Raw genomic sequence first — 72,089 nt, 5'->3', positions numbered from 1 at the left:
CATGCATACACTGTAGATTATTCATTCATCCGCATAACATAATAAGCAGCAACATAAAGTGTGAGATGAAAAACACTTACAGTACACATAGGTGAAAGTTCTTTGGATGCATAAAGCAAATTGAGCAAGAAGCACCAATCATGTAGTGACATCTCCTTCCAACATGATGGCTGCAGCTTTGTGCAGTCATGCTGAACTTGCAAGGCATCAGAGAAAAAATTGGTAATCACACCAAATTTGCTGTGAAAAACACTTTGGAGAATTTTGCCAATCAACATTACTTATGAAGAATTGACAACCCATCCAGGGCTATTTCCTGTCTTATGCTCAGTGCTGTCAGAACATGCTCCAAGCCCCTGTGACCCTGAATATAATATATGTCTTTGCTGGCAGTTACTCATTGTATTTGACATTTCGCTGATGGTAGTGACACCCTGCTAATCTCATCTGTGTCGAGAACTCCCTTGAACGTTCCCTGTAAAACTGAGTGCACAACACATGTGAGTAATTCTTGGTAGGTGGGTGTGAAACTGGTAGTTGAAGAAGTAAAAATCAAAAATTAACCAATTGGTAAGTAATCTCAAGGACTCTTTTGTTTACATGTGTTACAGCATATGTAAAATACAAACTTTATAAATCACCAAAGAGTGAAAAAAGAAGTGTGATAGAGAAGTTAAAAATTCCACCCAATCGAAATAAATGAAAACCCAAACTACTTAATTATTGAACCAACCCTAAATGGGACTCAGGTTTGTCACAGGGCACAAGCACACTCACATACAAGGCTAATAAACTTCTATAAACGGCAATACCCAAGGAGCAGAGACACGGACAGATCCTATGAGCTTTGGGGTTGTCTTACTAAACACTGGCTGCTCAATTGCTTAACAATTAAACATAAAATTTGGATTTTTTTTACAGTAATTCTACAAGATAGACTCTCTCAATGCTGAGCATCATGAAAGATCTGAGAAAATACAAAACAGATCTTAATAAAATTGAATAGTTAAAAATGTGTGTTTCTGGAGATTATGCTTGTCAAAACAGATCTGAAAATGGCATCAATTGTATTTCTTTATGTTTTCAGGCAAATTATTATTATTTTATTTTCTACCAAGAAACTAAAAGGTCTTACTAGTAGTACAATTCTGTTTATGCCATATTGAAGTTAAAAGATAAATGTATTATAAAGGAGCTATCCAAAGAGGATGATGCAAAAGGATTTGTTTATCAAAATTATCAATAAATGGGTTTTTTTTGGCAGAACTGAATTATGAGAAAATTGTTCCAGCTTCACTGGCCTTACCTTTTGTTAGATGGACTCTATAGTTAGGTCCTCAATTACATTTCATCAAAGAATTGGATCTGTTTATCATCGCTTATTCCATTAGGTCTGTTTTAGATCTGTAAAGATTTATATGATTGTTTACTTTGCTGTCTTTCATTTGTGGATCTGTGTGGGTTGTTTGGCCTATTCTCAGTAAAGAGCAGGATATATAAATAAACTAAAGTGAACTGTATAAAAGTAAAACTGAAGCTGGGTGGCATGGTAGAATGGTGGTTAGCACAGCTACTTAACACCTTGCATATTCTCCATGTGTATGTGGGGTTTTCTCTAGATGCTCCAGCTTTCTTCCCAAGTCCATCTGTGACTCTAAATTAGCCTGAGATTATTAAGTTTGGGTGTGTGCATGAATGTGCCCGGACTACAGTTATCTAAGTCTCATACCTCAGAATGGGTTCCTGCCTTGCACTTGATGTTGCCTCCAGACTAGGACTGATTCTGTAAGTGCTGTTTCAGTAGGTTTTTGGGAAACTGAAAGAAAAAGAAAGATAAGTACACATCTCACGTCATCACATCTTCTTTCACTAGTTCGCATTCTTAAAGTTATTTGCATGAAGTGGATTATTTTTATTAAACTGCTTCAAAGTTTATAAAAAATGAATCCAAGCAAGGTACATGCATTTAGGAAGATATTTGGAAATTATACTTAATCATAGAGCAAGCTGGTGAGCAGTTGTGTGGAATTTATAGCTTTCCTATGTCTTCCTGGGGTTTTTCTGCAGATACTCTGTTTTTCCAAAACATACTCTGTGTTAAGCTAGTACAAATCTCAAAAATGGCCTTATACGATGAATGTGGGTGGCATGGTGGCACAGTGGTAGCGCTGCTGCCTTGCAGTAAGGAGACCAGTGTTCGTGCCCAGGTCTTCCCTGCACAGAGTTTGTATGTTCTCCCCATCTCCACATAGGTTTCCTCCAGGTGCTCTGGTTTCTTCCCACTGGCTGAAGACATGTGAGTTAGGTGAACTGACAACACTAAATTGGTCCTAGTGTATATTTGTGTGGATGCATATCTATGTGTGTTTGCCCTGCAATATACTAGTGCACTGCCCAGGGTTTGTTCTTGTCTTGCCCCCTTTGCAACCTGGGATAGGTTCCAGTCTATGTGCTACCCTGGTCTGGATTAAGCAAATAAAAAAAATGACATATGATAACTGAATGTGGAGATGTATGAAAGAGTGCCCAAAAATAGACTGGTGCCTAGTAGAGTGTTGGTTCTCACTTTCTGCCCAAAGCTGGTTGAACAGGTACTACTATCCCATTGATACTCTGAACCTGATATGTGAAATATAAAATGGAGGGAGGGGCGGACAGTTAATGTAACCGTTAGACGAATTGGATGTGTCCTCAATTTTTCCATTAGTTCTATTATAAAGTCAGATAGTCATTTAGAGTTTCATTATGTTTAGAGTCATGATTTTGACTCTTTGCTGCCCTTGATCAGGTCTGTGTCTTAGAAATTGATCTCTTGGTCACACACAATAATCCTCAGACACTTCTCATGTCTCATAAAGTAATCCATCATCTGTATAAAGACTGGTTTTATGTCATATTGTTCCTGTACAAATGTCAGTAATCCTTGTGTTTTGTCTAAATGATATATCATGTAGTTCAATGGCAATTTCTAGAAAAAACGCTTGTACATGCTGATGTTGTTTGATGCAATATACAAGACTAAAATTCAGCCTCAGGAAATCAAGACCAATGATTGATCTTTCTAATATGCACAACATGGAGGTCCAGCTAACACTATTAAAATCTTTCTCAGCATTCAAAAGAACCTGCAAAAAATGTAATATGAACATTCACAAAGGTATTTCAGATTGATTAAGTTACTAGTATTACTTTACATTTATCATCCGTAGTATTAAACACTGTTTATACATACGCACTTGTGTATTTTATGTTTTATTTTCTATCTTAAAGATTTCATTCTTGAGGTTTTATTTCTAATTTTGATTTTATTTCACAAAGCTTACTTTTACTACCATCTTGATTTTCTTTGTTTATGTAACACCATTGGAATGTGTAATATGACCTCGATTATCAAACTGGTAATGTCTTGAAAATGAAATTATAAATTTGAGATTACTTAACCATGCATTAGTGAATACTCAACATTGTGGATCTCTTTAGTATATTTAGATTATTTTACAAGTTGGTAAGGAATTAAGTAAAATGTATTTATAAAGCGCTTTTCTCAGACTAGCATCACAAAGTGCTGCACAATAAAATAAAAGAACAAAGAAGTTGTAAATAAAATAAAAATATACTTCACTAACAAAAAATACCCAAAAGCTTGTTTAAAAAGGTAAGTCTTAAGCTGGGCTTTAAACTGTTCAACTGAGTGCACCGATCTCAGTGCAGAAGACAGGCTGTTCCACATTGTAGGAGCAACAAACTGAAATGAGCAATCTTCATGTGTCTTCAGCCTAGAGTGAGGGACAGAGATAAGGCCTTATTGGCTGGATCTCAGGGCTCATCTAGTGGCATAATGGTGCAAGCAGATCCAAAATGTATTGAGGAGCCTGACCATGCAGGGCTCTGTAAATGGCTATGACTATTTTATAATGTATCCTGAATTCTACTGGAAGCCAAAGAGAATAAAATGTGACTCCACATATGGGAGCATGTTAAAAGCCTGACAGCTGTGTTTTGAATAGTCTGCATACTAGTTAAACCAGATTTGCTTAGACATGTAAAAAAGAGAGTTAGAAAAATCAATCCATGATGAGATAAAAGCATGAACGAGCATTTCCATCTCGGTCTTAGAAACAACAGTCCTTAACTTGGATAAAATTCTCAAGTGAAAAAAGCAGGAGCCAATAATGGACCTTATATAGGCATTAAAATTCAGAGACTGATTAAAAACAACACATAAGTTGCATAGAGAGACCTGAGAGAAGCCAGATAGTTACAATAGTGTCTGGTTAATTGCCATGTATAGGTCAGGAAGGGCAAATATTAGAAGCTTTAAGTTGTTGGTTAAAAGCCATGTATTAATCTCTGTCAGACAATCAACAAGTAAAGCAAATTTGTTTATTTGCTGGCCCACAAAAGAAAAATACAGCTGAATGTCATTGACATAAAAATGATAAAACATATCCTTAAAATAATGAATAATATGAGCTAACGGTAACATATATAATGAAAAAAGGTGAGGCCCAAGGACAGAACCCCAAGGCACACCACAAAACAGCAAAGCACTGACCGATGTGAACTTGCCCACACAAACTGAAATTCTGATTGAATCCTGGTTTTGGAGTTTTGTTTTGCCTCCAGTCTCTGATTAACATCTCACCCTTTGATTCTTTCTTGCCTGACTATTTTTTTGATCTCATGATTTTGTCCTTGCCCATGTCTACACATTTGAAAATCATCTCTTGGTCACTCACAATAATCATCAGACACTTCCCATGTTTCATAACTCTGTCTTTTCATTAAACCTGATTGTCCTGAGCAAATTAACATCTGGGTGACAGCATCTCATCTACTGGTAATCATTGTCTACTTTAAAATCAGCATTTAGTGAAGTAACAAGACAATAATTTGAACGTGAGAGATTTCTTTTTTGAGACTGTGGCAATCCTATAATATATCAAATGATTGAGGGAAAGGGGAATTAAAATAGCTGAACACATTTAAAAACAGCTACAATATTAAGTAAACTATATTTGCATTGCCCTGACTTAAAAAGTAAAATTTCCAAAATCTCCTTGCAACCTTTGCTTCAGTCTTTACTTTTTCATACTTTCATTTATCTTATGAAAAATTAGTTAAAGTTTTCTGTGAGTATTGAAATCTTAGTTTGCTACAACGGCAGCTTCTTTGGTATCCCACAGAAGGAAATTTTAAAAGTCTCTCTCTTTTTCATAAAAAAAGCACTTATGAATCATTAAGAATCAAATATCTGACTTATGATTGGCTGATGTCCTTCTAACCAATATAATTATATTTCAAAACCAGATTGGTCAATCAGTGCTGGCTCTATGTAACACTTCATGCCCATATTAGTGAGTCTGATGCTATTCTGCATTTCATGCTCAATACAGTTAGATTCTACAGATGTTATGTTTCACATCCAAATAGTTAGTACTGATAGTAAATCCACATTGTACGTATGTCCAAAGTCACTGCCAGAATACTGATAATTTTGTAACAAACATTATTTTAAAAAGTTAACATGGATATTAGAAAATGGCTGAAATCTCCTCCTGCATCTTTAGCTACAGATACGATTGTAAAGGATTTTGCCTCTTGTTGTGATGATGCAGCAGAAGAAATTCACAATAATGGGAACAGAATGGCGTTGCTAACATATAACAGAATCAGTGCTTGTGCTAGTATTAGTCATGAAGAAGGTGCCAAACATTAAAGTCAGATATGCTAAGTGTGTTCAATATGGATGACAAGATAATCTCTACGAAATCATAGTAAACACCCAACTAAAATGTATGGCCATAAAAAGCAACATTTTTCCATTGCATAAGACAAAAACAGTGACTGGCCAAGAACATTCAGTGACTTGAATACCCATAGAGTATTAATTAGACTTTTGTTAGATACAACATTCGTCATGAAAAGATTTTGTAAACCGAAGAATGTGACAGAGATAAACATTGGAATTAAATGAACATGCATCTTTAGAGAAACGACAGGTAGAAAAAAAGGTGAAATGCAGGGAGTCTGGTATGGAGATTTCTACTCTAGTTGGTTCAGTCCTAACTGGTACTACTTGGCAGCCATTACTGATGCATACAACACTACCCCTGAAAGACAAAATGAGTTAACTGTGATGATGAGCAAAATGCTCAATATTGGTAATCATGAAACTGTGGTAATCCACCTACCAGGCAATACCACTTTAAAGGGAAAAAAAGCCCTAAGACCAGGGTATAGTCGACGTTTGCTAAATAAAAAGTTAAAGCACTTACCTGTTTAGATCGTTGAAATGTGGGGTGCGCTTTCATGATCATTTTTACTTTAGCTTCTGCAGGTTCACGCAGTGGGATGGCTGGGCACGTCTCCAGGTCAGGCCTGCCAGAGGATGCTACGCGTCTTCTTATTCTTCTTTCGGTTGCTCCCATTAGGGGTCACCACAGCAGATCATCTTCTTCCATATCTTTCTGTCCTCTGTATCTTGTTCTGTTACACCCATCACTTTCATGTCCTCCCTCACCACATCCATAAACCTTCTCTTAGGCCTTTCTCTTTTTCTCTTGCCTGGTAGCTCTATCCTTAGCATCCTTCTCCCAATATACTCAACATCTCTCCTCTGCACATGTCCAAACTGCGCAATTTCACCTCTCTGACTTTGTCTCCCAATGGTCCAACTTGAGCCGACCATTAGCATCTTTAACTCTGCCACCTCCAGCTCTGTCTCCTGCTTTCTGGTCAGTGCCACCGTCTCCAACCCATATAACATAGCTGGTCTCACTACCATCCTGTAGATCTTCCCTTTCACTCTTGCTGATATCCGTTTGTCACAAATCACTCCTAACACTCTTCTCCACCCATTCTACCCTGCACTCTCTTTTTCACCTCTCTTCCACAATCCCCATTACTCTGTACTGTTGATCCCAAGTATTTAAACTCATCCACCTTCACCAACTTCACTCCTTGCATCCTCACCATTCCACTTACCTCCCTCTCATTCTCACACAAGGTTTCTGTCTTGTTCCTACTGACCTTCATTCCTCTCCTCTCTAGAGCATATCTCCACCTCTCCAGGGTCTCCTTAACCTGCTCCCTACTATCTCTACAGATCACAATGTCATCTGCAAACATCATAGTCTACGGGGACTCCTGTCTAATCTTGTCTGTCAACCTGTCTATAACCGTTGCAAATAAGAAAGGGCTCAGAGCCAATCCCACCTCCACCTTGAATGCATCCGTCAATCCTACCACAGACCTCACCACGGTCACACTTCCCTCGTACATATCCTGTACAACTCTTACATACTTCTCTGCCACTTCCGACTTCCTCATACCACAACTCCACTCGAGGCCCCCTGTCATATGCTTTATCCAGGCCCACAAAGATGCAATGCATCTTCTTCTGGCCTTTTCTGTACTTCTCCATCAACACCCTCAGAGCAAACATTGCATCTGTGTTGCTCTTACTTGGTATGAAACCATACTGTTGCTCACTAATCATCACCTCACTTCTGAACCTAGCTTCCACTACTCTTTCCCATAACTTCATGCTGTGGCTCATCAATTTTATACCCCTGTAGTTACTACAGTTGTGCACATCACCCTTATTCTTAAATATCAGCACGAGTACAATTCTTCTCCACTCCTCAGCCATCCTCTCACTTTCCAGGATTCCATTACACAATCTGGTTAAAAACTCCACTGCCATCTCTCCTAAACACCTCCATGCTTCCACAGGTATGTCATCTGGGCCAACGGCTTTTCCATTCTTCATCCTCTTCATAGCTATCCTTACTTCCTCCTTGCTAATCCATTGCACTTCCTGATTCGCTATCTCCACATCATCCAACCTCTTCTCTCTCTTGTTCTCATCATTCATTAGCCTCTCAAAGTACTCTTTCCATCTGCTCATCACACTCTCCTTGCTTGTGAGTACGTTTCCATCTTTATCTTTTATTACCCTAACCTGCTGCACATCTTTCCCAACTCAGTCCCTCTGTCTAGCCAATCGGTACAGGTCCTTTTCTACCTCCTTAGTGTCCAACCTCTCATAAAACTCATCATACGCCTTTTCTTTATCCTTCGCCACCTCTCTCTTCACCTTGTGCCTTATCTCCTTGTGCTCTTGTCTACTTTCTGCATCTCTCTGACTATCCCACTTCTTCTTTGCCATCCTCTTCCTCTGTATACTCTCCTGTACTTCCCCATTCCACCACCATTTCCTTTTCCTTCTTCCTCTGTCCAGATATCACACCAAGCACGCTTCTTGCTGTCACCCTTACTACATCTGCTGTAGTTTCCCAACTGTCTGGTAATTCTTCACTACCACCCAGTGCCTGTCTCACCTCCTCCCTAAACTCAACCTGGCGTTCTTACTTTTTCAACTTTCACAATTTGATCCTTGGCTCTGCCCTAACTCTCTTCCTCTTCTTGATCTGCAACATCATCCAACAGAGCACCATCCTATGTTGCTTAACTACACTTCCCCCTGCCACCACTTTGCAGTCTTCAATCTTCTTCAGATTGACTCTTCTGCATAGGATGTAATATACCTGCGTGCATCTTCCTCCACTCTTATATGTAACCCTATGTTTCTCCCTCTTCTTAAAATACGCATTCACCACAGCCATGTCCATTGAAATCTGCTCCAATCACCACTTTCTGTACCTTGGGTACACTGTTCATCACTTCATCCAACTCACTCGAAAAATCTACTTTCTCATCCATTGCACACCCAACTTGTGGTGCATATGCACTAACAACATTCATCATCACATCTCCAATTTCCACCTTCATAATCATTACTCTGTCTGACACTCTTTTCACCTCCAAAACACTCTTGACATACTGTTCCTTCAGAATAACCACTACTCCATTTCTCCTCCTATCCACACCATTATAGAACAATTTGAATCCACCTCCGATCCACCTGGCCTTACTCCACTTCCATTTAATCTCTTGCATGCACAGTATATCAACCTTCCTTCTCTCCATCATATCTGCTAACTCTCTCCCCTTGTTGGCTAACAGTACTGGTGGTGGTCGTTGTTAACCCGGGGCTCGACTGATCCAGTATAGAAATTTGTATTGTTGTCCACATATTAATCTGATTACACTGGATGCCCTTCCTGATGTAACCCTCCCCATTTATACGGGTTTGGGACCGGCATGAAGAAACACACTGGTTTGTGCATCCCCTTTGGCTGGGTTCCAGAGGACACTACGTATACCCTGTCATAAAGGCAAATATCTTTTTACCCACCTGTCGTTAGCAAAGAGAAAGGTATGGAACGTTTAATTAAAGTACTGCATGCATTAGTATGAGAAGGAGGTCCCAGAATAATGTCCCAAGAAAATGTAACTTATTTTTGGAATCGGCTAGATTGAGGGGAGCGCGTCAAGATTGCACTCCTACTCGCTCACGCGCACGTGAGGCCATTAGCCCTATTTAATACATGCCTTGCAAGGATTGAGGGGAGCACCTGTGTAGAAGGCACCTGCGTCAGTTGCGACTGGTGTAAGGGAGCAGTGTATCGCGGGATCGGCTGAAGATTTGTTCCTTGTCTATAAGAAGCACTTTGTGTTTATGGTGTACCTTGTAGACAACAATTATAAGGTATCAGAGGATGTATTGCTATGATGACTTCGGATTAAGATGTTGCTGAAACACTAAGAAGTGTTATCATAGATGAACTAAAAAAAACTGGACTGAGTCTGTCACATGTCAGATTGTATTTCTTCACATTTTATGCTTTATTGTTGTTTTTTTTGTTTGTAATATTTTCTTTAAATGTTCTAATGATCCATGTTTTTTATGAGGGAGCCCCAAAAGGCAGGGCCACACTGATATCACTGTTGCTGGAACCTCTGTCTAGTTATCTGGTAGTAGTTCAAAGAAGTGCATTGAAGTTGTATGTAAGTACTGTTTTCTTTGTTGATTGCTGGTTTATGGATTTTTACTCTATTGTATTTGGTTTACTCTTTGGGTTCATGTTTGTAGGACTTGTTTATCTTGGATAATCTTTTAGGTACTGCTTTTTTTTTTACTGAGAATTTTTGTTATGTTTTTAATTTTTGTTAAATCTGTATTTATACGTATTCCTTGTTACAAGCAAAAGTTTTTACAATGTCTCTTTCTTGTTAAAAATTCTTGACTGTTCTTGGGACTGTTTAGTTATTTTTGAACTTATAAAGCCAGTTGTCCATTTTTAGGGCCTGTTAGTCCAAAGTCTGGCAGTAGTAGTTGGGGACTGGATGTTTCTGGAATAAACCTCTTTAGGCAGAAGTTCATGGCCTGGTTCATGATCTTTGGAGGTCCCAACTCCATTTTTCCATGTCTGTAACTCCAAATCCCAACACAGTCCTGACAACATATTGTGTCATAATGATGGCATACCTTTTTATGTCAGGAACAAACAAAGGAGTTAAGACACTGTTGAATGAGACACTGGGATGAGATATTGTATAACGTGTTCATTTTTTTTAATCATCAGCTATGTTTTAGTTGTGGTACATGCAATGTATTTGGAAGATGCTGATGAGGAATTTTTGAACATATGAAAGACTAGGGGGCTTTGCTCTAACCCCCTTACAACCCCAAGGCTATGCACCAACCATTTCATGTCTCTGCTGCTCGGGTTGTAAAGAGGGGGGCTGAACGCACCCCAAGGAGACGCAGTCACTCCTCCGAAACCCCCTCATAAACGGTGATACAAAGGGAAACAAATATTTTTTTTTTTACCTCCTCTTTGCTTGATCAGCTGCTGAATTGCTGCTGCTGCTGTGCCATGTGATCTGCATTTCATGTGGTGCACTTCTATCATATCACCTATGTCCAAATATTCAATCTCTTTTTGCTTTTACCTTTTCATCAATATTGCATTGAATTTTGATTCAGTGTTTTGAATTACAACATATAACTGTTAACATATAAGAAGAAATGTGTCTGACATAACCACGCAGAACTTTTCATATCTCTTTGCATAAGCTCTTGTCATCTCGTGGAACATGAAAGTGTCTCTGAGACAATCATGTCTCATATCTTTCCAGGATTTTTTTTTATAATAGAGAGATGTACAAATTCCTCAGGAAACTACAATTGAATAAAATGGCTAATCACTGAAAAACTATTTGGACCAATGACAGGCTGGTGTTTTGACCATATTTCTGTTTTGGCAGAGGCTGACACCTTGCAAGCTTTTGGAGCTGATATCCATGTTAAAGCCACAGGATTCATTTATGCAATATCACAACAAAGTCTTACCTTTATTGTGCACATTGTCCAGAAGCTGTTATTGAACATAAAGCTTCTATTTACTACTGTGAACCATGTGGATGTGGCATATGAAATTATTCAAAACCTCTACACAAATGGTGAATTAATAATGATACATTCTATTTATATTTTCCCATGCTCTTATTCATGCCTCTGTGCAAACTCTGCAAGCCCACAGCATCCCCAGGCAGTTCATGGAACAGAAACCAATGCAATGTCAACAAACACCTTCACCACAATGATGTGGAAGAAACAGTTAGATAAACTAATACAGAAGACAACACTGAACATATGCAACATTTTTACATGGTCATCTATAATGTGCTTGGGCAGATGGACATACATTTTGGAGAATGCAGTAACCAGCTTAAGAGCAATTTTTTGAACATGGGCACAGATCCATTAAGGGTTGGAAAACTGACAACATTCTTTGAACTTTTCACACAAGTGTCATGACAGGTCTGACCCATTCAGTGACTTTGTGAGCATTAATTGCTTTGTATGAAAATTCCTTCTCAATTTAAAAAAACACCTCTTCAGATCAAACATTAAGTACATCACATAAAATATTTTTTTCAGAGAGATCTGACTCATAAGTTAAGGGATGAATGGAAAGACGTTATTATGATAAACTCAATTCATTATACTGTATAGCTTTACTGAGTGGGCTCCATATGGTGAGTTATTTTTGTTTCTCTCTGCTTTGCTTACAGCAGGCAGGTGTTTATATTGCTTATATAGAAACTTGTGTTTTCTGCCTTAGTGATGCTCTGTGTGCTGCTGTTGAAAGTGTGATTAATGTAGTCTATAGCAGTTGATTAATATCATATTTGGTTAGTGTAGTCTTATCTGTGGTGTTTTGCTTTGGTGTAATGCTGTGTTTTGGTTAACTTTAATTTGGTGTCTGTACTCAAAGACCTCTTCTGCTAATATCAATTCTTCTGCTGGAGCATAAATGTTTGCTCATAGTGGTACTGACCTCTTGCTACGACCCATCTTTTTAATCTAGGGCTTGATTGCTTAGTGCGTCAGCATTTGTTTAATTTAAATTCTTTTATTATAAAGCCTTTATTAAAATAGTTCTCTTAACCAAGAAAGGCCTGAAATTAATGTGAATTTATATTAGAAATTCATACTAAATAGTGTGCAGTCGCAGAAATATTAATGCCCGTCTTAAGATGTGTTTTAAGTAGTAGGTCTGCTTTCTATGGTGTGGCTGACTCACTTTTACACATTATGAACAAAAGGAAATACTTCCTTCCAGCTCTCACAGTTTTCTCTCAAATGATACAGGCCTTCCTTCCTTCATGCCAGGTGAGCCCTTCATTCTGTTTTGTACCCAACTCTAAATTTGTCTGGTCCATGACAAAGAGGTCCTTTTGAGCCCCAGTCCTGAAGTACTTCAGGGCCATCCTGAGAAGAACAACCTCCTTGTTCAGTGTGCCCCGCTATTCTTCCCTTATTATTATAATCCTTTCTAGAGTCAATACTTTTTATACACTAAAGGGTGGATTCAACTATTTGGGATACTGGCCAGAATATTATATTTTGTTTTTCAATAAGATATGATTATACCATTTCATAAAACTTAATGAAATATTCACGTGCAACATGTAACTACTAAAATCACATATGCATTTAGGGAAAATTATTTGTTGATTTTTTTTTTTTGTGAAGATGCAAGCATGCTGGAGACTGGAAAAACTATGGCAATTGAACAAGAAAGAGAAAGTAAGATGAGAGTATTCTAAAAATACATATTCCCAATCCTAAGGTCTAAGTAAGGTTTTTGCCCATTTTTTTCCATCCACTTTTATTTCCTCCCTGCTTTAAATGTTGTGAATGATCACATACAAAACAAAAGAATCTCACACTTGTCTTACTTTCTAGTGCAAATATTATAAGAGATATCACAGATGCTAGGAACTGTGGTGCATAAATCCAAATAAATGCACAATCAGTAGAAAGGTCCTGCACTTAACTATACAGGTCAGACCTGAGAATGCACAAAATACACTGCATGTATACAGAAGTCATATGTAGAAAATGCAAGAGTAGTATAGTGAGTAAACGTTTATGAATGTGGTGAGAGAGGACATGCAGGTGATGGGTATAACAGAACAAGATGCAGAGGACAGAAAGATATGGAAGAAGATTATCCGCTGTGGCAACCCCTAACAGGAGCTGCCAAAAGAAGAAGAAGTATAGTGAGTAAAGAAATGTCATGGTCAAACACTTCTTAAAATCATTTACCATTTTGAATTACTTTAGTTACTGTATGAATCATTATTGTAGCTATCTGCAACTCCCTCATCAGCAGAAGACAGCATGAGCCTTGGGGGAAGTGATGCACGAACAGTGTAGGATATGCGGAGGCACGCTAATGTTTAAAGAAATAGGCTGTGAAAGTATTTTATGGGGGTCTCCAATATTGTCAGTCTAGTAGCCCAGTCATTTAGTGTATCTGGTTTTTCCAAGTCTGGGTCATTAAAAGTCAGAGCTTAGTTACATTTGAACAGATACAGACAAATAGAAAGGCTGAAGGTGACATTAGTCCATCTATGGACCACCAATTAGACACTTTCTTTGTAGTTCTTCAAAGTTCAGTATGTTCTAATATGAAATCTTAATATATTTACCTGAATATTTTGCCTTCAATCTGCAGACCAGAATAAATATAGTTTCAATATAAAAATAAAATCCTGCATCTAGATAATAAAAGATCTTTCTTTCCCCTGATTAAATATTTGTTACTGACATGTTGGGCAGATATTACAGGGTTAAATCAAAACAAGCAAAATTTGCCATTTTTTCTTTACAGATTTGGTTAAGTGTCTAAAATAGGATGGAGACTAACATCTATTTTTAACAATTGCCAGTTCATGGTGCAATTTTATATAAATGTTGTTGGGGCACAGGAAACTAAAACCACTGGGAGGTCTCAAGCATATAAACCATCGTTTTGCAACAGATAGACAGTGTGAATCAGCATTCAGGATAAGCAGAAGTTCTGTATATTATCTGATTATGTTCAATAAATAATTTGTAGTACATTGGTATCCTGAAAGTTATTTTCTCTAAATTAGTTCCGGCTGGAACAGGTCTATTTGTTATTGTGTTTTAAATCACTTTAGTGTAGCTTTAAAATGTTATTTTAGGTTATGGTCCTACAACATAAAAAATACCATTCTAAGACCCATGTCCTTTGCAGATTGATAGATGTTTTCCTTCAGGAATCCTCTGTACCCAGTTTCACTGGTTTTGACTACTGTCTTTGCAAATCTTTCAAGCTCTTATTGTCATGTTGTCCCTTTCCAACACTATGTGTTGCCTAACAATGACCTAGCCCCAAGTTCTGTAATTCTAATTCTGCAATTCAATGAAGCTGGTGCCAGACCATAGGACTTTTCCAACTATTTTTATTTTGTGTCCTTCGTTTTCTTAACCCTAGAAAAATCACACAGGGTGTTTTAGATAGTAACAGTGCATGCCTATTATAGTCAGTTTTTTAGTATGAAACCCCCAACAACTCAGTCATAGAGCTCAGCAAGTGACAACAACAACGTTAAACCAATACATTTTTTTCATAGTAAGTCACTAGTTCAGATGTTTTAGATTAAGACACTTGTGTCTGCAAAAGTAAACAGCCAATGAGTATGCTCGCTCTCTCTCACCTATGACCTCTTCCTCCTACCAGGTGAGCCTTCATCCCAAACTCTGCACCTGATTCCTGTCTATGTTGCTTCCACCATGGAGTATCTCTAAATATGGTCACTTCAAGCAAATCCCAGGAATTATTCCAGTGATGAAAGGTTGCTCTCTAATATCTGTAACAGGAACACCAGTAGAAAATGTCTACTTTCAGCTGCTGATGTCTCTGCAGTCATGATTGGTTATTATTCAACGTTATTCTATTTTTTCACAGGAATGGTTTAGTTGTATATGTTTTTCAGGTTGCTGTAGCCATTCCTGACTTTAGTTTTTTGAATTGATGTTGTTTTACTGTGTTTACATATTTAACTATGTTATCCCAGGTTGCCATATCATTTGCTCAGGAGGTGTCATTTTTATGTGGTTTTGTTTTCTGGTAGCTATATGGTTGTCAGGTGTTACACACAAAGGATTGTAAGGAACAAAGTTTGCCAGTACCACTTACTTATCCAAGTTTGTGGATATCTCACAAAAAGAAAACAAAATCTAAGTTTGTTTGTGTCATTCGGTTCACTGATCTATTTCTCTACTTTAGGTTTTTTGACTGCAAGTTAGGATTACTTTTCAGGTTTTGTCATTTTGATCTCTTGTCTTCTGGTTATAACTTTTGTTTTGCTTTACACTCCTGTTTATCTGCTGTTCCATTCTTTTGCCCTTGTGGCATAATATCTGCAATCTAAAGTTTTCATATACCCACAGAGAGCCAAGTGTCATAGGTGGGATCTCAGCTGCCTGTCTTAAACAGAAAACACAGTCCCAGCACTGTCCAGTATTATGTGTTCTATCTTGCAGGGTTCAGGGTTCAGGGTTCAGGTTCACAATTGAACACCGTATTTAATAACTCTTTACATTTATATAGTGCTTCTCTCACTACTCAAAGTGCCCCTCTCACAGGAAGAACCCAGGACCCCATATTTTTTTTTCATAAATGCTCTAGGTGTATCCATTTATCTTTTTCTACCCTTATTATGAGTCACAGTCAAAACTTGCTCAGTAGTACACAGCAAAGATTAAAACCATGGCAAGTTCAAGGGATGTTACTGAATATGACAAAACTTTTTTTTATCAAGTAAATGAGTAAAAACACAACCTAGTATTTAAAAGAAAAGATAGTTATCATTGTCTGCAATGGGATGACTTAGAGAATGCATTACAAGAAGCAGAAAAGACAATATTACGACTCATGGAACGAGATACCTGAACTTCAATAGGCTCTTTACTCTCCTGAGTTAATGTTAGTAATCAAAACAGTTCTATAATGTATTCTTTATCAGCTTTTTAAGTGCACTCGTAGTGCACAAGTTAAGCAGTGTGAGAGATGGCCGGCCATTAATCCCAGCCAACACCCCCAGGCCGCTAGATGGAGTCCTCCCTGCAACATGGAGGTACCCCGAATTTCCACAGGGCATCATGGACAATGGAGTTCGGCTTTACAGCCCTGCTGGATAATGTGGTGGCTGCCAGGGGATGCTGCAGGGAGGCATAAGTGTTTCTATTATAGCCTGGAAGTACTCCCTAGTCACGAGGACAGAAGAAATTAAGTACTTCTGGGCTGAAGAAAAAGAAGAGTTTTTATCTGACCCGGAAGTGCTATGGAAGCACATGGACTGAAGGACAGAAGCACTTCAAGGACTATAAAAGGACTGTGGGTAACCCAGCAAGCGAAGCTGGAGTTGGGAGGGAGTGTGACAGAGCTGCTGGGTGGAAAGGAGGATTGATTTATTTTGATTATTGTGGATTATTGTATTATTATTGAGTATTGTGGAGGTGGAGGTGCTTTGTGCACACTATTAAATTTATTTCTTATATTTTACCTGGTGTCTGGACGTGTTGTCTGCGAGTTTCACGGGGCAACAGCGAACCCTACTGTCACAGCAGCCACTTGAGGGGTGACGGTTAGTGGCTGACCCTAACTCACACAGGAAAAGGGGTGAGAAATCAAAATAGCTTTACAATTTAAAATCCCAAAAAGACTAGAAACTACTCTTAAATTGGAGGAGTGTTGCGATGTGGGGTTTAAAACCTGCAAAAGTAGCACACAAAAAACATGCCCAATTTGCTAGCAAACAACTGAAAGAGAATCTTCTCCCACAGTGTAAAATGTTAATCATCTGCACACCACCTTTCTGTAACCGACTGAGGGAGTTCCATATCCTGTAATTACTTAAATGCCAGGTTCCTTGCATAAAATCACAATCTTGTTCCTTTCAAATGATCGAAAGAGGATTGTTCACTGTGTAACATGTTATAGTTCTGTCATGTAAAGAGTGGGGGATCAAATCAAAATGCTCATTTTGTTCTCTTTTCAATCAAATCCAAACTTTAGACTTTTGTTATATGAATCACATTATTATTTGACAAACTAGGGGGCTTCGCCCCCTGCTCGCTTTGCTCGCCAACCCCCGTTTTTGTTTTTCCGGATACACACTTTTAAGAATTTTTTTCTTTTAATTGTTGCTATTTCAGTAGTTTCACTTTTATTTCAGAACTTCTGTAAAAACAATTTTTGGAATCTTTTGAGTCCCAATGTGCCGAATTTTTTTTAATGAGGTCAGTGAGACATGTGTTTAATGACTTTGTACCAATAATTTTTTTGCAAGGTAACCAATAAATGCATGTGAGGTAAACTCTGTTTTTGAAATTCTCATTTACATACTTCTGACATATCACCTATGTCCAAATATTCAATCTCTATTCGCCTTTTCGTTATTTCTCCAAGTAATAGTTTATCTTTCTTTGCGCTAATGTGATGTTTACTTTCTTTGTTTTGACACTGTCGTTTTTTGCTGCTCTCATATTCTGTATCTTGCTCTGCTTGTGTTTCACCCCTATGTTTTTTTGAGTCTTTTGAATTCCAGTTTTCATTATCTCTAACCTGCTCTGCATGTGTTTGGCCCCCTTGTTTTTTAACCTCTTTATGACGTTTTACTTTGTTTTCTTGTCTTTTATGTCTGACCTCACTTTATCCTGCTTTTGTTTCAATGACACCTGGTCCGTGGTGATTATTTACCCTTTTTCGAGTAATAATTTTCATTTGTTTGCATTCCTGTGATCTTTACTTTCTATTTTTTATACTTTCTCATTTTCCTACTTTCATATTATTTAACTTTCTCCACATGTGTATCGTGCCATTTTTTTTTTTTTTAGCCTTTCAAATTCCACTGCTTTCATATTCTCTAACCAGCTCTGCATGTGTATAGCGCCAACGTCCAGATTGGACGTGCTTTTTTTTTCAATTCCACTTGTTCCAGGCTGATAATTACTTATCATTACTTTCATAATCTCAAACCTGCTCTGCATGTGTATGGCGCCAACGTCCAGATTGGACGTGCTTTTTTTTTCAATTCCACCTGTTCCGGGCTGATAATTACTTTCCTTATTTTCTGAGTTTGCACCTAGATTATGCTTTTTCTTTTTTGTCTCTCCAACACTTTTCAGTCTCTTTTCTTCACGTTGCTTTCTTCTTCGCTTAGTCATTGACATTTCATCTATAACATATTGTCCTTATACGCTTTATACGCGCTGTGAGCCCTGGATCTGTGTGTGCTCAAAGCCAAAACACAACTGAGTGTGTTGCTGCCCGGGCACTTATTTGGTTGTAAGTAGGGTGTGTCTTGCAAGAATCTCATGTTCTATGTCATCGCAAGACGGTCCTGAGTCAATCTCTTGGCACAAATTCTCATGTTTAAGGTCCCCGCGAGACGCTCCGCGGCCATACTCTTTAGTCTCGTGGGTCTTTTAAGTTTCTTCCGTGATCTTAACGTGAAGATCACGTCTCGTCACCCAACTGTTTCTCTCCAGGATTTTTTTTTTTATAATAGAGAGAGAGATAGACTCTGGTAACTTGTGACCCTGCATTGTACTGAATGGGCTCCATAATGGGTGGATGTAGCTTAAACAGACATGAGTGTTACGCTTACCAACCAAATAATATTCATACACCCTACAGAGTTATTGGCAAATGAAGAACAGATTGCAGGCCCTCCCATTCCTTTGTATTGTTTTTTTTTTAATTATTTGCCCAGGTGATTTTGGTTTTTGCACTTAATTACATTAAGAAAAGCTTTAATAATTATCGATAATTTAGCTCAACCTACATCACACTCATGGTGTCAAAGGTAAGTTCAATTGAGATCTAAAAGTACATCTTTGTTTCATATCTTTGAAGAGATAATTTCTAATATTTCTATTAAATTTACTTTTATTAAGATTTCTTTTGTACCCCTGTATTCCCGTTTTAAAAAATCTGTTTTAAAATGTGTGTCTAATCATTTGTAATTTATGTAATTATCATCCATCCATCCATCCTACAATGTAAAAACTTCTTCTACGTGGACTACCTTATCCCAGAGTCAAGACAGGTGAAGTAATATGTTATCACATATAAGAACCTTATGTGCTTTTTCATAAAAAATAAACGATATACTACTGGCCTTTATTAATCTCGGCACTACAGTCTACAGTACAGCTTCTTCGGTCTTGTAGCAGTTTTGTAGCGGACCTGGTGACGGACCTCGCTGCAAAATAAAGGAAAGGCAGAGTGGTTAAATGATTGAATGTACTATTGATGCCATCAGTAATAAGTCCGTACTTTTTAAACCCTTGTACAGGCAGTGGGATCTCCCAAATGTTGGCAATGAAAATAGCTAACGACCTGAGAAATATAAGTGATTAGTCTGGCACATGAAAATACGCAACCCCAGTTATATAATTAGCTATACGTGTCCACTCGTGCAGTTGCATATTCATTTAGATCAGACCAAAATCCTCAGGGCATGTATACGTAAGCATGCCTTAGCAGAGCGCAGTTGTATAACTCATTTAGCGTAGATCTCCGGCACTATTGTTGCGTGTTCATCTGAACCAAGCTTGACAAATTATATAAAACATAACAACACTGATGTAACATGATCTGCATGCAAGGAGTTTTCGGAATTAAAAAGCAGAGCGAACTTCTACATCAAAGTTGGACAACGAGTGCTAGACTAGTAATAATACTAGTCTCAATGTGAAATTAAATCGTTGGTAATTCAGTCATAACTTTTTTAAATAAAATGCGATTTACTATGACAAGCTGAACTGTGTATTTGTGTTGCGTTACTCACACTGTACCTGGCTTGTGATAAGTAGTAAAAACTGTACATGAAAAACTCGTGTTTCGAAATTAGGAGTTGTCGCTTTTTAAAACAGCAAAATTTCTTTAAAAAATCATTTCAAATCATTTTACGTATTAGATAACAGACGTCAGCCTAAACCCCTCCGTTGACTTTTCATTCACAAATTAAGTGTTACAACAGCGCCCACATTGCAAGCACGGCGCCTGCAAACATGGTTCTCCATGTGAGCCTTATGTAAAATGAGTGATAGGAGAACCGACCAATTGTTTCTGGGCTCTCTCATTGACGTCACCAAAACAAAGCGACAGGGGACTTTTCTGGCCAATAGAGAGCGATTATGAGGGTGGCGTCCAGAATGGGGTCACGCTTACGGCAGGAGGATTTCCAGCGAGTGTAGAGACAGTGAGGGTGGACCGCATCGGGAATGGGCTGACTGTCAGAGGCTTGTGGCAAATTCACTTTACTTGGATTTGTATAAAGCTTTTTAAGTAATTGTCAGTGGACACAATTGCTTGTATTTTGAAACTGGGAAGAATCTAACAGCATATATATCAACAAGCAAAGTAAGTACTGTCATTTTGAGCATATTTTCTCTGAAGCTACCGGCTTCGGGATTGTATAACCGACCGACAAAAGGCATGCCGGTGAAGTGCGACGTTTTGTGTGCTTTCTTTGACGAAAACAATTGTTATTGTATATTACAACAGACGTAGTATATGTGTTTTAGATTGATCTTTTAGAAAATGTAACTTTTATTTATGGTTATTCAGCTAGTAAGTTGTTTTCTGAGTTTTTGTAAAAAGCCGGTTACATAACTGCCCCAATGATGGGTCGACGTGTTATATACACCTGCGGCATATACCACAACCGAATGTTTAAAGGAAAGTGTATACTTCGTGTTAAAAGTTAACAGAAATAGAAATTTCCTTTCACGTATTGAGATTCTGATTTTATGTACGTTTTGTTTTTGTCGCTTTTTTAGATTACTGATTGCTGGAAACTGAAAATAGTCGTCGAGTACCGTATTGTATTTCAGGAATGACGAAATTGTATTAATACAGGAGAAAGTAGGGTGAAATGACACATTTTACTTTCTCCTATATCAATCTATGGCTAACACGGTACAACACTCTACTGCTATGAAATTGTATTAAAACACACTAACTTTCGCCAACCCGTAATGAAAATCGCATCAAATGTTTTAATCGTACAGGGCTTGCATGTAGAGTTTCGTTATCTAGGGTGCGAGTGATGTGTCAAAATAAAACGATCCTTTGTCGTCTTTTTGAAATTTTAGAAATTTTAGATTAAACCGCGTCAATTCATATTGGCAATTCACTATGCACGTTAGCTTTTCACTGTCAGTGCGAGTTTAACCTAATTTATACGAGAAAATTATACTGGGTCATCGGTGCGTGCTATATTTTGATATCGATAGCATAAATACTTTAATCTTGAAGTAACTGGAAAGAAAGAAAGGAACTGATCACAACAAAAACAAGTTGGTAATAGACATCAATAATTCTAAACAGAAGCCCACTATCGTTGAGAGGCTTCTAGTGACCTGTTACTATTACCGTAATGAAGGGAATACTGAGCCTTCCGCTACCTTTGGTCTGTGGTATACACCGCTTCCAGTGCGGACGCACTTAAGAATTAATTCATTTTTTATTTGTTTTGTATGAAAATCTTTGATGACGCCAAGCCTGTAAGATGCATTAGTTTACACTAGGACGGTTTCGATTGGTGCAAATGTTCGGTTACAAACAATGGGACCTAACGTTACGGATTTACGTAGTTGCTTTGCACTAATACCGAACCTTGATGGGTCAATATTTTTGTTAAAGTACACGTTACTGTACATCGGGATTTCTTGTATTGTAATGCTATTCTGAAAATTGTTACAATAAATGCTACATGATTAATGGGGTTTTGCGCACCAGATACGTTTTCCTTGCAGGTACTTTACAGTTTTAATTCTGTACAATTTTGTTAAAAAAGTCAATGTTGTCTTTTTGCAGAATAGTTTAAAATGACGTCTGTTATTAATTAAGCATCATTTGAAACTTGCTGGTGTTACATTTTTATTCCTCGGAAAAAAAATTCATTTGAGTCTCCTAAGAATTTTTAATTGCTTCGTTCACATTTAATGTTGCCCATTTCTTCTTTTACCACCCTGCCCAAACTAATGGGGATAGTATAGTCATTTTTAGTTAATTAGGTCTATATGCCAAGCATTGCGTGCTGCCTCACTAACTGGCTTAGCTCCTGTGGACTAGATTTGAGCCTCCTGCTCCAGAAGCTCTGTGCTCACTGACACAGTAGACTATTTCTGATACGCGCGCCCCTAGTGTTAGCTGCTTATCATAGCACTAATAGACACAATTATTTATTGTTTTATCTTTAAGCAGGTGCACTCTTTAGAATCTCCACAATTATTTTTTGTTAGAAAAGAGGGCGCAAGCTTATAATAATACTTTCTTAAGACAGATAATAGTTAAAATCCAAATGGCTTTACTGGTAGTAAACCAGATCATTTAATTTATGTATTAGTAAGTGACACACGTGAAAGTTACTATACTGCTCGCTATGACACATTTTGTCATTTTAAAAGGTGCAAGAGGGAAAAATGATACCTACTTATTTTGAACCGAGTATATCATTTGTTGCAATTTGTCATTTAGATAATTGCTGTGTTATGACTTTTCTTGCACCACCCCATATACTGTATAGGCTGCCTGCAATGCAAGCAGCTTTCCATCATCAAATGAAAAGTGTTAAACACTTGGCATAATGAATCTCACTTCTCACCAGACATAAACGCAGCAGTGATGAGGAAACGGTGTTAGTTGGCAGATACTAAAACTGTCGTGAATCATATAAATTAACCCAGTTGTTAGCTGTGAATTACTTGGAGTTCTTGTTATGAGTATTGTGTTATTCCTTATTAGAAAGTTTAATTTCAGGTAGAGAGTATTAAAAATTTACAGTCACTCTGTAGGGAAGCATGTTCTATTCATTTATGAGGTGCATTTGCATAAAGGGCAAAAGCACATATTGTTGTCATGTCTGTCTGTCTGTCTGTCCATCTGTTTACATGAAACAACTCTCCTCCCAGTGGACTAATTCTGTTGACATTTTTTACCCATATCCCTCAAAGAAATCTGCCAAAGCAGTTCAGTTTTCACTCCGATATTTCAAATAGATGGTGCTGTACAAACATTTGAAATTTCAAACAGTTTGGTATACAATGCATTGCTAATTTTTATTCAAATAGTCTGTCTTACACAGAGAAATAACTTGTTGCAATTAAAAGTCAAATGTTTCTCATTTTTTCAGTGCAAGATGACGGTTCTTCAGCAAACTGATTTTTTTTTTTTTTTTAACCCTTTCTAATTTTTACAAGGGGTGCCAATAATAGTTGATGGCACTGTGTGTGTGTATGTAAAAATGTATGTATATGTTGTGTGTGTGTGAATGAATAATATTGGCCTTGCTGAAATGCTGATATGACCAGGAGCAGGAGCTGAGGGTGAAAGAGTAGAAGTGGGTATACCTTCTCTAGGCCACTCATTCAGTGGTTGCTTTTTTTTCTTTTATTGCATCATCAGTGAGGAATGCTGGACAAAAAGTGTCTTTGCTTTCCCCCTGCACTCAGCTGGAATGTTAGGCAATTCAATCATAATACACAAAAGCTATGCATTTTCACTTTTGCAATCATATTGTTAGTCTTCTAAAGAGATTTTAGTGAATGTAAGTTTATTTATTTAAGGTTATTGTACTGCAGAATCCTTAGTGTGAAAAGTTATTCCAGATTCCCAAGGGTCAAATAAGATTGGTCTGATGATGCTGAAAAGTCCACCATTTGAGGCAGTGTTAATAAAGTTGTACACAAGACACAAGTTAACCCTGGATGAGGCACCCCTTCCAACATTCACTTGCACAAAGGGCAATATGTAATTGACATGCAAAATTCATTACAGCATTGTCTCACCTCAGGATTTTAATGTATGGTCATGGAGTAACTAAACAGGGTTCTACCATATCATCCAGAAAGTTAATTCATTTTTTTTATTGCTATGTGTCTTGTTTTACATAAGATATTTGTGGTATATCATTTTTTTCTCCCCAACTTGCCTCCTTCCGAACTGGAGGACTGTTTTTTTGTGATTGTCCTTGGAGAGTCTAACTGCCCCTCTGGAAGATTTGGGGAAAGGGAAGCCTGATTAGGTTATCTCAGTTTATTGCAAGTATGAGTGTAACCAGCAAGGGCAGAAAGAAATAGATGATGAAGATGACACACGGACACAGTCACTTCATCAGTACACATACAGTATCTTACACGTCTGTCCAGTTGCATTCTACTCTTCCAGTTACATTTCTCTCTGTTGCACTATGATATACACAACAAATGTGATTTTCTTGCAGACCTGTACAGAGGTGTGTAAAGCCCCATTCTGGAACAGTAACAATGTTTGTTGTCACATCTGAGGCTTGGCTCATAAGGACCAGACAATTTGATTGGAATAGTGGCAGCTATTTCTGTTGATGAAGTGGCCTACTCATAAAATAAGGAAATGTTTTTATATGACTGAGCCTTTCAGCCCAAAAATACTTCTATATTCCAGTTCATTTGCTCTGTCTAAATTGTATATTAATCGGTATGAAATAGGCAAAAACAGGGTGCTAACTTTAGATAAGGTACACAGTGGAGGCATTAAGTAAATTTGTCTTTTGGCTATGGACATCCAACCATGTTAACTGTTTAGATTTAAACTATTATTGAACGTGTGCACTCAAAACCTGTTGAGCAGTGCTTTGGTCAATTGATTTTGCGTTTCTACACTGTGCTCTTTTATGGTGCTTATGTTTTAGACTATAGTATTTCGTTTTTTATCATATTTCACAAGATTGGCTCAGTCAAGTAAATACAGTATGTGCAAACATGTTAATTTGTTTAATGAATCTCCATTTTCTGTTCCTCAAAATACAATCCCATCTTTCTAGATTTCTTCTTGTTTTAGACAAAAACAAAACCGATAAAAAAGCTATTGAAACATTTAACATTGTTTGAACATCATTTACATTTGAAAACTATAATTTGATGAAGAAGATGATAAAGGAATTATGGTTGGAGCCAAGCAATTATTTACATTTATTATTTTCTGCTGTTAATAACCATCTGTATTTGGTGTCCTAATTATTGCAATGACCCTGTTGCAGATGTGGTGAGCATTATTAGTATTATTGTGACACTTCTACAGGTGTCCACAGTTATGTGTTTAAAGCTTTGACACACGTTCCACACTTAATTTTGTATTTTCTCTTCTTAAAGTTGAGCTTTATTGAGGTATTTCTTGATTTTCCCCCAAGACATGTGCTTATTCTCAAAATTATTGTTTTAAAACTCTGAGACCAGACTATTTACAAATTATAAATATGAATTTGATTTTGATGTTGGTTTCCAGAAGCATGCAATTATCAAGGTTTCAGAATGGGAGTAGAAGTTTTGATCCTAATGAAGTGTATAATTGGCTGTGCTAAGTTGTGCTTGAATGTGTGCACTGCTTAAGTGTAAAGAGAATCCCCAACACACGCACAGTTTGGGCAGACAACAGCAGATTGCAGGACTTCTAAACCTTGAGTAGAAAGAGAATCATGACAATAACATATGTGGTAGCTTAGCACAATATTTTTGTTCATCCGATAACTAAATTATTCTCATATTGGAGTTGGTTTATTTTTCCATATATAAAATGGATATTTGCTAATGTAGTCTTTTGACGCAAGAGCCATTATAAACCATTTCAGACATATTTTTTGCTGAAGTAGCAGGCAATAAAGAACACAATAATTCTGTTAATGTTTACAAAGAGATATGCTGTACCCTAATGCAGGAAGTGCGTGTGCTTTGATTGCATTAAAAAGGAACATTGAAGTTCTTTGCAATGATAACGAGGGTTGGCAGTTTTAGAAGGCATTGGTTTGAAGTTGATCACCTATAATGTCGAATGCTCGACAGACCTGAGACACAAATAGCTGATGAATCATTTTGCCCCTGGTAATTTGTGCAGCAACTCAAAATAAATATCTTTTTTTCTTCTCCTATAAGGAGCAGGAATGTTGTCCCTCATTGTATTGGAAACCATTTTTTTTTTAACAAGTTAAGAAAAAGAGAAGACAAAGAGAGTGGGGCGCACATGTTTCAGATTTAATATAGAGTGCTGATTGAAGGTCAGAGATTAGTTGTCTTTTTCTTATTCTGTAACTGTCCAGTAGCAGTCTGCCTGGAACTGTTTTTACTGGAGCAGGGAATGCAGTGTTGTCTCCTTTGTACATGACATCATGTTTTTTTCCAGCTGCAGTGACATGAAGATTGGCACTCAGCATTTTATTCCATAGCAGCTTTATGTTTTTGGCTCTGCATCTTATGCAGAAATGAGGAAAATCCTCCATAGACAAATTTTAAATATATTAAAATAATTATTTGACATCACATTATTAAATCACGTATTAGGCTCAAAGCAGGAGCCAGCCCTGGACAAGGCACCAGTCCATCATGGAGTATACACATCCAGAGCCAATTTAGAACACCAATTAACGTGACAAGAATGTTTTGGTTTTTTTTTTCTTTCCGTTAATGGGATGTTATGATTTACATCACGTTAATGAAAAGAATTAAGTTTTTCTAACATTTGACAAAATAATTTTTTAGGCTAATCTGGTGCTTTATAATAAAAAATAATTCAGGAAAATGTAGGTTGTCAATTGTTTGCCTTTTTTCCTATTTTATGCTTGCATTTTATTAATGTACATGACATACCATTTTCACGTCCCTGTAATTTAATTCACTGTCACAGGGACACTTGAGTCTCTCCTTCGACATAAAGAAGGAACCATCCCTGGATAGAATGTTGATCTATCGTAGTGCTTGTGCTATTTATACATTTGGTACATTTTGAAAGTCTGCATGGTGAACAACCAATATTCATTAAAGTTAAGGAAACATTGCCAGATTCACTGCTGTTAGGAAAAAGTCTTTCATGTTTCAGAATGCCTTAAATCGCCCTCTCTGCCTCCTTCTTACTAGTTTTTGAGCTGTCTTTTTATGGCCTAGGCTATTAGTATCTGAAGTGTAAATATGTGTGTCTGGATTAGAAGAGGGTTAGCCCAGGCTACAGTTCAGTTAAGCAGTATGGCATTGACCCAAATAGTTGGGGGAAAAAGGAATGTATTTACAGTACATGGAGGAGATTATGTGACACACACAGTGCAAATGCTTTACCTCCAAATACAGTTGGAATGACTTTTTTCGTTGATTACTCAGTTTCATTATACTTTATAAGGTAGTGGGAGTGTAATAGTGTCTATGCATATTATACTGCAGTGCCAGTTTGATATCATTTACAGATTTGACTTGAGTCAGTTCTGGCATCCGGTGTTAAATCCTCTAAGACGCATCCCATCAATTGTTTCCTGAACCACAATGTACCAGACCTTTATGGCTCCATTCTGCGGGTGCTAAGTCCACTTTGAGGCATGTTGCTTATTCAGCCCATTCTTGGCTTGGCCCAGTGCATAAAGGCCATGACCACCAGGTGCTTGCCAATGAGCCTCCTACCACATCCAAATGCCTGGACATGCTGAAGAGAACACCTCATTATATCCTCAGCAGACTGGGAGGAGCATGTTTAATGGGCATGGGTATATTGGGCATGTTTAATATTTGAAAAAAGTAAAGTTTTCTCTACTACCCACCAGATACCATAATTAACTGAGGGTCTGTTATCTCTGTCGGATTTGACCTAAGATTTATTGTAGTTCTGTAGAAGTTTTATTTGTAGACAGTTGGCTTTATGTTGTTTTGATGATTTCTTCTTTCCATATTTATAAATGACAAGTAAACTCTGCTAATTTAGCTTCTGATTTGGGATTTTGTCCTAGACTTTTTAAAGTATGAACTCTGTTGCACAACATATTATAAACCCAAGATTCTTTCAAGTTTTGTGGTTCAATCCTATGTGGTGAATAGTGTATCAGACTAACAAAGCAGTGTGGGTTATTTAACAGAGGCCTGGTGACGCAGGAAACCGGCACACCCTGCTAATGAATTCACTTTCTGGCAAAGTCCCAAGAACATTTAGTATTACATTTTGTTGCTATGAAACTGTTGCCATAATAGCTGGAAAAAATAAGTTGCTATGTAAGGCACAGGCTTTAGAATTAACTGGTAAAAAGTATGCATTCCTTCAGATTAGTGGCCTGGCAAAAGCAACTAGTACAGCCATCTACTGTATGTAGATGTATCTTTAATAGCTACATTATCCTTCTCTGAGATGACTAGGAGGTAGATAGAACCCTGGCAGCAGAAGAAGGAAGTTTATTCTCAGTAGAGCCCTGAACTCCGGCATCATCTAGCATCAGATTTGCTGATCTGTTTTTTAATACATATTATATGGTATATTCAAAATGCCAAGAATGTTCATATTCATATAAAAATTAGCAGGTCCAGTCCAAATGTTAATTTATTTGAATTATGTAACCCATATATTAACATTATTATTATTTAAAAATGTAAAAAGGGAAATAAGCAAGATGGGATTATATATGGTGCATACATAGAGTACAGAAAACCATTGCGACATTAAGCATTGTGCAAAAAATGTGAGATATCTACAGTCAAAATAAATCAATGTGCAGATGCTTTTTATTGATTATAGCTTTGCCTTTGATACATAGTTAGTTATTTCCATGAAGTTATTCTACAAATGTGGATAGAATTGTGCAGATTCAGATGTCTACAGCTGCATTATCATCTGTTCTGTTTCTGTTAGGAGAAAAAATGAGAGGCAATGGCCCATCTTCCATGCCAATTTTAAACACTTTAGCCTCTCAAAACATGATCCCAGTGCATCAGGGTCCTATTGACTTATAGATTGACGTGATCAGTTTCCTGTGGAAAAGATTCATTTAGCAGCACAGAAGACTAAAAGAATTACGGAAACAACTAGGCAGTTGTAACAAAAAAAATGTAAATCATAGTAAGGGATTAAGATATGTAGCATGGAAGAACGAAACATATATGATGCTACAGGGAGAGAGAATTGTATAGTGTATAGTCAATGATAATGTGCCATTTGCTTATGACCATTATGGGTTAATGACTGGAATTTCAAGAAGAGAAAAATGTAACAAAAAGGTCTCTGACCTTGTGGTGTGTGCTTTTAAGCTTTACCTTTTATACAACAGACTTTCTATGGAGTGTAGTTGACTGACTAATTTTCTTCTCTATAAAAGCAAATGTCTAGTGAATTTAAGCCCAGTGAATTTAGCACACTTAATGTCCAGAAAAAGACTCCAAGCTCAATCTAGTGTTTACTCATTTAGAACAAATCGCTTGCATTAGTAATCTTGCTACTTTATTTAGCACTGGAGTGATCAGTGCTACTTAATCCACTTTTCTCTGTTATAGCATGTGTTACTAACCCCAATTGCATTAATAGGATTGCTCTCCAAAGGTTTTTTTAATTGGATTTGTTTATTTTTGGTGGCCTCTTGCTGCTGAAAATGTATTTTTAAAAGTGTGTATTTATAACTTAGCTTTAGAGTGCAGTTTGGGCTTTTCTGTTTTCACAATGTTGTTTTTCAGCGCTGTGCAATAGAGTTAATATGGCATGACACCACAAATAGGAGCTATGGCTTTTCATCAAGACAATAATCATTAAAAGTCATCTGTTAAGAGTTTACAGCACCGACTTTGAGATTAATGTTGAGTCATTCTCCTTATTGCTCTTTTTTTAGAGACATCATAAGAATATTCTGTAATGTCATCCACCAGAGCCACAAAGTATACCAGGTTACTTTAGTGAAATGTAGCATAAAACCAGCTGCAGTTAGTGTTCTAACAATCCATTGTTTTCATTAAAGATTGCTTCTGTCAAGATATTGTCTGTTCATAGAATTTAATTTCAGCTTATTATTGTGCCTTTCACAATGAAACACATGCGCTGATTATACAGAGCATGAGATTGAGGATCTATTCGTGCTTCAACCAGATTGTCCTCCTTGCTTAGACAAATATCTGGACCGTACTTCTCCTAGGGCCATGCTAACTTGGCTACCCCTCTTTGGGATTCCTTCTATTCTAGAAGTACTGGTGGTGCCGTTTTCACAATCTCTGCACGTTACATGTAAGCACAACTGAAAGCAACAGCATCTTGGCGGGTCTGATGGCCATCACATATTTCCACAAATACTGTTCTACTCCACACACAGGTTCATTAGCTTGTAAGTTGATCTCTGTTTTAATTAAATCTGCCTTTTTGGGTATTCACTATTTTTGGTGGCCTCTTTTAGTAAAGGACGTTTTTAACAAATTACAAAATGCACTTGGTTTCTGTGTTTGCTTCTCTCTGTGCCCCATTGACTTGGTAGCACTGATGTTGGTGAAATATCTACTATTGCTTTATTGTTAGTACTTGGTGAACACCACCAACCCTCTGTATTCTTAAACCACATTTTTTTTTATCCATCATCGCACCATCATCACTAGAGTTTTCTCCAGGAGAATTCTTAAGGTTATGGCCCATGACCATGACAGCAAGAAACAGATTCCTTACACTATGGTTTTGATGACCAAGTCATCTGGGCACTGGCTATGAATGTACTGTATATTATCTACCTCTTGCTTTTTGTTTCAGATGTTCATCAATTTCTGTGGCCGCTATATAATGCTTGTTCAGTCCTTTGGGGGCCTGACATTGTAGCTCACTGTAAACATATCCTACAGAAGTAATTATCACTGCTGTATGTGAAGTCTGCTGTAGTGTACGTGCATAAGGCAAGTTAGCACGGCCACCGACAAGACAATTTCTTATATTTTGAATGAAATTTACATTGACATTTTAACCAGTGGGTACTATCACATAAAGAATGAGAATGAAGTTACACTGAACATGCTGAGAAACCTGATCTGTAAAGCTGTTGTGTTCTTTGGCCGTAGCGCTCCCATTGACTTTGCAGATTTGATTTCATTATGTATTCGTTATGTATGTGCTACAGTTTATAATGTAAAAAACCTTAAGTATTATTTCCCCCCATTTAAAAAATATATTTTCTGTCTTTTACAGATCTCTACCACCGATATAACTTTTTAAAGATTGCTCAGAATGGTTTGTTTGGCAATCAGTCAACATTTGTTTTGATCCCTGATGTCTGAAGCTTCTGACTGTAACAGATATGCTTTCTCCATAGTGGAGGAGCAGACACAAGAAGAGAGTCTAGTATTAGGTGATGGTATGTCTAGAATGAACAGCTTTCCTGTATCTTTGAGGGGCCCCGCAGAGCGGGCCCTTAATCCTGATAACAGCTATAACCATCAGGAGCAGAGGACTTCGCCAACTGTGGAGCAACAGTCTCTTCATGAAGATGTGGAAATGAAAAGTAGTGGATCAAGTGCTAATGATTCCAATGGCCATTATTCCAATGGGAATGACTCTCATGGGAATGAATCTTCAGGAAGTTCTCAAGGAATTGGAAAGGACTCGGCGCTGCTGGAATCTTCTGAAAGCAACAAAAGGTAAAGTAAATCATGTGCTCTATTCATCCATCCACCTTGTGAGCCCTTCTTTTGCAATATAGGACTGTGGGGAAATAGAGCTTATACACACACACATGCCCAGAGTCACTCACATTAAGCCAATTTAGAACCATCAGTTACACTAATCAGTCTGCCTTCGGTATGGTGGAGGAAAGCAGATTCTAATAGTGTAGAAATATTACCTTTCCTGCCACCTTATCTTGCTCACAAAATGCTTAAAGTCATCTTCTCATCATTGTTATGCACATTACCTAAACTACTTGTGCTCAACTTTGATGTAGACAAGTCATTACAAACGGTAGAAATTGGCAGTTTATTATTCAAGGCATAGAGGCCACAACAAAAAGTTTACCAATAAAAGGTGGACACACAGGTGTTTACTTGAGGGAAAATTGGTGTCTTTGTTTTTGCATCGCAACAGAGAAAAACGTATTGAAAATAACCTCTTATTTTTACATCATTTAGATTCTGAATATTACAAGTAATTTTTTTTTAGCAAAACACTTGAGGGTCTCTTGCAGTGAATCAATACTAGTTGGAATTCAGTGATGTAGTGTCATTACTATAACAGGGCTTATTCCAGTCTGGAAATACCTTCAATTTTTTTCTGATTTAAAGCCACTTTGATCTCTGCCAAAATATGTGTTGAATCTTTTATTTTGACAGTTTATATACAATATTGAGAACTAGTGTTAGATCAGTATGAAAATTTTGACTTCAGTATTGATACCAGCTCTCAGATCTTAGCACCGGTACCAAAATGGTTCTGAAGCAAATAAGAAAAAACTCGAAAACTGCCCCTCTTACTCCTGCCTCCCTGATGCACTGCACAGTTAACTTGGAGCACAACACTCCAATTCCCTCTTGAAGCTGTGAAGTCAGAAGGAAGAGAGGCAAGAGGATAGAAATAAAAAGTAAATAGGTGAAAATGAGAGTGCCCTTGGCAACAGTACTGTTTAAGGAAAAATAACAAACTGCCACACCATTCTGGGTTGATTACCTACCTTACTTCCATGGCTCAGGCTTTGCACAATTATCTAGTGAATACATTGGTTATAGAAAGAGGATGGTTGAAAATCCAGGCTATGACCTAGAAAACCATAGGCAGTTTACAGTTCAGTTCTGGGGTTTTCACAGGCTTAATCCACCGTTAATGACTCATTCAAAACTCTCATTATTTAGATAGCAGTAATCAGCACTGTAAACTAAATTCCTAGGGAAGAATAAGTTTAACAATAAATTCCCACGTAATCCACACATTGCTGCCCTTGGTATGGCTTCAGTTTTACCAGAGCAACCATGAAGTCTCATAAATCTAGAAATTTTTATTTATTTATTTTTTTGGTTTGTGCCTTTTCCCACTAATTTGATGAAATCCATCAAATTTAAATTCCAACCTTGAAAATCCCACTTGAGTACGGAGTACTGCCCAAATAGACAAAGTTATCCATTAATGAGATTGAAAGCTTTTAGGGTTGAATTAGTGTCTTGAAAATAGGCTTGTGAAGTTACTGAGCCCTTAAGTATGCCACTTGCACTTTGAGTTGGTATCTTGCCTTCTTTCTTACTTACTTTTATCCTGGGAAAATCATAATGAGTAGTTGTCAAAGCCCAAGCAGCATGTGGTTTCATGATCAAGCTAGCTACCCATCTAAAACAGGTTTAAATTTAACTAATCAACGTAGACCTCACTGGTAATGTTTGCAGTGCATCTTCTACATATTTTGTAATGCATGTAGTAATAAAATGCATTGCATTTGTCTTTCCAACAGCATCACAAACATTTGTAGTAATAAAATGTATTATGTGTCATAATTTGGAATGACCGAGACACAGCAACTAGATTAACACACAGAAACGCTGTCACTTATCCTTTCATTAAAGTGGATAATACAAAATTATTTAAATGGCAGCATTTTATTTAAAGTGAAACAATGTAGCATTTAAAATCCGTGACTATATTCTGGTGCTATACAGGAAAAGCAAAACTGGGTAAATAGTCAACAAGCAGCTATATGTCCTTGGAATTCATTACCCTCCCACTCTGTCTTTAAGTATGCACATTTAGCATGTCTTAATTATGTAATCTTAGTTAAAAATCTCATGATTATTATCTCAGTGGAATTGGGTCAACTTCATTTGAGACGTTAGGCTGGTGTTAAATGTTTAGAGTTGCAAGAGTAGTCATCTTTATCTTTTGCCTTTCAGTCATTCACGTTGTAGCATCTTTTATTTGGCTGTGCTCCATGTTTGCCTATGTTGAATCATGAATTTTAAATAGCAATTTTTAAGTTTTGTTGGAAAAAGATTTCCACCAGCTTTTATCAAAAATGTGTAGGAGGTTGTTTTCTTTTTAGTTTCTTTTTTGTCAGGTGGTTATGTTAGCAAAATATATTTGAATATTGAGAGTCATGATTAAATTAAATTGGTTTTAAAGTGAAATGTGATGCATACAAGCAGAAGTTTTCTTTTAAAAACCTTTCCTTCCATTATGTCATTCTTCATAAAATTCCTCAATAATTGAATTGTATATCTGTAATGTTTGTCCAGCTCCAACATTGAAGAGATATTTGATCTTGTTTTTTTTTTTTTCATGACTAACTAATAGACTAAATTTTGCTGTTCTGTTTTTCTCTTTTGTCTTGTGTAGCTCTAATTCCCAGAGCCCATCTCCGCCTAGCAGCTCCAATGCTTTCAGTTTGCTCAGTGCAAGCTCAGAACCAGATAATCCTTCCACAAGTGGGTGCAGGTCAGTCTTCCTTGTGTTTATTCACCTTTAATTAAATGTTTGAGCAGCAAAAGTTTTCCCACTATCCTGAATACTCCCATGTGCTTAAAAGTCAAGATACAATAGTTTTGTTGAGATACGGAAGTTGAATATTTATGACAAGCTTTGGTACACCTATTTCATTTAAATTCTACATTTATTTATGTATATATACCTTCATCAGTCCAAGCATCTGCCTAGTGTGTCTGACCAAAAGAAAAAAAAATTAAACTGAAGAAATAAGAATTAAGGTAGGGTAGGAAAAGCATCATTAGCTAATCTGAAGCAGTAGCCACCAGAGGGCAGTCCTCATCTGTAAATGGTACACATTTCCTCTTTCTGACCTGAGTAAGACACCACAATATAAGGACTTTTTAGCATCATACAGAGGTGATGAGGGAATACTTTCTTTCTTTGTTGTACTAACTATTGGCGTAACAGTATTCATAATGTAAAGTGTATGATACATATATTGGTGGATGTTATTAAAGACAGGTCTAAGAGATAGCACCATTGAGTTGAAACTATCAGTTCATCATCATTGTATCCTACAGCCTTACCACCTACACTTCAAAGCAGGTTATCCACCTGAAACATATTTGGTCTCCCTTCCAAGTACTGGTTGGACCAATCTAGGAAAAAAAGTTTAGGTTCCTGCTGGAAGAGGTGTTGGTGAGGACACTATGCTGTAAACATTGGCACCATGTTTCGGATGAGATGTAAAACTGAAGTCCTAACTCTTTGTGGTCATTAAAGGTCTCTGGGCATCTTTCAGAAAGGGTATGGTGTTTCCCAGTGTCCTGGCTAAATTGCCACCGCAGCCTAGTCATTTTGGTCCCCTTATTAGCTAATTATTGCTCTTACCCTTGGACTTGCACAAGAATGGCTGCCATTGAATCATCTATGTGGATGAGGCACATTGTTTGTGGTTGAAGTGATTCCCCTCGATCTATGTAAAGCACTTTAAGTAGGTTAAAAAAGTTCTCTGTAAACGTAATTAAATCATTACTAATTGTCTGTATCTGCATTACACTCCACACATTCTTTCATTGTCTCAATTATGGCAAATTATTAAAAATTTCCAAATATGCAAAGTGGTTGTAATTTAACATGATCAGATGTTTAATATGCTTTACAGTCTCTGGAGGCTGGAATATATCCGGACAGCATGTGACACAAGGAACAGCCAATCCTGGATCAAGGTCCAGTTCCTCGCAGTGCCACTAACACTCTGATTCACATAGGACCAATTCAGAGTTGCCAGTTAATCTATCTTGTATAATTTTGGGATATACAAGGAAAACTGCAGTATCCAGAATACTCTGAGGTCATTGTGTTGGATCACAAAATCTTTCGCCACACACCTTGCAGAGTACTTCTCCATGTGCTTCCGGGGAGTCCTTATGTAAAAATAGCTTTTTACGTACCATAGGCATAAACATGTTCATATTTATAGCTGTTTTGTGATACAGAATGTAAAATCACTTATTTGGATCACTTTCACTTACCAATCAGTTTACAGCACATTGTGCAGCTGTTTTAAGCCAGTGGTAATTTAAAAGAAAAACCTGAGCAAAGCTGCAAGCAGGGTTGTGTAAGTGAAATTTAACCCAGCCTGTCAGCTTAACAAAAACATTGTCTTTGCAGCTCAACAGTATTTATTGCCACCCTGTCTATGACTGGGCAGATGGGACTGTGTTTTATTCAAGTGATGCCATATTTAAACAGCACAGGAAATTGATATTTTCTTATCTGTACAGGTGTGGTGGTGTTTGGTGTAAGAGCCACATCCTGTATTTTTGCCATCCTTTGTTAACAGGCTGGCCTTACCGATGCAGGTCAGAGGTGGTATGCTGCGCTCCCACTTCCTACCTACCAGCTTCCAAAGAGCAGCCGTGACTCTTTAAGTTATTTCTGATAACTTTTCAAAGCATTTTAACTTTGATTCTTCTCAGATTTTTCTAGAATAAAGCAAAACACTATTGGTGCACAAATACAGGGGAAAGAGAAGTGGACAACTCTTGTTCTGTAGACATTTTATGTAACTGTGAAAATTAGAACTTCACTAAAGCAAAATGGCTTCAGTTTTGCATGTAAATACTAAGAATTCTGACATTTCATTTATCAGAAAGTTTGATTGAATGCTGATTTTAGTATAACACTAGTCCAGTTGAGATTTCAGTTTAAAAAAAAATCAGTAAATAAGTTCTAATCTTACATGGTTATATTTAAAGAAAAATGTAATCAAATTATACTAACACAATTCCCTTGAAATGTTCGGTTCTGGCAAGCTGCCCAAGGTACAGTGCAAAACTGGGTCAGGTCACAACCTGTCAAAAATTAAAGCTTCTGTGTGATAAAGTTTAGTAAACTCTGAAAAGCCCTGCACAGGTTAAATATCAGTCCTCTGTTGAGGTTGTAATGTCATAGATGTCAACTCAGAGACATTGGGCAGAAGCCTGGGTAACTTGTATAAATGATTTACAGAAAGCGTAACTGAACAAGGAATGTTTTCCATTTTGCTTTGCAGTAGTGAACAATCCGCAAAAGCGAAAACTCAGAAGGAACTGATGAAAACTCTCAAAGAACTAAAAATGCATCTCCCTCCTGAAAAGCGATCCAAAGGCAAATCCAGCACTCTGAGCAGCCTGAAGTATGCACTGCGTTGTGTAAAGCAAGTCAAAGGTATGATTTTGTTTTCTTGTATTAAGTCAGACTTCTCTATGTTGTTTTTAGTATGGCAGATTGAGTTATTATAAATGCATACATGCTTAATAGGAAAATGGAAATGTTGATGAAGTTGATGTCTTCTAACTTTATCCAGTTTTCATGGACACTTATGTGTCATTATTAAATAAAGACACTCTCTAACTTATATGTAACTTAGAATACAACAAGACTACATTAAAGTTTTAATGACGTCTTCATTTTTTTTTCTCTGTAGCCAATGAAGATTATTATCAGCTGCTCATGACAAATGACAGCCAACCCAGCAAACTTGATGTTTCCTCTTATACTATTGAAGAGATTGATAACATTACTTCTGAGTACACATTTAAAAACACGGTAAGAATATGTATGTGTTTATGAAGCATTGTGAGCATGGGAAAGGCACTATATCAATAAAAATATTAAACCTGGTCTTTCAAAGTTATACTAGCAAGTCCAAGCTTTTGTGAGAATTGTATGAGGTTTTGTGGATTGCTTTGTAGTTCTTGTGTTAGCATATATCTAAATTTTAGTGAACATTTTCTGTTTAGCACAAAGATATTCACCTCATGTCAAAATTTTACAGAAACTGTTAGAAACTCAACAAGCCCCCATTGTAGGATGTTAAATCTATTATGCATACATCTACCTATTTTAGAGAATTTCTTCATGTTTCAGATTTTCTGTATTGGTCAGATAAGATGAACATCAGATAAAAGTAGAGATAGTTAAGAGTTATACCGCCTAAGAACACATAAAGAGTTATAGTGAGGAGACTAACAGAAGGATATGTGGATACTTGCAATACTAAAATCAGTGGAACATTATATAGAAAGCTTTGTTAGACACAAGGTGATGGAAATACCACTGGTCTGGGAAGCAGGAGTGTGCACACAAGTTTTTTGTTTTGTGAAACTGAATAATTGAATTTGGTAACTAATGTGGCTTAAATCTTATTGTATTTTTTTGTTTATAGGACATTTTTGCAGTTGCGGTTTCTCTTATTACTGGAAAGATAGTGTACATCTCTGATCAAGCTGCTTCCATTTTAAACTGTAAACGGGAAGTCTTCAAAAATACCAAATTCATTGAGTTCTTAATACCTCAGGATATTAGTGTATTCTATAGTTTCACAACACCCTACAGACTGCCTTCATGGAGCATGTGCACTGGAGCAGGTAGGCACCATAACAAAATACAAAAAGCCTCCGCCAGCTGTTTTCATAGAGAAATAATGTGATATTCTATATAACTTTTTTCCTTTTTTTTTTCTTCCTTGAAAAAGAATCCACTCCTCCAGATTGTATGCAAGAAAAATCTTTTTTCTGTCGGATAAGGTAAGATCATTACACAGATATTGACTGGTCTAATGTTTGCTAACTCAAAGGTTCAGATCTGTTGTGTGTGTGTTTGCAAATTGCACAATAAGGATCATCATTCACTTCACTCATTGTTTAAACTGAAATCATATTTACATTGCCAAGCTCTGCTAATTACTTAGTGTCTTTGGTTCAGAATAGCATTTACATAATGAACATACAATGCTGTGTTTCAAGTGGCCTTCGAAAGTTATTTGTTTGGGATACTGGACGAGCCCTTCTTCGAACATTTCATCAACAACTTATAATTAAAACATGAAGTGCTAACACATGCTTCTGTGTTAATAGCTGATGTGGTGAAAAACAAAAGTTCATATGGGGAAGGTTCTTGATGAGCCTACTTTGCCTGCATCTGGTATTCTTTCATGGTGCTTATATGTGGATGGTATTCATATTTATTATTTAATTTACTATTAGAAAATTAACATTCTCAGATGTACTTAATTCATAATTCATGTTTCCATAGGGTAAGACCCTATCCTTTCAGGATTGGGTACAGACAGTAGGCAACCCTAGACCATGTACCAGTCTGTCAAAGATCTATGTTTAAAGTGTATGTTTGAACCTTATTGAACGCCAGATTAATTTTTCTTTGTAGAATTACATTTTCCTTTGTTATCCTAATATTCAGAGTACTTGTGAAACTCCTCTCAGTAAGAAACTTTCTTATTGAAGTAATGGATTTATCCCTTATACTCTTTGTCAGTATGGTCCATTTCCCACAGCAGAATCTAGATATATTTGAATGGGTAGAGCAAAACACATCAGACATTTCAAGAATTAATGCAACAAAATTAAATACAAGCTGAATTTCCAGTTCAAGTAATTAAAGATTCATATGTTTAAAATATGGAAGAATAATGCACAGACATTAGGAAATCAAAATTATTGATATGTAAATGCTTATTAAAAGATGTTTATGAATAACTGCAGCGTGAAGGAAAGTAGTGTGTATGGGCAGTCACCCCTGTGTAATGTTACACTTAGTTTTTATGGGCATGTAGGATTACGATTGATCTGACCACCTATACTAGATTTGTACTTTTAGCTAATTTTTTTTTTTTTTTAAATTGTTAACTTCTAATCCCCTGACTCTTGTAATGTTTTCAACTTCTATGTTAGTTTACAAAAATGAAGAGGCTTCACTCCCAGCAAAATATTCAATAAATCATCTGTCTTTGTTCATTTCCTATTTTAAAATATGCCTATTATTTCCAGAACTGCAATACTAACTAAAAATTCTATGCTGTTGTACATTTACTTTGTCTTAAACTGTAAATTAGATAACCTACTTCATATACTAGATATCCATTATGTATCTTCTTATTTTCTTAGTTGTAAATATCAGGAGTTGAATAGAGGATGAAAAACCCACATTGTGAAATTTTTATTAAGGGTTACTAGCAGTCTGCTTTAAATCAGAGTTTTGTTCTTATTAAGAAAAATGTAGAACAGCAAGTTAGTAAATTTCAGTTGAAGTATGAAACCTTCATTATTGCAGAGTACATCTGTTAAGCTCTGATTGTATGTTTGGCAAGTCCATTACTACTCTTTTTCAGAGGTTTTCTGTTTTTCTTCTTCTGCTGAGTATTGTGTGTTTCTTCTAGTGGTGGCCGGGAACGTGATGGAGACATCCAGTACTATCCATTCCGAATGACTCCATACTTAATGAAAGTACAGGATGCTGAGCATGCAGAAGACCAGTTCTGCTGTCTACTGTTAGCCGAGAGAGTGCACTCTGGATATGAAGGTGAGCTCATACAAAGTAATACAGGTTTATACAGGTGATTTGATACAGTGGAAAGTACTGTGTGCAAAGAAGTTTGATTTCAAAATGTGCAATTCTGGCATTTAATAGTATGTTGCTTGTTTCTTAATGAGCCATATTTTCTTTTCATTTACATTACATAATCTGACCATTTGGGTTCCGATATTGTTATTACTGGCACTCAACACCTTAGTGAAGTATATCATGATGAAATTAATATGTTTTGTTAGCAAATCCAATCAACTAAGGCAAATGGATGAAAAACACAATTTAAAAATGTCTGCTTTTGTAAGTAAGCTTCTTCAAGCAAAACTTGAAATATAACAGTTTCAAACTTTTGGTTTTGATTTCAGCTCCAAGAATTCCACCAGATAAGCGAATATTTACAACTACCCATACCCCAGGATGTGTCTTCCAGGATGTGGATGAACGGTAAGGTCACTGTCCCCACTTCTTTCTTTTAAAGGAAAAAAAAAAAACTTTTTAAGTGAAATTCTGATCTCTTTTAAGTTGCATATTTTTTCCTTGCAGTAGTTTGGATTTTTTTTTCTTGAACTTTTCTACAGTTACATTTTGGGAGTTGTCATCTCCCAACTTCATCCTGTCATTATGGATATGATTTAAATTTTGCAACTAAGTCACCCTTGCCTTCTAGTATCAGAACATAACGTACCAGAAGTGACCCTATAATAAACCATACTTGTAGTTAGTTACAATCACGACTGTATTAAATAACTTCCAACATCAGCTAATTGCAGTGTTTATGTAACATTGAAATGTTTCATAATGGGGAATCACTTCTTAATTTCAAATGAAGCCCTCTGGAAGCAAATACTGTTAACATGGGTGGGTGTTAGAGAGACTGACCTGGCAGGTATGGGTTTTACATCATCCTTGTTTGTTTTTATTTCTGTCCCAATGATAAAATATAGATATACTACAATTGCATTTATAGGCCAAAAACACATTGTTTGTCTGAAGGCTTCTCTGTCATTTTTTAAATTCCATTGAAGATTACATGATTACAATCCAAATAAGAGGCGAGGGGACCATTATCTTACAATAGATATGTTCTTAAAATCTTTGTGGCTCATCTTTCCTTTTGACAGTCTGGTGCACAGCAGAAGCCATTTGATTAATGTGGCCTCAGTGCTAAGTCAGACCTTTTTGTTTTTAAAAAATGTCTGAGATATGAAATGTGAGAACAGAAACTACAGTAGTGTCCTTGTAATTGTGAATTCTGTTTTTCTCAACACCATATTTTTTGTAGTCATTTCTTAAAGTTTGCATTACCAATATCCTGTCACTTCCAGTATTGGTCTTATTTTCATTGTACTATTTGTTTTATCAGAGCTGTGCCCCTACTAGGCTATTTGCCTCAGGATCTGATTGGAACACCCATCTTACTGCATCTGCATCCAAGTGACCGTCCTGTGATGCTATCTATTCATAAAAAAAGTATGTGTTCTTACTTTATGGGTTCATTGAAATAAATTTTATACTGGGTGATAGTTTTAAATAATTGTAATCTTGTATTTGTTTTCTCCAAATATAAAAAATATGCAAGTTCAGGCAAGCTGTTCTTAAGCTTTAACATATAATAAGACTCTCCTTGCTTTGAGGATTGTTTTTTTTAATATATTTGCCATTTTATTCCAGTTTATTATTTTTTATTAAATGTGTTAACTTGTTGCTTCTTTTGTTTTATGTGTTTAAGTTTTACAGTATGCCGGGCAGCCTTTTGACCATTCTGCTATCCGCTTTTGTGCTCGTAATGGGGAATATGTTACCATTGATACCAGCTGGTCTAGTTTTGTCAACCCTTGGAGTCGGAAGGTGTCCTTCATAATTGGGAGACACAAAGTTCGAACGTTAGTATCTCTTTAGGTCTACAGCACTTTTAGATGTTGGATTATTTAATTGAAATTTAAATGTCTCTACATGGCTGACAGTCCTCTTTTAATCAATTTTAATATAGTATGAAATCAGATGGGTTTTGTTTAATATTTATCTAGCATAATGCATTAAGAATTATCACTCTTTGTAATCAAGGAAAAATTCAGGGAAATCATAGTGTACTTTGCATTAATGCTGCCGTTTGGCTTTTAAAGTCAGCCAGTCTGTTCATCTTTGATATAAAAGAGGGTCAGTTTTTTTGTTTTTTTTTAACATGTTGGTTTTTTTTTAGGTAAATTACAATAATGGTGGTTATTTGGTTATTTTTTTTTTGCAGTGCTCCAGTGAATGAGGATGTATTTGCAGCCCCTGCTTTGACCGAGGGTAAAATAATTGATTCAGACATTCAGGAACTTACTGAACAAATTCACAGACTTTTGCTCCAGGCAAGTATTAAAATGTCATTCATCATTACCTGTTAGAAATATGGATACTATGATTTGCTTTCAGTCATCACACTGAAAAATAATGCTCTCATTAACTACTGCTTACCAAACATCAGTCTTCCTAATGACCTTAATGTGGATCCCAAATATCCAGATACATTATTTAAAAAGCAGATAGGTGGCACTTCCCCAAGTGCAGATCCCTCTGTGTAGGTAATGGTGCACTGCATGTTGTCTAATGATCAAATACTGCTGCACTTAACAGATGTGTATTTATTCTTGCTACTTCTGCCTATTTTCAGTCTTTTAAAATTACTTTTATTTTGCAAAGACTCTACTGGTGGTGATAACTGCAGTGAATATTGCAGTGTAAAATAACATACTGGGTTTTTATAAAAATGATTGCGGCTTGCTGCAGCTTAAAATGCTCCTTCTGTTATGCAAGTCAATGTGATTGATTACTCTCTGCAGGGTTTTCTGTTTCACTGCTGTGTAATTCATTAATTGACTTCTCTAATGATGGCTTTTGTTTGATAGCATGCATTTCTATAACTAATTAAATAGAAGTGGTCTACCAATTTTTCAAAAGAAGCATTTCACCACCGGTAGAGGGGGTGATCATCCAATCAGTTTTTCTAAATCCTCTAATAGGAGTCTGTGTTCTTAACGTTTCCACCATTGGATTTTCCTATTCTTGCAGAGGCTTGAATTAAAGCAGCCAAATAGGGAATTTATTTGACATATTGCATTTCAAGATGATTTATATAAAAAGCTTACTAATGCAGCTAGTGTAAACAGCAAATGATTTTATTTTATAAATATATTTAAAACTGGTTCCCACCTTGTGCTATATAGAGTCGAGATGGGCATTGGGTTCCTTTGATCTTTAAATGAATAAGAGGGTTAAAAAATTAATGGATGAGCAGGTAGTATAGTTATAAATAAATGTACTTTCTTTGCAGCCAGTGCATAACAATGGTTCCAGTGGCTATGGAAGCTTAGGCAGCAATGGTTCACATGAGCACTTAATGAGTGTGGCTTCGTCAAGTGAAAGCAATGGGAACTTAAATGATGATTCACAGAAAACAAAGCCTGTAAGTACTGAAATAGAAAAAAAATAGTGTCACAGAATTAAGTATTATCTAGCATGCTGAGTTTAGAGACAATTTAGCATTTAGTTTTATTAAATTAAAATGTTAACTTGACTTTTGTGCAGCCACAGTTCAGTACTTTCTGCATTTGCGTTTTACTTGCTAACAATAAAAGAAAGTAGTATGCAGCAGTAAATACCAAAAATATGAGGTACATTGGCAAAAATTGTATTTGTCTTTGTCACTGTATTCTAAACAGATTTAATGCAATTTGTAGACAGTTTTCTGTTATAAAAGTTTATTTCATTCAAACTTGGTTAGACCTTTTAAAATCTAAATGATTACTCTCTTGACAGATGTGTTACCACAAAAATCATTTACAGAATAATTTATCTATTCCTGGACATTTCATTCCTGTGTATTATTTTTATTTGGTGTTTTATTTTCAAAATAAGTTTAATTGAGTAACACTTTTTTTGTCTCTTTTCACTTCAGAGGACATTTCAGGAAATTTGCAAAGGCGTCCATATGCTGAAAAACCAGGGTCAGCAAGTTTTTGTTGAGTCAAGATCCAAATCAGAATTAAAAAAAGATGATTTTTCAGGTAATTACAAATGTTACTTGGTTTTATTTACTGTATGTTAGAGAGAATAAATCTCTTTAAGGTAACCCATCATTCATTTTCTTAATCAGCTGCTATATAGGTGTTGAACATCACAGAATTTTGTTCTAAAGAAGAAAGTTAATTATTGGTGACGTCAAGTCATGAGTAGTTCATCAAAATTCAGTGTTCTTTCGTGAACCATACTTTTTTTATGACTAGTTCTATGTGTTGCATGTTTTTTTAGAAATGATATAATACTGTATGTGGTTTTGTTAAAGTCCACTTTTAGCTACTTTGAAACAGCTATCAACAGTCATAATCATTTTTAATAGAAATGTGATGTACTCTGAGTTATCATTAAGTCTCTTTATTGAATGCCCTGGCATCTTATTTGGAGTCATTTGTTTTAATGTTTCCTCAAGTGTACAGTATCAGGATTCTGATATAATAGTAGAAATTCTTAATCTTAAATAAACTCAAATGGCTATTTGGCAGGATACAGGGGCCATTTATCAATTACTGTAGCATCCCCTTGTGAGTTAACTTCTTGTCTCTGTGGTACTAGTGCATAACTGTACCCCGTGCCATTGTCGTCAGCTTATATTTGACCCAGGTCCAACCAAACCCCCACCCCACCTTTACTTGCAATTTATTGCCTTGTTTTATTTTTTTAGGTGAGGCTCATAAAGATTTAAATTTAAAAGCAAAGGATTCTCTTGTGTCCACTGGAAAAGAGGGCACATCCAGCAGTGCAGAAAAAAACTTGGCAAATGAAGAGATAAGTTGCAAGGAACAGCCTGTTTACTCGTACCAGCAGATCAGCTGTCTTGACAGTGTTATCAGGTTTGTAATTTTCATTTCACTTTCTATCTTCTTGTCCTAATGAAAGTCACAGGGGTAATTTTTAACTTCTCCAACATTCTCCAGCTTATTCTATGAAACCCCTGTCAGCTGCCATGTAACTGAAAATTATAATACTGCCTTAGGTATGTCCCTGTCTCCCTTCCCATTTAAATTTGTCACTTAGGTATCCTAGCTAAATACCTAAATCATACACCCTGGTTTCTCTTGGGGTGAAGGAGCAGCAGTTGACTCCAAGGACTCTGTGACTGATTGAATTGTGCCTTTAATTGCAGTTTCATTCCTTGTTTCATTCTTTGGTCAAGTAACAAATTCCTGACCATAGGTAGATATGGCATGTGAATATGGACTGAGCTGTAAATCAATAATCTCATCTAAGAAGCTTGCAGGTGTTTCACCACCAAAAGTATTGTACACATCCTACGGAATCGCTGCTTCTGCACTAATCCTTTGATTGGTATCACAGTTGTCACTACCCTACCTTTTGATCAAGACCCTAAAGTACTTTAATTTTACTTAAAGCAACTTTCCCCAACTGTGTAGAAAGGGCTTGGCTTTGGAAATTCTGATTCACATCCTTACACTTAGCTGCTTCATATTCTGTTACATATTTGTAATCATTCCAATGAGGCCAAGAAGAGAATCTTTGCAAACAAAAGAAATGTCAGTGGTAATTTATTTATAGAGCACATTTGAAACAACATCAGTAATGCTGTAGCCAAAGTGCTTTACATTAAAACGTACAATAAAGTGAAATACAGCCAGTAGTGAGTTAAATAAAAGAAAGAAGATGACTAAGATTAGGGCAACAATCTGTATTAGTGAAGGAATGCAATCCTTATTACCAGAGATGGCTGTTTAGGGTGAGGTTTGGTTAGTTTTTATCTCCAGTTATGATTGGAGTAAATTTTAGATCTCTGTTTCACACCTCCTCATAGTCTAGGTTTGTGAAGTGTAAGTTGACTTGGAGCACTATGTGTTTACCTGAGGCACACAAGTATATATATCCTGCTCAGGTGATTGTATTGCCTTCTAGATTGTTTGAATCTCATTTGACTAATTGTTTTACATTACTATTTATTAGCATGTTGTAAAATTACACATTTCATTGGCAAAGTATTCATTCTGCACTTACAATAATTACCAGTCTTAATTGTTTGGACAAAGAATGTAGTCCATGCAGTGCCACTGCACATTAGATGAAAATCTGCTGTTATGGTAATTGATTAGTTTTAGTCAGACAGTCGAACAACTTGGGTAGGTTTCCTGCAAGCATCACTTTATTACAAAAATGCTAAATATGAGTCACTATGTCAGGTCAAAAATGTTTCCAGTTCAGGGGTCTGCATCTTATGACATTTGTCTTACTCTGTTAAAATACTAAAGTCTTTATGGTTGTCAGTTTTGTTATCCAAAATTTCTTTAGAAGTGAAAATTGATTGAATTCAGTTGATGAAAAACCTGAAAAATACATGTGAATACATACTAGTATGTGTCACAAAGCTCATTAAAAAAATTAATGTTCTAACCACAGGTATTTGGAGAGCTGTAACATTCCTGCCACTGTCAAAAGAAAATGTCAGTCATCTTCAAACACTGCTTCATCAATCTCTGATGATGATAAGATGAAAACTGCCAGCGACCCAATGCAAATTACTCAAGGTATTGTAATTCTTAAAGATTTACTGGAGTTTCTTTATTCTTAAGTTGACACCATTTCAGAGTAACAACTTCCTGAGTGCTTTTAAACATTGTATTTACCTATCCAAGCATTTTAACCCACTTATTTCAGTTCAGTCTTGAGCATCAGGTGACAATTTAGGGACACAAACGCTGTTTCACTGATATGAGAAAATTGTTTGCCTATTTTCCTTTAATTCCTATGGGTGGATTATTCTCTCCTCTTTCTACCTTTTCTTCGTTACCCACTTTTTATAATTTTCCACTGGTCAGTCTGATTTACTTCTGAGAACAAGGGCTGTTTTTTCCACAAATCTTTTTCTGTTTGCTGTTTATACGCAGCACTTCCAGAGTGCCTTTTTTGTAGCATTGATTATTTTTCTCAGCACATTTAAATTTATTTGCTTAGTAGGTGCTTTTATCGAAAGCGACTTACAAAGGTCTCCACTAGTGCTCAGTGAAGTCTTTTTTTTTTTTTTTTCCCCCAAGTTCAGCATTGTTTTCAAATCATTCAACTGAACTTTGATGTGTTTATTAATTGCATTCATTTTTTGGATTTAGTGTGCTTGTTCTCCTTTTCCACAAGAAACTTTCTGTATTTAAGTATTCTATTCTCTATTTTGCCTTGTGAACTGATTTTGCCGAAATTTGACACACTTATTCTTCGAAGTAATTTGTTGAGTAAGTTCAGTTTTTCCATTGAGAAATCTCAAATAAAACACACAGTACACATTTACTAGCATAGTCTTCTCTCATTAGGTCATCTTTAAATGTATATAATTAATTTTCTGTTCCTGTTCTCATCCAGTACTTGCTCCACAACAACTTGAGCAATTAATCTTCTTTCAATATCTTTAATTTCAGTCTTTTCTGTATACATAATGTCATCAATTTTTTAAATCTTTTTTTATTGTGTTTCTCTCAGTTTTTTTTTTTCTTCTGAAATATAAATCAATCTTTAATAGGCCAAATAATGCAGAAACACTACTTGCAAAAAAAAAATCCTTTCTGGCAAGAAAAAGAAAATCGAACTCTTCTGGTAGAAACTGTTATATCACACTTCCTTTCTGAAAAAGAGTAAACTATTTTGTCAGTCCATATGATTTGTCTCTGTGTTCATCAGGGGCATATTTGTACTCTGATTTAGTCCTGAGTGCAAGTTTGAGTATCAGTATGTGCGTGGGTCGACTCTGTATTGGGCTGGCACTCTATCTAGGGTTTCTTCTTACTTTGTTCCAACTTCTACTGGGGTAGGCTCTGACCTTGCATGAGCCTAAACTAGATTATGAGGGTGCCAGAATGGTATGCTAGCCATCCCTTCTTGTCTATGTGAAATTTCATATTATTGTATCATTTATTGGCATCTAATTGAATTCAATTTCAAGTAAATTCACTTAATATGAAACAACCAACCATATATATATATATATATATATATATATATATATATATATATATATATATATATATATATATATATATATATATATATATATATATATATATATATATATATATATATATATATATATATATATGGGTACAGCCTTCCTGATATGGAAAGTTAGAGCCAGCCCTAACAGTTTTTGAAAATAAGATTTGAATTATGTCTGTTACGTTCATATCTGAATTTCAGACATTTAAATATGTTTTATAGTTGAATATTCAAACTTTTAGTTGATCGTTCTAACAATGCAAAACTGGAAGAAAATCCAGATATGCTCAGAAAACACACATGAGCACAGGGAGAATGTGTAAAGGCCACAGAGATAACTAGGTGTGAAATTTGACCCCACAATGCAAAGTTTATGAGAACAGTGCACTAACTATTGTGTAACCATGATGCTTAATAATAAATAAATAAACATAAGATACATTTGAGTGATTTTGTAGGAAAGTAAAAGATCAATAAACTGTAGAGGAAAATGTTTAAAGAACACAATAATAAAGTCGGTCCCAAACCAGCATTCTTACATGCCTGAGTTTTGATAGCCAGTATAGCTGAAGAGTCGGCAGGAGAGCAGATGGTTTGTCAAGTTGTACATGTCTCTTTTGGGTAACAGTTGGGGATTTTCATATACAGTACATTCTTCTTTTTAAGTTGTGCAGTCCATAAGCAATTAATGTTTGGATGTTTCAGAAAGTGTAAACTGGGACTTAGCTATACATGTATACTTCAGGAAGAAAATTGAAACAAAGGAATTATGAAACATTGGAATCACAAATACTGGCATATGTGACAACCCTAATGTGAAGACTAAGAACATAAGAACTCCTTGTATAATACATAACAATTATCAGAACAGGAATGGCAAAAAAAGTTTTTATATTGCAGTTTACAGGAAAAAAAATGATGCAACAATGATGGTCCAGCCAGGAAGTGCAGATCTGTAAACCTCCTCTTGATGTCACATTAATGAGTACATTTTGTTTGTGACTTTGTACCTTTTACCAGTGAGCTCACTGGTTCTATCATTCTACATTCTGTCACTGGCATAGATATATGAATCTTCTTCTAATTGTTGATTTTTGTGAACACATTTATATTACTATTCCCTGTTTCTTTTTTATCATTTAATTATTTTTTTCTGAACAATTTTTAGTTGTTTACATTACTCATGTGCATTTCTTCTTGGAGTGTAATGAGTTTAATGTTTGAAATTAAAATGTTTTAAATAGTAAAAGGTACTGGAATAAATGGTCATGGAAAAAATGCATTATCGAAAAGCTTATGTATCTATTCACTCAAGTTGGGAGGTGCAGCAATGATGACTGTAGACCTCCCTCAGAATGCTACAGTTTACACAGCTGGACACGTGTAACATTGTCTTAATTGCTGGCTAAAGTATGATTGCTCTGTGAAGCCAAATTCCATTTCTCTGTTGTTACTTCTCTACCACAGAAGAAACCCTGATTTTAGCCGACAAGTTAGATCCGGAGTTTGTGAAGGCACCCAATAAAGACCCTGGAGGAGGAGTAGTTGGTCCTTCCTTGGCACCATTGGCTCTCCCCAGCAAAGCTGAAAGTGTGGTTTCTTTTACCAGCCTTTGCAGTTACAGCAGCACTATTGTTCATGTTGGTGATAAAAAGCCACAGCCTGAGTCAGGTAAAAATGTTTTTACTGATTTTGCTTTCATACTAAGGAGTAACTTGCTGTTTCGTAACTGTTGTTAACTTAGAAATGAATGGCACTTCATATCATTACATAAAGAGGTGGCTGAATTGGAAATTGTTAGCCTTACTTAGGTGTAAAAATTGTAATTGCATGTATTCGCTGAAAGTGCTTATACAATGAAGTTGTTTTGGTGGATTTAGTGCAGGCACAAAGCTATGGTCACAACACATGCAATAAATACATAAAAACAGGAAGCCACGTGTGTTTTGGGTTTTCAGTTTAAGAGCCTAATAAGATGAAATGAATTGGGTGCTTCTAAGTACTAAAGCAGTAATATGCTCATCAGCCACAAGAGGGGGTAAAATTACTTCAGTGACCAAAATGTATTTCCATTACAGTGTAAAGAAACCACTTTGTAAAGTCCTACCAATACAAATAGCTATTCTGATAACATGAAGAGACCCCTTTCTTGAGTATTTTTTGTTTCTTTTCACTTTGTAGAAATTATTGAAGAATGTCCAAGTGCTACTGAACAAATGGAAAGTCAGCAGTTACCAGCAGCTGCACCTGTGAGTCAAGAGAAGGAAGCATTCAAGGTGCTTGGGCTAACCAAAGAAGTGCTGGCAGCCCACACACAGAAGGAGGAGCAGACCTTCCTAAACAAGTTTAAGGAGCTACGTGGCATCCGAATGTTTAAATCGCCATGTAGTTTTTATTTGCAGGAGAGACATAAGGGACAGTATAGAGAAGGTGAGAAATGTTAGTGTGAAGTGAATTTTGCAGGCCAGCTTTAATAAACATAAAATTCAGCATTTGTTCCCTACTTTCCTTTTCAGCTTTTTTTGGCGGCTTATGCTTAATTTTTGGCAAAGAAATAAGCTATTGCATTTCTGCAAGTTGAACACTTATCTATATTTTCTGTGAATTTCATGCTTTGTCTGTTAATTTTAATCTCAGTTTCTTTCTGGATCACTTAGGTCTCCGTACTCCAAAGCAAGGAGTGCATGGTGCAGTACCAGTCTTTAAAAAGAGTGGAAGAAACAAGAAAACAAAAAGCAAGAGAGTTAAACAGCATGAGTCTTCTGACAGCACCACCTCTCAAAAGCTCCAGCCCCCACAAAGAACCCCCCTTATGAGTCTCAATCACACGTCGTGGTCACCTTCAGACACTTCACAATCCAGCTTTCCAGCAGTGCCATTTCTGCCAGTCATGCCAGCATACTCCGTGCCAGTCTTCCCAGCACCAGGCACTGGGCCTCCTGGAGCAGCAGCACCCCCTGTTAAAGATCCCTTAGCACCTGGCTTCAGAGATGGGCAAAATGGCCAAGACATTCATATGCCAATGCAACAGCCAGCATACTCTGCTCCTATAGTTACACCCATGGTTGCTTTTGTTCTCCCAAATTATGTGTTTCCTCAGGTGAATAATTTTGGACAACCAATCCAGCCATTTTTCACAGGACAGCCAACATTCCAGACACAGACTTCTTTCCCTACTCAACCAGCCTTTCCAGTGCAACCTCAGTTTCCTGTTCAAAATGCTTTCTTGAATCAAAGCCAGTTTCCAGGACCATCTTTTAATTTTGGTACAGTGGCAGAAACTGAGAAAAGCCCTGCTCCTGATCAGCGAGATGGACTGTCTCGTTCTTCAACCCCACTTTCACCTGGAGCCCGAGATCATGCCTCCCCACCTTTATTCCAGTCACGGTGTAGCTCTCCTTTGCAGCTGAATCTTCTACAATTAGAAGAGACTCCAAAATCCGTAGAACGGCAAGAAATTGGCACATCTGGACCTTTGGGGGACAGGAGGGCGTCTATTTCAACAAGAGCAGATGCAAGCAAGGACACTGATCTGGTATGCAGCCCTCTTTTATAATAGATTTGCTAGAATTCTTTATCTTTTTAGATGGTTTCACATACCCACAAACAAAGTCCAGCCTTCTTTCCATAAAAGCATTCTCTTAATAATTTAATCTGCATCACTTATTTAAATGGACAATGCTGTGTGATTAAAAAGCCATTCCTTTAAAAATGAAAAAAATGAGTGGGCTTCCAAAAAATGAAAGATGGGAATTGGATAACATAGCAGACAACATTTTTATAGAGGGATCAGTGACAAATAGAACCATTCCAAATACCTCTTGTGGTCCTAAATATCTGTATTGTTTCTTTGTTTAGGTTGTCTCACTTGGTGAATGTCAAAACAGTGACACTCACTCTTCCTCCAGTGACTTTCTTGACATCTTGATGCAAGAGGATTCTCAATCAGGCACTGGTTCAGCTGCCTCTGGAAGTGGAGGTTCTGCGGCTTCAGGGTCTTTGGGCTCGGGTTCTAATGGCTTATCAGGCAGTGCTACAGGTAGCCATCATTTATATTTCAGCCTGTGCATCCACTCTCTTTAGGTCTGTCATTTCTATGGAAAATTAAAAATGTGGGAATGTAGGGAACAAGATTTTACCAAAGAAACATCACAGTAGCTGAACCACAGGGCCCTGCTCATGTAACACTCATTTTTTCCACAATTTCAAACAAAATAGACCTCTGAAGTTCCAAAATAATTTGAAAATGACAGGTGTCTAAAGAGTGACTGCATTGTTAATTTGCATGCAATGTCACAAAAACGCACCTATTTTAAATAGTATATTTTTCTCATTCCCATTTTTTTGTTAGGGGTGGCATTGAAGATCAGAAGGTCAAAGTACATTACAAATTATTGGTTATAAACTGTGCTTGTTATCTCTGAGCCGCAGGAAATCTGGCAGTTAAAAGTTCTGAATCTTTTTTGGTTAACACGTCCAAATTCTTGCAGAAGCTTAAGGAGTATTTTGCAATCAAAATAAGCAGAATGAACTCTCGTAAAAGTAGAATTCACTCCTAAAAAAAGTTGTCAGAAATTAGTAATTGTAAGGAATCGAGAATGGTGTAAGGGGCCTTACGTGGCCAGAACAACATGCCCAAATTTGCTTACTTTTATTTTAATGACTTCTGAAGCTCTCTGGTAAAAATGGCTGCACAGCACAACTTAATACAAATATATTAATTTGTACTTTTGTCCTGTTCAGGGAGCAGTCAGACAAGCAATACCAGCAAGTACTTTGGCAGCATAGATTCTTCTGAAAATGAGCACAAGCCTAAACTTCGGTCTGACCTGGAAGAAGAGCAAAGCAAGCATTTCATTAAGTATGTGCTCCAGGATCCAATGTGGCTTCTAATGGCCAACACAGATGAATCTGTAATGATGACTTACCAGTTACCATCTCGGTAAGATTCTTTCCCAGATGAATAATCTTTATTTTTATTTAGGTTAAACTACACTCGAAGCTGTACTAAATGAATTTTATACAAATTTTAGTCAAATATGCACCACATTAGACTCTTGCTACATATGCTGCTTATGATAATATTTGGGGCTTTTTTTTGCTCTTGTGGACAAGTATTTTCCAGTGTGTTCTGTACTGATTTTTTTTTTCTGTCTTAAATGAGAAGTAGCTAATGGACTTTTATTTGCTTAGAATGATTTTTGTCAGTCTACTGGGTAAGTAACTAAGATATATAGAATTTGTTTTTAACAGTCAGGAAATAATTTACAAGGTTTTTTTTTTTTTTTGGAAGTGTGCAGTGTCCTCAATCTTTTATATAAGAGTTACTCTATTTTTGCACATAGTTTGGGGTCACTAAATTGACAACTATATTTTTGCTCACTGCATGACATCTGCTGCAGACATCCTAAGTGCTGATATATTTGCTCACCATCTAAGTGTTTAAATAGCTGCAAGTCTGTTATGCTACACCTCAACATGTGGTTCAGTTTTTAAACTTCTTTATATGTTTAACCAAATTTTTGGGTTCAATGTTAATTGTGAACTGAACTGGGTTTAAAATTTATAATCTTTATTTTATTTATTAAAGAAACAAAATATGCATATTTAAAATATCTAGAAGTGCTTTTGGATGCTTTTGATTGTGCTGATTCTCTCAATACTTGCTATATTTTCAATTTTTTTATTCTCATTTTTTTGTGAAATATAGAGAGATAGATACTGTTCTTAAACAAGACAAGGAAAAACTGAAACAGATGCAAAAATCCCAGCCGAAGTTTACAGAAGAACAGAAGAAGGAGCTGGTGGAGGTTCACCCCTGGATAAAGAAAAGTGGTTTACCAAAAGCTATCGATATTAAGGTATGTTGCAAGAAGTGTTTACTCTTTCTGTTCTGCAGTAAGTGCTAAGTTTATGCCCATGATACTTTTTTTTTCCTGATGAGATGTAAACTTAGCCAATCTGCAAAAGCAGGAATATGCTATCTATAGTGCTGGAATTAAATTGAAATTTTAGAATTAAATGTTGCCTACATAATATGTACACACAGATCTCATCAAGTCTTATTTAGACCTGAAAATCAAGAAAAGGAAAAACAGAAGGTAAAAAATTGGAAATTCAGGATAAAATCCCTTCCTTAGGCCTGAGAAAATCACATGTTCCTGAATCGGGAATGTGGACACAAAAGCTTCTGCATGACTGACACACAGTTCTGTATGGCTTTAGTAATATCACCTTTTGAGGTGGTTCTCTTCATGTAAATAATGTGATCTTGTGCCACATAAGTGACAGATTCATAATAGAATCTCTGCAGGTTTAATTACCTCCTCTTTGGCCAAAGCAGCAGTTGCTGTCTTGAGTCTCAGAAATCTGTTCAGGCTGCCAAACATAGCCTAACATTTTCAATAAGATTCCTTTCCATGCCATGACTCACATTCATTTATTTGCTTGTGCATTTATGAGGAAAGTCGGACTACTACAAGAAGTCTTGAAATGACTTGTATGGTTAATGGCATTTGTTGTATGGATTTCCGTACAGAAGGCAGCCCAACATTGAATTTATATGACCAAGTCCATAAGACTGTTGGACTTACTTAACTTACTAGGGCAGTAACTGCCCTTTTTTCGTCTTTTCTGCTGTGGTACATAAAACACAATACATGTGAGCTTCTCTTCTGCTTGTGAGGTCCAAAACCCCTACATTCCTTACTTCTGCTCACTCCATTATATCAATTGGACTTTAAGATGAGCATTCATTCAGCTCACAGAGCCCGCCCCTATAACGAGAGACAAAATCAAACCTGCTTGACTTTCTTGGAGCGAGTCTCAGACTAGTTCTATTTAGTCACTGGGTATGTCACATTAATTGACCAGCTTCACTGGAGCACACCACCATCCGTCCAAGGCAGGGTTCCCCAACTCCGGTCCTGGAGGACCCCAGTGGCTGCAGGTTTTCATTCTAACCCTTTTCTTAATTAGTGACCTGTCTTTGCTGCTAATTTAACTTCTTGTGAATTCACTTTAATTGAGTTGTTTTTTAGGATTTGTTCCTCTGAATTTCTTCATGGCTTTCCTTCAAAAGCACCCAAACAGAAATGAAATGTGAAGTGAGGGAACCAATAGAAGACCAACTAAGTCAGGGTCTCAAACTCCAACCAATTTCACTCCAAACCATTGCTCAATCAGGCACTGAGTCTTGTTGTTAATTAAACTCGTTCTCTTATTCCATGGCTTGTTGCTGAGCTCATTGTGTAACAGCAGACATTTCTGAAATTGTGGATTTTCTCTTTTCTAAGAGCTCTGGTCTACTATTTTGTGGACCTGAGCAGATCAACACTAATTAAGAAAAGGGTTAGAATGAAAATCTGTTGGGGACCCCGATCTCAGGTTATGTAAATGAAACCTTCAACTTGAAATGGCTGGAAAAGATGTGTAATGTGACATAGGCCTAATGTACGTTGGGCTTATTATTGTTTTAGATGCTACAGCAAGCGCCCAGATCAAATCATTAATCAACTGAGCTGTTTCTCTGTCTTTTAGAGTGTATTAAGGAACTGAACAGTATTAAGATACAAATAATCTGAAATTTGCCATGAAAAAAATAGAGGTGTTGAATCTGGTAGTCTGTGAAGATGATCATTTGAGAAAAAGACAAATGGCAAATTAAGTCGGTTATCTTCTGTGTCAGCTTATGTGTGCTGGTGTGTCCTCCTGCACCACTTAATTTATCTTGCTATTGAGATTGACTGTGTGTGTTTTTTGGTTTTTTTTTCCTTCTCCACACCATGTCTTGACAAGACAGGATTTGAATATGCCCTCGCTGATATTTGTTTGCTGCTTCCCCAGGCATATGCAAAGATATGTGTGAAATCCTTGTGAAGCAAGGTTTCTAATCATGCTTTTGACTTTTGTCTTGTTTTAGGAATGTGTCTGCTGTGGTAGCTCTCAACCTAATGGCCCCTCACCCTTTGATGTGGAAATCCATGATGTGGAGCTTGGAGTAGTGGAGCCCACTGAGGAAGGCAGCTTAAGGACTTTGGCTTGTACATCCAATGAACTGGAAAACCATGACAGTTAGTTGCACATGATTGATAAAACTGGCAAGCTGGACCAAAACTGTCATGGTAAAACACAAACTGTTAATGTCCTAGGCCTTTTGGTACTTGACACTACTAAGAAGTACAATTGCTGACCTTATTTCAGTGATTTCCCATTTGACTGTTCTCTTTATTGTCCTCTGCATTTACATTCAGTATTCAGGATCCAGCTGATATTGACACTGTGAAGGACGAGGCTGTTACAGCTTTAGTGCAAGGCAGATAACATCACACTCCTCTTTGGCAAAGCGTGAAAGGAGTACTCTTTGCACAAACATGAAAACCACTTCTTGCCAACCCAGTTTGTGCCCAGCTCTTGTATACCTGATATTTTGTAGCATGTAAAATATTTTTTTATTATTATTGCAAAAGAGTCATTTTTTGAAACACTGCCAAAAGCATACATGTGTGGGGTGTCCATTATCTCCTTGTCCCAAATAACCCTGTAACCTGATTTCTTTCATCTTCTGTCTTGGTTTCCAATCAAAGTAATGCACGTGTTGCATTTCACAGTGTTCTGACCCCATGGGATCTTCTGGTGCCTGTGATTCCTGAGGAGATTGCCTGTCTGCCTCTAGCACAAACTCCAGTGTTCATCCACCTAGTGAACAGAATGCTAAACTTTTAAAGGACTGCATTTGTTTCAAAATAATAATGTATAGAAAACAAATCTATTTTGTATGAAAGAAAGCCTAATTTATTATTTTTCTGTTTCTAGAGGTGTGCATCTGATGATTTCATAATTTAAAGAGACAACTGGTTATGAGTAATGATAATGTCTGTTAAGTGTCATGCAGCTAGGCCTTAGAATTGTGAACTGTATCTAAATGCACAATTGTACCATCCAGCTGCCACAAGAAAATGTCTGAACTTTCTGACCCCATTACTCCAGGCATTAAGAAGGCTGTAAATATTAATATCTATTGAAAGATACTTTTTTATTCTATTGGGGGGAAAAAAACTAGTGATCCTGAAAAGCAGTCCTATCCAGAGGGAGGGTGAGCTCCCTCATGTCATCAGACAAAATTCTGTCTAAATCTTTAGGTGGCAGAAAGAAAAAGAAAGAAAGAAATCAATTTGTTTTGTATTTGTAGCTAGCACAGGTTTAGCATTTGTGTCACAAAGAAACTTGTCTGCTTTATAAATGGCTCCTTATTAAAGGTGCTCGATACCCCAGAGGAAACACTTTCAACACTTCTACAGAGAACACATTTCTCTGCAGTTTATTACTCCATTTGTCTCACAGCTAATGTCATGAACAATTATGTCTGAGTGTGTGTGTGTGTGTGTGTCTATGGTTGGTCTTTTTTTTTTTTTTTCTGTCAGATGCTTTTTAGTCTGGGTTTTTTTTTTTTTGTTTTTTTTTATAACTTAACTAACTTTATATGTGCACAACCAAAAATAAATTTTTTTAATTATCAAGGTTTGTATTTCATTCACTAATATTAATTTCAATGTAAAAGCTGAGATACATATTTTTGACTATATGTGGTATCTATAAAAAGTATTCAATCAGTTTTCACGTTTATTATATAATTCTAAATCGCAGTGAATTTAATTTTTTGTCGTTGATAAAAAAAAAAAATTCTCTTTAATGTGAAAGTGAAAACAGACCTCTGCAGAGTGATCAAACTATAAATATAAAACACAAGTATTCAATTCCACATTTAGTAGATACACCGTTGGAAGCCATGAGAGCCTTATGTCTGTGTCCACAGGTCTCTGTCAGCTTTGCACTACTGGACATTGCTGTTTTTCCCCATTCTTCTTATTAAACTGCTCCATCTTTGTCAGTTTACATGGGGATCATGTGTGAACAGCCTTTTTCAACTGCAGCCACAAATTCCCCTTTGGACTGAGATTTTGTACCATTCCAAGACATTAATGATGTTGTTTTTACACCATTCCTGTGTAATTTTGGTTTTATGTTCAAGGTTGTTGTCTTCCTGGAAAATAAATCTTCTACCAAGGCACGGATTTCTTGCAGACTGCATCAGGTTTTACTCCAGCATTTCCTTGTACTTTGCTGCATTTATTTTCCCCTTTTCCCCATCACACGTCTTCCAGGACCTGCTGAAGAGAAGTACCCCAACAGCCCAATGCTGCCACCACGTTTCATAGTGGGGATGGTGCGTTTTTGATGATGTTCAGTGTTTAGCTTATATCAGAACATAAAACCTTCTGATTTTTCCCAACTGCTTTCTGGCAAACCGTGTGTTGCCCTTTTAAGCAGTGACTTTCTCTTTGTCATTTTTCCATAAAGATGGTGAAGCACCCGGAGAATTGTTGTTGTCTGCACAGTCTCTCTAACCTGAGGCATTGTGGCTTGAAAGTCCTTCAGTGTTCTCCTAGCTTTCTCGGTGGCCTCCCTCACTAGTTTTCTTTTTGCAAGATCGCTCAGTTTTTGTGCATGACCTACTCCAGACTGTGCTAAACTCCTTCCATTTTTTTAATTGAGTGATTTCACTAGACTCCAAGTGATGTTCAGTGACTTAGATATTGTCTTGTTTCCATCCTCTGACTTTGTGTTTTTCATTCAGTTTCCATGGGGTTGCTTGGAGTGTTGTTCTGTCTTCATTGTGTAAGTTAGACCATGAGACTAACTCACCACAAGCTGGACCTTCCACATGCAGGAATGAGTTACACTACAGAAGCCCTTTGACTTTAGACAGGTAAACTCCATTGAGTGAAGTGTGTGAATTCTAAAACCAGTTGGCTGCACCAGTGATGATTTATTTGTCCCATACAAATACCTATGCAATTAATTATTTTTTGTTTTATACTAGTAATTAACGTGAGCACTTTACAGAGGTTTGTTTTCACTTTGACATTGAGTCCTTTTTTTTCTGCTGATCAATGCCAAAAAAGTCGCATTAAATCCATTATGATTCAATGTTGTATAGAAAATTACTTTTTAAAAGTAATAGGTGGCCAAATTCTCAGTTTTGTGGGTGATTCGACTATATACGTATGGGAATTAACTTGCTCAGACCAGAAGGATCGCCATAAACCTTTGCATCACACAATCTTGGCTGTTCTAAAACGCAACTGGCAAGGACCTCAATGTAAAACAACAACCCCACCAAATAACATTTGTTGTAAAAGCATTTCAGGCTGCAGGGTTCTTGATCATTTTGAAAGGGTTAATCCTGCCAGAATACATCTGATATTGGTTTACCCCGGATATTGACAATTAGTGCAGTATTTTTAAGTGCAGGAAAACTGAGATTCTCCATTGCTTCAAGTTATTTTTTCAGGTCATTTGGTGTTACAAGAGCTGCTACCTCCTTGTGTCTTTGGAACAAAGATCTTGCAGCACTGGTCTTATTTATCGTTTTTAAGCTACTGTTTTATATACCAAAAAGGCCATTACTTGAACAGCAGGTTTGGACTTCTGCCGTGATCAGTCAGCTAATGTGAGCTCTGGAACCAGCAAGATTTGTATTTGTGACACTGCTGCCTCACAGTTCCCAGTGTACCCAGATTTCACTTACATCTAGGGGGGCTGTGGGTGGCAGGTTTCCAGTGGAAGGATAGACAAACAGACAATGTGACCTGCTTCCTCTCTCATCCCTAGCCTCGCTCTGCCATGTTTTAGGCATTCCACTGTACATTATTGATATCATTAGAATATGATCAGCATCAGTTATGTTACTTTTCCCCAAACGGAGCTGATAAAGTTCTAGGCAGGAGAGATTTTCTCCGACTGTCAGGACGAACACAATGCAGCTTGTCAAGCTTGTTACTTCCTTGTACCGGGCATTCAAAAACTCAATGGTAAGGCAATTGCCATTGGGCATTTAACACTTCAAAGGGATCTTTTTAGATTGTCAATACGTGCCATATGCATATGATGCTGAGTATTTGCAATGTATGAATGATTCAATTAAAACAAGGCAATGCTTATAATGTTATAAATCATTAAAGAAACAACTTGCAGCATTTTACTAACCCCACACCAATCCAGAACGGATGCTGCCGCTGTCTTCACGGCGTGTTTTAGGAAACCTTGATTTTCAAAAGTGGTTTCTCATTGCTGCTTTGGGGTCCTGCTGTCTGCACAATCATCTGTGTTGGGGGGGGAAAGCACAGAGTTGCTTTGACTCTGTCTACCTACCTTTTCGCAAAGGACAAAGCCCTGTTCTAAAATCAGAAAAAATATAGTTTGTTAATTTGACGGAACATCTGATCTAAATGCTACTGCAGACATCGAGATTCAAAAGCTAACAGCAATAATGTGTGGTCTTGAAGCGATCGGCTCCTGTTGCAGTGTTTATTTTTAGAGAGAATTTTAAGAAAGCAACTAATTAGAAGCCAGTTATTTCTGTTAAATTTTGACTTAATTATGTTACCTCGGTTTTTATAGTTGTGAAACCTTTGTTGAGTATTTAACGACAAACAGCTGCGTTCACAATTTGAATTGCTTCTTTTAATAATCAACTACCAGTTAATAATGTGATGCGAATAACCAGCGAATCAATTGCTCACCAGATGCTTTGCTCCCATTTATACTTGTTTGTATTAAAAAGCAAGTAATATGTAGAAAGAATAGTGTAAAGTGAAAAAAGAAAATTAGCCTACTAATCTGCCCCTGTCCATAAAATATTTTAAATAATTTACTCGCAAAATAGATAATCTCTACTATCTGACAGAGCAGAAAGAACAAATTAAACAGCCACAAAATTAAATACTTTGATTCATTGACCGCAACAAAAATGGATCGCTTCTGTTTAAGCGCAAGGGTTTGGTCGCGCAGTTTTCAAGTTTACCTCTAGAGGGCAGTAACGTTGAAACTGAAGTACGGCGTCACCACCAATCGCTAGAAAACCTTTGTGAATATTAAAGAGTAGAAATGAGCACACGCAACATGGAGTGCAGTGGCCGACGGGACTTGCATTCCTGTTAGTCTTCTGCCTTCAGAATTCCATCCTTAAAATATGAATGACAAAATCCAAACGAGGCTCGTCAATGGAAAGGGCGGGTTGCGAAAAGAGACGAAATGCTATGTCAGTGCATTATGCTCTTATTAATATTATTAAGCACCGTACGGCATGTGCTCGAGCTAAAGCTGTTTAGAAGCCGATTCTCAAAGTCCTTCGGAGTTCGGCTAATTGCTTTATACATTAACTTACTAGTGAGCACACTAGTAAGAATTTGCAGACAGTCTCCGTTATATTTAATGATAGTTGATAGTGTCAGCTTTTCAGCTAAGGTCTAAAGTGATAACTGAGAGAGTAGGGTTGAGTATTCATGCACACTGTGTGGTCTGTTGAATGACTATTCACCTACTGCATATGATCTCTCAGGCAGAGTGCCATTGTGATCACTCGTTTGTGCCTTTCAATGGCTCACTGTGGTTACGGAAGACGAACGGAAGTACCTGGAAATGCATTTCAAAGGACCTGTGAGAGTGTCGTCAACAAAGATTGTGCGGCTTTCTGTATGTGATATTGACGTGAGAATAAGAAAGTAATGCCGAAGAAATATCTACGGGGTCCAGATCCGCAGTGGCAGACAGTTGCGCTTTCTAAATGTACGTTTCAAATAAATAAATAAATAAGGAATAAAGAAATAAATATCCCGACTGTCTGCTCAATTCATGTTCAAATAATAGCGCAGATTTCGGATAGAGATCGTGTTGGCTTAACATTAACGGGACATTGCTGTACTGCAGTTCCTTACTTTGATAAATGAATCTAAACTGTATGACTGTGGAAAGGTGTGTGAGTGTGCCTTCCGATTGCTTGGTCACAGGTTAGAGTTGCTTCCAGTCTGTCACTCTGTGCTCCCGGGATCGGCGTCTTCACCGCATGAAGAAAACAGACATTCTGGTATATTTTCGCTTATCTACACACAGGCCAGCCACTGGCACTAAGTATTCAACACTCATTAAAATAATGGTGCTAAAGCAGTTCTTAAGAGCAATGCCACAGGGAAACACTTTTTTGGACCGAAACAAACCATCCAAATAAAGGTTTCAGAAAGATCTATTTATTTAGAAACTTAGCACATTCGATAAATAAAAATGAACAAATGGTAACAGATTTATGAAATATCAATGAGTTCATGCTTTTTAAAGGACACTAGCTGCTACAATAACTCCGGCTAAATTCAAGTGTTCCTTATCTGTCAGAATTCTGCTAGGTAGCCCTCTAAATATTTAAGATGTCTGTTTTGTTCCCATATTAGGAACGTTTACAAAGTCCAAATAATAAAAAGCATATGCTCAGAGCTCCCAGAATGAAATGGGTCTTTGTCAGCAATAGTTCTACGGGGAACCACACAACCAAAGAACTGTTATTTTTAAGAGCGTAGTTTGCCAGCGCACATATAACACCACATTTTTTTGTAATGGAGGTTGATAATGGATTTCTTTTAGGGTCGAATGTGTACAATTTAAAATCCATATATGCCCATTCATGAGCTTGTAAAGAAGAACTGAAGGACTGAACCCTGCACAGAATATAACATAGGCACAAACATTTTTTGATAATCTTATAACATACAGTACATAAAAATTAAATATGTATGTATGAATACATATTTATTTATGTGTGTGTGTGCATGTACGTATGCGTATATATATATATATATATATATATATATATATATATATATATATATATATATATATATATATATATATATATATATATATATATGTCTTGTAGCATCTTAAACAGGCACATCATTCCTCTCTTTCAGTCATTACATTGGCTCCCTATAGCAGCACAGATTAAGTTCAGATCCCTCACCTACAGAGCATTCAGTGGGTCAGTCAGCACCTATATATATATGGAAACACTGGTGAGGCGCTATGCTCCTTCGTGCCCACTCAGGTCTGCCAGTGAACAGTGTCTGGTGATGCTGCCCTCTGTGTGGTATCAAGTCTTAATCCAGACTCTCCTCCTGTGTAGTTCCTAGATGGTAGAATGAGCTTCCCACCTCCATCCGTAACACAGACTCACTCAAAAGTATTTAAGAAGCAATTGAATACTCCACTGTCAAATATATAATATATATATATATATATATATATATATATATATATATATATATATATATATATATATATATATATGGTTGATTTTTGTTACATTAATCTTAATTTCTTTATTGATTGTTAATCTAGGATTGTAAATTTATTAGTTATTATATCTTTTTGCTTGTAGCAATCAACTTTCGTTACCTATCCTACTACACTTGCTGAACAAATAGGCACAAGCCTAATATTACTCGATTATGTATACTTCTTTTGTGAGATGCTTTGTAGGTTGCTTTGAATCTGCTAAGCACATAAATGTATGTAAATTTGTGCATATATGTGTGTATGCATGCACACATTTTCAACACTCTTTGAAATAACGGTGCTAAAGCAGTTTTTACGACCAATGCCAACAAACTATCCAAATGAAGGTTTCAGAATGAACCTTTATTTATTTACACACATTTCATAAATAAAAATGAACAATTGGTAACAGATTTGTGAAATATCAATGAGTTCATGCTTTTAAAAGGACACTTGCTGCATACAAAAACTCCAGCTAAGTTCAGGTTTTCCTGATCTGTCAGTTGTCTGCTAGGTAGCCCACTAAACATTTAAGATGTCTGTTTTGTTCCTATATTAGGAACGTTTGCAAAGTCCAAAGAATCAAAACCATATGCCCAGAGTGCCCAGAATGAATTTGGTCTTTGTCAGCAACTATATACAGTTTATGTATAAAAGGCTGCATTTCAGTGGTAGCCTAGTGCGTGTCAGCTTGGGCACTGAGATGCAATGGCGCCCCGTTCAAGTTTGATCCTCTCTCGTGCTCAGTGCTGGCCATTGTCTCCCCGCTCCTGGTTTGTCCAGAATGTTATGCTCGTAATAAGTTTAAGGATCTTCATCATGGACAGGCTCATGGCATGCTATTGCTCGTGCCAGCTCAGGTCCGGAGTCTTAAAATAAATATCACAGTAAATGATGATCCAAAACCAGTTTTACCGGTCATCTAAAAAGGTTTCCTGATTTTGCCACTCTTATTTAAAAAGTCTGGAAATGTTAAAGAATCCCTTTATTCTCATGACCGCTGTATAATTCTTTTCTTGAATAATTCGAGGTGTTAAATGTGCCGCACTTTAATGCAGACACCAACTTTTATGTTGCAGAGCGACGCAGATCAAACGACCAGGGTGAGCAGGAAGCAGGAATTACTTTCAGGTTCCAGAACCTCAGAGGCCACACTTGGAACATTTTTTTTTACGCTGAATAGCAACTGTGATTTAAGTTTTATGAATATTATTTTCAGCCAAACGTCTGTGCCTTAGATAAGGAAATCCACATATGTATTAAAGGCGTTCATTCATCATCGAGGGGCGTCAAGAGGTCACTACGAGGTCAACAAGGGACTCCTACCTGCTACCTGCGGATTTGGAGATGGCCGTGTGAACGTGTGAACATGAAAGCAGCAATTTGAAATGAAGCGTATGGAAGACTATCGGCTAAAAGATCCCCGTTTACTTGCTCAAAAATAAGCGGGTTTGGAAATAAATGGATGGATGGACAGAATGATTAGTAACATCTGTTCTGCATTGCTGTTCCATCTTTATGTTGCTCGTTGATCGGTAAGCTACAATGCGAGTTAAAAGGAGACCACTAAACAGTGTTCACAATTCGCGCTATAACGGATTTATGCGGCATCTATGCCACTACTGTCCCGTACAGCGTTGTTCTCTACTTGATCCTGATGCTGTAATTATCCATCCATCCATTTCCCAACCCGCTTAATTTCAAAAACAGGGTCACGGGGGTCTGCTGGAGCCAATCCCAGCCAACACAGGGCGCAAGGCAGGAACCAATCCTGGGCAGGGCGCCAACCCATCGCAGTGCTGTAATTATACACTCTTAAAAATAAAGATGTTCACAACGATCCCATTGGGGGAATCATTTATAAACCCATCTAGATGAAGGTTCCAGAAAGAACCTTTATTTATTTAACACGCTCCGTATAGTCATGTATAGATGGTAACAGATCTCTGAAATATCCATGGGTCGTGATTTTAAAAGAACTCGCGCTGTATACAAATACATAAACTAAGCCTAGGTTGTCTTATTCTATTAGTGTCCTGCTAGGAACAGCCTAAAGAGTTCTGATTTTTTCTGCATATTAGGAATTTTGTTAAAGCCCAAAGCACATCATCTTATGCAATGAACCCTTCCCAGAATTAAATGGTGCTTGACAAGCTATAGTTGTCCAAGGAACCACCAGAGTAAAGAATAATAATGTGTCTTTAACATAAAATAGTATTTTAAGAGTGTAGGCAGAGCCACCTCAACCTTGATTTGCACTTAGGGGATTTGACATTATGCGTTTAGAATTCTCCCATATTCAAAATATTTCTGTTATTAAGAGCCCCTAATTATGGTCTGATTGAGTGTATTATTCCAAAAAACATCTATTTTCCAAGCACATTTCTAAATGAAGTTGTTTGCTGATCTATGAGGACGGTCGATCCTCTGTGTCGTTTATCACAGTGTTCCCTTTTTTCTTTTTCCGATGTAAATGTCCGGACCCTTGACATTACACGGTGAGCCCGCTCTATACCTCTGCACCCCTACCGTTGCGCTCCTCACTTTTATCTCCCCACAATCTTGTATTGGAACAGCAGGGTTCGAAATGCATTGATGGGTGTTTGGCTGACTGGAAACTCCAAACTGAAGTGACTTTGGTGTGGCCTCTGCGTGCTGGAAGGTCGATTTCAGCTGAGTTGGAGGATTTGAACGCTACACGGTCAATACAAGAGCGTAACAAAAATATCAAAGTTAAATATTCTTAGGCGACAAGAACCATAGTGGCACCAGCCTGGATTTGGATCCGGCACAGTCTTTATCTTTGTTGATCACGGACGTTTCTCCCCGGTGCCATGAAGTTTTATGCATATTAGAAACACCTACTGCTTGTTTATTGATTCTGGGCGTATGTGTGTTAGATAGGGGCTACTACACCCAGTTGTTATTAAGACAGGTATTTCTGGCATGGGCCGGTCTTCCATGATGTAATTAGATGTTAAACGGGTGTACAGATACATATCGTTTTCTTTGAAAAACCTTTGGCTGGCAAAGAACGATGTGCTGGTAGATTTTCCTGTGGCGCCCCGTGCAGGTCAATAAGGTATTACAGGTTAACCTAAAAATGTCATCTATCACATTGTTCTTCTTCTTCTTCTTCTTCTTCTTCTTCTTCTTCTTCTTCATTCGGCTGCTGCGGTTAGGAGTTGCCACAGCGGATCATCCAAAATTTTGTCCGCATATTAATTTGGCAAAAATTTACAAATTGTGACTTTAAAATATTTCAGGTGTTCATGGCATAACTGTTTGTGATACTCATGTATTACTACACATCTTCATTACAAATTCTCAAAGCGGCGCAGTGGTTGGCTTTGGTGAGGGTTCTTTGCCTATGAGGTTAGTTCTTTGTGCTTTAAACAGCTTTCTAATATGAAGAAAAACAATCTCGAGTGTACAATAGGCTACCCAGGAGGACACTAACAGAATAAGAAAACCGGAAGTTAATATGTGTTAATGGCGGAAGAGTCATTTTAAGCTTATGACCCTATTTCACAAACTAATGGTCGTTACTGCTTTTACAGCCAGTTACAGATCGAAATAAACAAAGCTTCTTTCTGGCTCCATCACGTGAATGGATCATTTGGGAACCAAAAATGCTTCCCATAAGGCATTGCTCTGAAGAACACTCTGGCACAGATATTTTTTAGTGTCGTTTTTAACAATCTCTGTATCTATAGCATATCAACAGAGTACTTCGGTTTTGTTCCCAAATCCCTGAAGATGTGCATATGATGTCATCTGGAGACTCTGAAATGGCCTTAATGTGCATGTGCGTCTGTGTGCAATGTAATGTTACGTAGTGGCTCCCTTTCCAGGTTCTGTTTCCGGCCTTGAAGAAGTCTTTCCTGGATTTACATTGACAACACAGAGCTGAATTGCTGTCTGCTGGATCAGAAAATGTTAAAATGTATAAACGGTGTATGATTTGTGAGGCGTAAAGGGCTCGATGATGTTTCACAGACTAGAGAAACAAACAAATTGAGACACTCCACAGAAGTTTTTGCGATGGCACTTAACCAATTTGGAGACGAATTTGAATGAACAGTGATATGTTAGCCATACGGGCAAGGATTTTTTTCCGATAAAGATTAATATAACAGGGGTTCTTTGATATCAGACTACAATAGCTCACATTAAACTCGAATTACAAAGGGCCCCAAGAAATAGAATGAAAAAAAATCTTGCGTACTATATATGACCTTTGCCTTTTGATGCGATTAAAAGAACATTTTGCATGTGGGAGCATTTTTAACATGAAGTAATTTAATTGAAAGGTGCAAAAAATGACACGCCTTTTTCTCCAGGCACTCAGCGGACAAAGCTTATCCAGTCTCGTTAACCAAACCGCAATTACAAGCTGAAAATAGTCTGCGAACTTAATTTGTGGATCTATACCCGATGTGAAGAGTTCATGGATTTATGTGTTGACCTTTTTGATCGGGAGAAACTAGATTAAGAATTATATTTATTCTTGTATATCGTTAGAGAACTTGTGTTTTAATGGTTTATCGTGTAAGTAGACAGCCACCACAGAAGGGATTCACTTTCACACATAAAGCACTTTAAGATCCCTGTTATTACCCGCGCTGCAGCGAACTTCTCTGATGTTTCCTAAAACTGTAATGTGTGTGGAAGCAAAAAGTTGAGACGTACGCGTATTGAATATACCAAATGTTAAAAGCAGGGCACAAGGAACCACTTATCTATCTATCTATCTATCTATCTATCTATCTATCTATCTATTTTTAGGGCTTCATCTATCTATCTATCTATCTATCTATCTATCTATCTATCTATCTATCTATCTAAATTTCTTTAATCTATTTTGTATGACTTAGTCTATCTATCTATCTATCTATCTATCTATCTATCTATCTATTTTTAGGGCTTCATCTATCTATCTATCTATCTATCTATCTATCTATCTATCTATCTATCTATCTAAATTTCTTTAATCTATTTTGTAGGACTTAGTCTATCTATCTATCTATCTATCTATCTATCTATCTATCTATCTATCTATCTATCTATCTAAATTTCTTTAATCTATTTTGTAGGACTTAGTCTATCTATCTATCTATCTATCTATCTATCTATCTATCTATCTATCTATCTATCTATCTATATGTAGCTCCTTTATCTATCTATCTATCTATCTATCTATCTATCTATCTATCTATCTATCTATCTATCTATCTATCTATCTATCTATTTTTAGGGCTTCATCTATCTATCTATCTATCTATCTATCTATCTATCTATCTATCTATCTATCTATCTATCTATCTAAATTTCTTTAATCTATTTTCTAGGACTTAGTCTATCTATCTATCTATCTATCTATCTATCTATCTATCTATCTATCTATCTATCTATCTAAAAGTGATTCGATTCTGGACTGCAAGTTTCTGATAAAGATTAAACTCGCGACCCCATTGCCATAAAATATTATTAGAGAAATCACATTAAGGTTACAGTGTTGGCAGTTTCGAGTTTAAAAATAGTTTCTGCATTGTTTTAGAAAAATCTGTCATTTCTGGACTTTTTTTCTTTTAACAGTGCGCGTAGGATGCATTATGTAAGATTATGCTCTATCTAATCTTAGCCCTGCAGAACACATTCATATATTTTAGTTCAACGCATGCAAACAGTATCTGGTTTAAGCTGCGGGCGCACTGTTTGGTTACTAAAACTCCCTTTAGATTTGTTAAAGTGCTGGGGGAGGGGGTGGTATGCTGTACCTTTCAAGTTGTCCCAGAAGCATATAAAACAGAAGATCGGGTTATAAAGATGCTGCAGGAACTCTGTTGTTAGTGCCTATCTTTCTCTACAAGGACAGGAATTAACGTTTTCCTGTTGACTGAAGCAATTGTTTCCGTACCTGTCGTGTAAAATTTGCCACTCTTCTTTCACAAACCCAACAGAGGTGTCAATCTAACAAGGTGGCGACACATCAGTCGAAGAAAAGTCTTTCATCTTTGGAACAGCGCTTAGATGCCTGCAGCGCGATCTGACCATAGAAAAGCCCTAAAAGCCTATCGATACGATCTACTCCATGGGGCCGAAGGCAACTATTGAATAGCTAACTGGAACAGCAGCTCTGCCTACTTTCTATGGCCTTCTAACAAATTATCCTTTGAGTGACAATTTAATTGATTAAATTTTACTTTAAACATTGTTTAAAATAAAATACTTATTTAGAAAAAAAAATACAGCGTACCTCTTCAACTGTTGCAGCTTCCAAGTCGAGTGTGCTTCACAATTTTGCATTAAAGGTTTCACAAAATATATTTTTATACTCTAGCAGATGAAGGCTGTTATAAGAACTTTGATTTAACAAAAATTCTTTATACAGATATTTGATATCTGCAATTTGTTAAGCATGCTAATAATTAAAATGTTGCACGCTTAAAAGAAGTGAACTTTTGTATCTTTTACATTTAAGGGATAGACTCGTCTATAGCAGAGAACTGCTGGATGTTTCCCCTTAAAGATTTAGGGCATTAGTCGATTCCTAAAGTCACCGTCCACTTGTACAGTTACAAAAGATGGTCCAAATTTAAATCAATCCCCAGATTTCTCTCTTTCACAATGACGTTAAGAACTATTACAGTATACATTTTATTATTAAATATTACAACCAAACGACCGTTTCAGATTTTCACACACACACACACACACACACACACATATATATATATATATATATATATATATATATATATATATATATATATATATATATATATATATATATATATATATTAGAATATCCACGTTCCACAGTAAGTTTTACAAGAGGTTTTATTACTCTGGAAATATTGGGATGTCTGATAATCAAATGAATAACGGAGGATTCATATATATATAATGCTTTCCCATGGGGAAAATCAGATGATATATATATATATATATATATATATATATATATATATATATTCTGTTTCAGTTTTGTCGACTTCATAAGGAGACATTGGGCATTTCTCTATCAAAAGGCTTAATCATACAAGTGCATTTACTTATTCGATCTTTTGCAGATCCTTGCAATCTAAAAGGCAAATCAGAACACTTAAGGAGAACTCAAGAACACAGGGACCAATTTGCACAAAATGGACAGAGACCTTTAACACAAAACATCATGTTTGTTAATGACATATACTCAGAGCTGGATTGCCAGTTATGAAATATGCCCTTGTGTAAGGTATATTGTAGGATATAAATTAATTTAAATGTAATGGTGTCAGACAATAATTTCACTGATTAACAACTAATGTTGTGGGATGAGACACAAAGGGATACAGAAACACACACACACATATATAAATGCAACTAAAAGACGTTATTAGGACAGTTTGAGGGGAGTTTGTATAGAAGCACGATAAACATAATAAATCTGAGAATTTTTTTTTAAAATGCACCAAGAAATGGAAACTTTGTATGGTTTCAGTCCCTTTTTAATTTGCATATCAAGGTATCACAGAACCTCAAACAACAGAGTTATAGGGGAGTGTCACTTTTGGCAGTGATGTGTAAGGTCAAATAAAATAGCAATATTTTTCTTTAAATGCAATAATAATCTGAAACTTCATGTAGGTCCACCATTTTAAAGAAGGGCCTAATCTTCTGAGCCTATCTAAAGAGGTGAAACAACTTATATGTTTGACTTTAATATATTTTTCTAAAATTACAAACTTTGCCAAATCTAATACCGTTAAACTGTCTAAATCTTAAAACCACATGGAAAGATACAAAAACAGCTATTATTGTTTATCCACCAAAATGAACACGATTATGTAAGAATGTGATTTATTTAATGAGCATATGAAAAGGAACTGTCTGTCTGAGGAGTTTAAAAATAAAAACATGCAAATGGGACAATTGCTGAGGAAACCAGAGGAAGTTTATTCACTTAGTTTATTTTAATAAAATAGGCAGCCATATTTCCTCCACCCAGTAGTTATTTGGAATCCATGGTCTAAAGGAATTGTAGAGTTGCCACAGAAGGACTACACGTCAACTGAACATATATATTATTTTATTATCTTAAAAGACATAGAACACCCAATTTCTTTCCACCTGACTGTAGTTGTCATTTTTTGACAGTCAATGAATAAAGCTATAAAATGCACTGAGTGCATTATCAAAAAAAAAAACAAACCTCTAACTTGTAGTTAATACTCGGAAGTATTAACACGGCATGTAAGAAACAGAAATTTTAATGTAGCAATGCATCCCACTTTAAATGTGCTTTACTCATAAAAGAATGCATACCTCAGGAGTTTACCAAATTAATATTTAAAATGCATGTTTAAAACCAATGTGATTAATAATTTATAGAATACACTTTTTAAAAAAAGACAAACCAATGGCAATATTTTAAGAAAACATTAATTTAACTCTTTTAATATCTGGTGCTCAAAAGGTAGCAGTTGATACAGTACATCAGATTTGTGGAATAGTGTCTTAATATCATACACCAGAAGTTAATTTATTCACAGATGAACAAGACAATTTTCATGTAGCAGATAAAAGATTTTTTTTAAAAAG

The 72,089-nt window shown here is 36.7% G+C and overlaps 2 protein-coding genes across 2 annotated transcripts in view; one reads left to right on the top strand and one right to left on the bottom strand.

Annotated features, from left to right (window-relative positions):
* Window positions 1-20,497: 20,497 nt before the first annotated feature.
* per2 (period circadian clock 2) lies at window positions 20,498-56,821 on the top strand. The gene is made up of 23 exons (XM_039755600.1): window positions 20,498-20,666; window positions 31,233-31,681; window positions 34,353-34,451; window positions 37,000-37,154; window positions 37,414-37,535; window positions 38,155-38,356; window positions 38,464-38,515; window positions 40,165-40,307; window positions 40,679-40,757; window positions 41,677-41,783; window positions 42,043-42,196; window positions 42,559-42,667; window positions 43,630-43,761; window positions 44,254-44,362; window positions 45,037-45,205; window positions 46,758-46,885; window positions 49,806-50,009; window positions 50,520-50,768; window positions 50,996-51,873; window positions 52,197-52,377; window positions 53,082-53,280; window positions 54,049-54,199; window positions 56,260-56,821. Exons 2-23 carry the CDS (start codon window positions 31,314-31,316, stop codon window positions 56,413-56,415), a joined length of 4,146 nt encoding a protein of 1,381 aa, XP_039611534.1. The 5' UTR covers window positions 20,498-20,666; window positions 31,233-31,313; the 3' UTR covers window positions 56,416-56,821.
* Window positions 56,822-71,912: 15,091 nt separating this feature from the next.
* Window positions 71,913-72,089, bottom strand: part of LOC120530869 (transcription cofactor HES-6-like) — a 2,329-nt gene continuing 2,152 nt past the window's right edge. The window contains exon 4 of the mRNA XM_039755586.1: window positions 71,913-72,089. This exon is cut by the window's right edge and continues 1,228 nt beyond it. The gene's annotated coding sequence lies outside the window, so the exon portion shown is untranslated.

The sequence above is a fragment of the Polypterus senegalus genome, chromosome 1 (genome assembly GCF_016835505.1).
Source record: "Polypterus senegalus isolate Bchr_013 chromosome 1, ASM1683550v1, whole genome shotgun sequence".
Lineage (NCBI taxonomy): Eukaryota > Metazoa > Chordata > Cladistia > Polypteriformes > Polypteridae > Polypterus > Polypterus senegalus.
Note: the sequence above shows the minus strand (reverse complement) of the source record. Positions and strands in the feature narration are given on the sequence as shown.

Excerpts from the sequence above, each read along its gene's own strand:
- per2 (XM_039755600.1), top strand. The coding sequence starts at position 31,314 with ATGTCTGAAGCTTCTGACTGTAACAGATATGCTTTCTCCATAGTGGAG. Across the intron at positions 44,363-45,036 it reads AAAAAAAGATGATTTTTCAG|GTGAGGCTCATAAAGATTTA; the intron begins GTAATTACAAAT and ends TTATTTTTTTAG. Across the intron at positions 54,200-56,259 it reads CAAAAGCTATCGATATTAAG|GAATGTGTCTGCTGTGGTAG; the intron begins GTATGTTGCAAG and ends GTCTTGTTTTAG.